Source organism: Papilio machaon, chromosome 19 (genome assembly GCF_912999745.1).
Source record: "Papilio machaon chromosome 19, ilPapMach1.1, whole genome shotgun sequence".
NCBI lineage: Eukaryota > Metazoa > Arthropoda > Insecta > Lepidoptera > Papilionidae > Papilio > Papilio machaon.
In genome coordinates, this window is record NC_060004.1 from 6,135,952 (window position 1) to 6,187,895 (window position 51,944).

Below are 51,944 nucleotides of genomic sequence, written 5' to 3' on the forward strand. Positions count from 1 at the left end.
GCTGTTACAGAGATGAGTAGGATGCACTTTTTTAATGCAATTTCTCGATTTTAATCCATTTTTCATATCTTAATCCATTTCGAGAACTTTGTGAACACGCTAGCTCCCACATAAGTTTTGTTTTAATTTATATAAATCATAGATTTAAAGCTCAAGTGCAATATCTTGATTTAAAAACTAACACCCGTGATGCTTCAATATTCAGAGTTGCGGTGATGATAGCCAACCTAGTAAATATAGTTGCACTTTAATAAGAGGAAAAAGAAGATCTTAAATAAGAGGCAGTATTCATCTTAAATCAGACGAAACCGTATTTATGTAACCTTATAAACTTGTATATACTAAGTGTAAAGTTAGGACTTTAATATAGTCACGTGTATATTTTCTTGTGAAATTTTAAGTTCCAAAAACTTTGTCATACGACTGTTAGAGCTAGTTTGCTTCTTAAGAAATTTATTGTTAAAATTTGCCAAACTATCAAATTACTTTTATTTGTAAGTACTTAAAGATTTAAGATTTTTTACTAAGTTCTTAATATAAAGGTACCAAATTGAATCGTATGCAAATTAACTGATGTAGTTTTACTACTAATGATTGCTATTATAAGTAACTAGCTGTCACCGGTGACTCCGTCCGCGCGAATTAAAAAAAAGCTTAATTAGTAGCCTACGCGTTCTTCCAGATTATGTTCTATATCTATGCCAAATTACATCCATTGAGCCGTTCTGCAGATACCTTCTAACAAACATTCATCCATCCATCCATCCATACTTCCAAACATTCGCATTTATAATATTAGTAAGATTATACGTTTATTTACGTTTGTACTTCATCCTTATGGGATGTTATCAAAGCAGGTATCAATTACATTTATATATCTTAGGATCAATTATTGGGTTCGGTCATAAAATAAAGCAATAATAATGACAAAGCGAAATAGTTCTGGATTGGTAACTTCTATTTTTGAATTCATTTTTGCCCCGTTTTCTCTTTTGCTGTATGTAACATATAGATTTCAAATTTCTACTCCCACATATTTAAGTTCAAACGAAGTCCGACCATTTAATAATGTAAACAGCTGTCAAATAAAACATCGATTTGATAATTATAAAGTGATCAAGAGATCAGCTAGCTATCACTGATATCGATAACTTTGTAATGAAATCGATATCGCGCTAGAAGTGTGTCAGGCACATCCTTATTTCATGCAAAAGGTCATTCTAGTACGGTATCGCAACTGACCTTTATAAGCTTATGCAAAATTTTATCGAAATTCTTTCATTAGTTGTAACTAGCTTTTACCCGCGACTCCGTCCGCGCGGAATAAAAAATAGAAAACGGGGAAAAATTATCCTATGTCCGTTTCTTGGTTCTAAGCTACCTGCCCACCAATTTTCAGTCAAATCGATTCAGCCGTTCTTGAGTTATAAACGGTGTAACTAACACGACTTTCTTTTATATATATAGATACTAGCTGTCACCCGCGACTCTTAATCCGCGACTTTTAATATAGTTATAAATCGTTTTAAACAAAGTCGCCTTTTGTGCTAAGTAAATAGTAATCCTAACAGGAATTAGCTTGAGCGCCGGTCGAGACCGTATCTTTTGCCTCTATTTAGTTTGATTATAGTTATATATTTTTTTTAAATTTTTGTGTTTATGTGTATGGAAATAAATGGCTTTATTACTATTATTATAGTTACAGAAATCATGCCTTGAGTAGAAGGCTCAATCTAACAACCAGTTCTTTATTTTAAAGAACCGGACTAGTTATCTATCTAATATATAAAATTCTCGTGTCACAGTTTTCGTTCCCGTACTCCTCCGAAACGGCTTGACCGATTCTCATGAAATTTTGTGAGCATATTCAGTAGGTCTGAGAATCGGCCAACATCTATTTTTCATAACCCCCCCCCCATTTTTTAACTGCGCGCGGACGGAGTCGCGGGCGACGGCTAGTATTATATAAAAATAGTATACTAGCGGCTGTGGAACCCCATGATTCAAGCAACCAGTGATAAAGGCTACAGAGACAGGAACCTCCTCACTTTGTGCTCGGTTTCTAAATTAATTGCCTTTTGTATCAGACCCTTAATCCAACTGCTATTATTATAAAATATAATATTTGTTCCGTTCTCGTATAGGAGATCAATGCCTATTTAGTATTTCTTATTTCCGCGCGCACGACGTCTCGAATAACGTATAGTACTAGTATTGTATAAAAAATTGTTCACCATCTGCAGAGGTTTATAATTCCAAATGCTAGAGTTATTTTTTATTAAGTACGTGACATAAAAACCGAATACTTTATCAATTTACAGCGAGAATGCGTCTCCTATTCCCCGCCATGTTGTTCCTGTCGGTCATATTGCTGTGTGCTGCGCAAGCGCAGTACCCGCGCCCTCGTCGCCCCGAGCGCTTCGATACCGCAGAGCAGATCTCCAATTATCTCAAGGAACTGCAGGAGTACTACTCCGTGCATGGCAGGGGCAGGTACACTACGATTCAAACTTGATACCTGCTTGAAATACCGTAAGAGATGCACGCGTAGCACAGTTAGGTACCGACGGCATTGCCTACCATAAATTTGAATAATACTTATAAAATTATGTTAGAAATTAAAGTAACGAACTAATGGACGTTATATTTATACGTGAAAAACATTACCTTCAGACAGGAAAGAGCAAAGAGAAGTGTTAAGTAATAGGAATTCGCAAAATTGTTGTATGCTCCTTTTTTAATTGCAGTAATAGGTTGAAAGCTAGGAAGCTGCAACTATATTTCGCTAAGTTAGCGATGTCACAGCCCATAGACAACTGTCATTATTTAATTGAATAACTCTATGTTTCAGATACGGAAAACGTCAAATGCATATAGCAGATGCATCCGTTATCTTCAGGGAAAGTCCGTTTTTCGAAAACGCCATGAATGAAGGCCTCTTCAAGAACCTCGGCTATAAGTAAAATAACAAACATCGACTAAACAATATATATATAACCTAAGATGATGCCAAAATATGTCTATCCTTCCTGATTATTTCACGTTATCTGTATAAGTTAATATTATTTGTTATAATGCAGCATAAAGTTAATTTTATTTTTATTTTAATTTGATGCTACAGTACACAATCCCCGAAATAAGATTCAGGCTGGGTGATATTATTTCGGGGATCAAATTAAGTCATAGATAAATATCTAAATTAAAATTAATGTAGTGTATTAAATGGTATTAAGAAATGTATAACTGTTTCGTCGTTAGTTTTATTTTATAACAAGCTGTCGTCCGCGACTACCGCGCGGAATTTAAAAAAAAACTTAATTAGTGGACTATGTGTTCTTCCAAACTATGTTCTACATTTATGCCAAATGTCATCGAAATCCGTTGAACCGTTCTTGAGTTACCTTCGAATAAACATCTATCCATCCAGTCATCTAAACATTCGCATTTATAATATTAAGTATTGGGCATGATATTTCTTCTTACAGTCACAAGAAAAAGTAGAATAGCGATAATTTTTTTTTAGTTTTTGACGTGTAATAATGCAAGGGCTAACAAAATATTTACCAATTAAATCATACTAGCTGTCGCCCGCGACTCCGTAAGCGAAGATTAAAATAAACATTTAGTAGGCTGTGTGTTCTTCCAGAGTATGTTGTACATCTATGCCTAATTTCAGAGAGACCCATTTATCTGTCCTAGACATAGTTAATAACAAATATCCTACCATTTATCTAAACTTTCGCATTTATGATATTAGTAAGATACGATGTAAGTAAAGCTAAAAGATCTTCGGCAACCGAAACAGAACTCTGCAAGGATAAGACAAAAGATGAACGGAAATCTCGACCAATACAGTTACATCTCTACTGTGTATTTCAACTGAATTTACACTAATTTTGCAACATGTTTTTATTTTTGGAACGAAGTTCATTATCGCGCGTTGTGAAAGGGGGCTAGACGGAAAAAATTCTTACGAAAAGTTGTCACGACACTTTTTGCTATATCACCATGGCAACGACGTGACAATATATAACGAAAATTCATAGAAATAAAATGTACTTCTTGTGAAAACTTAAGTTTTTTATGCATAGAATAAACATTGGTTCCTTCACTAATTAATTGAAAGGAACGTCGTTCCATCCGGGTGTCCCAACACACCTCTCAAGTTTTTTTCAAAGAGAATGTCACAGATAATAATAAGTGTCAATACAAGTGACATAACAGTCGAAATCCAAAGCAGAGATGTAGCTTTTTCATCAGATGAATCGATCTTTCTACAGAAGCCACAGGCGGCGCCACCATTGCAGAGCACGCCTGGATACCTAACCTTTATTTAGATTAGCTGGAGGAAATTAATTAAGACCAAATCACTTCTAACATTTAATCAAAACGTAAAAACTTAATTAATTACAGCTAATAAACATCAATACACGAATATGCAAAACACAAATATAAACTAGCTAACACATAGATATTTTAAATAACTTATTGGATGTAGCCACTAGGCACCAAGTATAAAACACGTACAAGCGATATTAATAGGAACCTTCCTACAAGGCGATACATAAGATCTATTTCGGATTATATTTTAATTATACTTTGTTTCAAATCAAAGCTAAAATATTGTTAAGAAATAAACCGAATATTTTTCGCAAAAATCTTAAATTCCAAAACAATTCCAATTAAACACATTTTATATCAGCACTTTATAACGTTATCTATTCACGTTATAAAATTTCTTTTAACTTTATCGGTGTAAAAATAAAAAGTGTAAATGCCGCAATGTATCAAGTTTGAAATTTCTCTGTTTACAATATTAAGGCTTAAATTTGTAATGGGTTTTTAGTTGGCTTGAACCATCTGTAACTATTGCCTTTTTCTAAAACTTATATAAAAGCATAGACTAAAAAGTGTACACAAAATAAACCTGACAATAGGGAGAAAAACTGCGACTTGCTTACGATGTCAACATGATCAAGAGTGACAGTAGCATTAAAAATACCACAGATACACAAAAATACTTTATTTTATATACAAAGTAATCTATGTAATTACTTTAGTCATAGCAAAAACTTTCGTCAAATTCCATTCAAAAAACTCTAAAATAAATATTTTTAAGATAGTTCATAAACTATTTATAACAAAACAAAATTTAAAAAGGAATACATTTTTTTAAATCGCTAGAACGAGGTATAAAAACTGTGACACTTGGCGCTAGCGTCACGTACTAAGGGCCGAAACACATAACGCAAACTGCTTATTTTTGCGGCGCCGCAACGCCAAAATCGGCAGTTGCGTTGCCGCGTTGCGGCGTCGCGAAACAGGGCATTATGGTAGGGCAACCATTTTCTCGTGATTTTTGAGTGTGGATAGACGTCTCTCTGCGATGGATCGTAATAAACTTATTGCTTATTTGTTATTAAGAAGACATTATTCTATCTTAAAAATACGGCAAAGAAGATACTGGATACATCCATTAAGTAGGGGTATGAATCCAAATGGCGAGTTCTTTTCTAAAAAATACGAAGCATTAAAGATAGACGAAAAAAAATGTGTTGCCTACTTTAGAATGAGTATATCATCATTTGAAGAGCTATTATCTCGGTTGACACGTGTTGTTTGCAAGAGTGTTAGAAACAAACTGCATCCTTGTCAACAAGTATGACGTCATAACGCTGGAATTCACGTCGTGCGTTGCGGCGCCGCACCGCTATAGCGCACTGCCGATTTCAGCGGCGCGGCGCCGCAACGCGCTTATGTGTTTCGGCCCTTAGAGCTTTCAGTTGTTCTCCCATTAACAACTTATCTTTGGCATTTAATATAGACATTTAATTTATAGAAGTGTTACTGATAAGCCCCCGTGTAAATTGTATAAAATCCTATATATTTTGAGAAAAATTACATTATATAATAAAATACATAAATATAAGTCTCCACTAACTCCATTATCATATTTCTAAAAGAGTAAAAATGTATAAGTACCTACATATAGTATTTACAAATATAAAGATACTCCGTAACCGGTTATTTACTTAAATCTCAATTCAAAACAGAAAAAGATAGAAACTCAGAAAAACTATACTTTATTGTAAAATATTTTCTCAGTGCAAAAAATATGGTTTTGTCTTTTTATATAAAAAAAAATTATAGATAAGACCATAGACATTTCTAGACTTTTTTGTCAAAGATAATAAAGACTTTAAACAAATTCGAAATAAATTTGATTATAATGTTTTTATGGATAATGAGATTTTTTCCCTTCTACATAGACATGTATAATATACTAAAATACTAACTTTTTGAATGTTTGATAATAAATTTACCTATTAAAGAAAACTCAAGTTATTTAAAGTTTTTTTTTTACATAAAGATTACGTTTTTTTATGAAAAAGTTAAGAAACTGTGCCTGGAATTTAAACAATCGCTACATGAATATTTTTAATAAATTAAAATTTAAAAATAGACTTTATTGTATGACTTATTAGACACAGACTAAATAATATTAACAACATTTGAGATAAGTACATATATCACTAAAGTATGTGTTACACAAAAGCGAAGCGATGACGATGCAATATTTTTTGTCCCTATCAAAGCTGAGTCGGATATACTCGTACTAAGGAAGAGCGTGACAAAAACTTAACGTATCGATTTAAGTTTAGGCCCTTGTTGACTTGCGCTAAAAATTACAATATGAAAAATCGAAAGATATAAAGTATGATTGAAAACTACTTTAATGAAAATGTTCCGCATTTTATTATAAACTAGCTTTTACCCGCGACTCCGTCCGCGCGGAATAAAAAATAGAAAACGGGGTAAAAATTATCCTATGTCCTTTTCCTGGTTCTAAGCTACCTGCCCACCAATTTTCAGTCAAATCTGTAACTAACACGACTTTCTTTTATATAGATATTTTTTCAAAAATTTCTTAATGACAATTAGCATATATCTATCCGGCTGACAGTAGGGTAGTAATTATCGCGTATTTCTTAGTATTTTTTCATGTTTTTTGGAACGGAGTTCCTTATCGCACGTTGTGAAAGGGGGCTAGACGGAAAAAATTCTTACGAAAAGTTGTCACGACACTTTTTGCTATAGTAACCATGGCAACGACGTGACAATATATAACGAAAATTCATAGAAATAAAATGTACTTCTTGTGAAGACTTAAGTTTTTTATTCATAGAATAAACATTGGTTCCTTCACTAATTAATAGAAAGGAACTTCGTTCCATCCGGGTGTCCCTTGACACCTCTCAAGTTTTTTTTATTTGTATGGTTGTTACATCCTGTAGTCTAAACTATTACGATTCTGATAAATGTAGTGTACAGCGATACATATTTTACCCCCCAATGTTATTAGGTAAAGTCAGTCGGGTTGTTCTAGTTTTTTTTTTAAATATTTGCCCTTGTCTATCTTACTATACCGTACCAGCGGCTTTGATTGCGTTAACTTACAATAGCACTTCCTTCCTAACAATCAGTCTATTATTTTATGACAATCCATAGACAACATCTTCCTTCCGTGGAATATAAAGTCATCTAACTGCCTTTATTGGTCACTTAGCAATCTCTTAATGTAGATTTTTCATACTAAATCTAAACAGTGCCCTTTAGTGACTCTGAGTATAGTTAATTCTCCTATTTACCCGACAACAATTTATTTACAAACATATTCCGTTCTCAGACTAGCAACAAATAGGTTATCATAAGAGTATTATGTTGGCATATAAATAAACAATAGAAGATGTTGGGGGGTTTTATTTAGACTAACCCCATAAACGAGAGTGGTATAACATTGTAACGTATTCAGAGAGTCTATCACGAATATTTGCGACATACGTTATCGAAACATTATCGACAAAAAATGTGAAATTGTACATTTGTCGTTGTACTTAAGCCCTATAAAATTTGGGTGCTTTACAAATCTAATATTTTTTCGATAAGTTGCAAATACTTTCTCGCAAATTTTCGTACCAGGCTCTTTAATTACGAAAGACAATACTGCAATAAATACTCAGGTACAATCCCAATCAAATAATTTCATTGTACAATGCTCTACAATCGTGCTCAGTAAAGTAGCTATTGTAATATTTTTTAAAAAGTAGTTAATTGTACAGTGCAGTAGACATTGATAAAGAGTAATACAGCCTAATCACCCTCACATTGTACAGTGCAGCGTACAACTGTGAGTACAGACTGTCACAAATGCGCTTACACTATGTATAGTGCAGTCGATTATGAGTACAGTCAGCTGCATAAATATACATTTACAATGCTTAAGAAAATTTTTTAAGTTTTCGGTTTCAAAAATATGTATGCACATATCGATCTGTATGTGTTCTTGACGATTACGTGCTAAAGTATTCTTGAAACCGACGGACTATACAAGTTTCTAAAGTTTTGTAAATGTAATAAATATGTATATAAATAAATGTAATGTAATAAATGTAAAATTTGGTTTCAATCTCGCCGGCTCACTGTAGAGTACATCCGACACTGATAGCGCTGAAGAGTGGTGTGGCGGCCATCCCTGCGTCACCGTCGTTAAATCCCACGAGGTACTTGGCAGGGGTACAGTCGCTGCAAGTGCAGGTGTCGGTGAGTGTACAAAGACCACGTGCGGTCGCGATCGCCTCCCATTTAATTTGCTCGTCCGTTGTACCACTCCTACTGAGAAGGTTCTGAAAATATATAAGTGTAAGTTTAAGTATAAATAAAACAAAATTGTCATTAAAATGAACTTAATTGTAAGCCACACGTGTCAGATTTTGACGGCTTTATCTCTACAGGTATAACCAAGTTTTATAGTGTACATAAACTGTACAGATTTGTCACAATTGTCGCATAATGTCTTAGAATGGAATATACTTAAATATTCTGCGTAATTTCTTTTTTGAATTCATTTTATATTAAAAATAATTTGCGGGTTCAGTCCTAGATTTCAATAATTTTAAAGGTGTTATAGCAGTCTTCGTGTACAATGCGGCTGTGTTGTTTACCGTTGCGTAGATTGATCCCATAGGAACAATCAAATCGGAAAGACCCGCTGCACTCTGCCAGAGTCACGCAACTATCCGTTTAATGAAAATTGGATTCATAAATCTAAATCACTTTCCCCAGCTTTAAAGTAACCTCAGTCCAGGCGTCGCAAGGTCCCCTTCCTTTCACTTATATTAACTTAGTGTAGCGTTACTCTATTTACAAGAATTTATTGCTCTCAAACAATATATCTACATTAGTCGAGTTTCGCTTTAAATAAACTCAAGCCTTAAAACCGCTCCGGATTTCTTCAAGGATGATCGTAAAATTTTAAGACGAATAAAATACGCTTTAACCTAAATAAGATTCATAATTGTAAATGTAATGTAATGCCATCTTCTCCTACAGTATAATGTAATAAGTTAGGTTTTTTTAATGAAAGAATAAAATAAAAAACGAAAGGACATGATCACTGACTGATACTAAAATGATTAGCAAATACATTGGGTACATCTTAAACTAGCTGTCGCTTGTGTAGATTTAAAAAACTTAATTAGTATACTATGTGTTCTTCAGTTCGTTCAGACTATACTCTACATCTATGCCAAATTTCAGCGAGATTCATACAGTCGTTCTATAGATACCTTCCAAAAACATCTATCCATTCAATCATTCGCATTTATAACATTAGTAAATAGATAGAAAAGGAAAACGATAAAAAACGAAAGAAATAAGACAAAATAGTCGGCCGAAAGTGATAATTACTTGACGCTCGTATTGTATGGAGTATTTTTCCAAGTTATTATTTTGTGACTTAAGGAAATCATAGAAATAAAGCCTCACCTGCATAACTTCAATATTGCTCGCCTGCCACATACCGAAGTCTCTCATTTGTTGTTCTTCCTTCGACTTACTCTTCTTTGGTTTCTTAAGCGAGGCGCAGTATATGGAGAGGTCGCTTGCTGTAATCGAAGTTATGTCAAATTCTGAAGAATTAGCATCACAGGACGTGCCATCTGGGTCCAGGTCTATACTCTGTTGTAATTCCTCCATCTCGTACTGTTCCACTTCGTCATATTCATTAAAATGGCTGCTAACATCGCCAATAGATGTCTGGCTTTTTAACAGCTCGTAATTTATCTGTGAAATATTAAGTTAAATATTTTAACTATCTAGAAACTATCAGAGTATAAAGTTATTTGATGTCAATGTCTTGTAATGCGTATGCATCATTAATATATGGACAGGCTATAAGCCGTGGTATTTAGTGCTTGTTTGATTTTCGCCATTTTGTATTTGACGGTAGTGTAACATTAACAGGCACAAAGTAGGAACGAAGCGCAAGCTGTCATTTTCAAGCAGCGATTTATTCCTATCTATAGAGGTCAGTGATATGCGTACATTATATGCAATAATGCATTGTACATTTCTATCTTGTAATTAAGCTAGAAGAAATCTGAATACCTGTGCATCCATCCTACAAGCGTCGCTGCCGCGTCTAACTGGGGAGTTTCTCTCACTGGGAAGCTAAAAATGACAATTAGCGCTTAATAGTACTTAGTACTTAGTACTTATTAACTAGCTTTTACCCGCGACTCCGTCCGCGCGGAATAAAACATAGAAAACGGGGTAAAAATTATCCTATGTCCGTTTCCTGGTTCTAAGCTACCTGCCCACCAATTTTCAGTCAAATCGATTCAGCCGTTCTTGAGTTATAAATAGTGTAACTAACACGACTTTCTTTTATATATATAGATTAGTAAGATATAAGAACTTACATCATCATCATCATCATCGCTGTCTAGGGTGAGCATGGAAATGCTCCCAGGCGAGAGATCCTCTTGTAGACCTTTGCTTGTTGATGGCACTGGCGACCCCGGAACTGGGTATTAGAAAATATTTATTTCATTACAGTTTCATTAAAAACTCCATCGAACATTATAAGCCATTCATTTAAATTAGAATCATGTTATCACTTTTTATTCACAGAAAGGGGTATATTACGTTACAAATGATTTTGTCTATCCAATGTTACTCTTATTTCTAATATAACGACACTGAATTCGGAAGTTAAACAATTTTCATGACGACTGTATTGAATGATTTTTGTTCCTTAGACACATTTTACGTAAGTATTTTTTATCGCACTGTACCATTGTAATTGCTGTTGTTGTCTTGTAACAGATTCTCAGTAGATGGTTGCTCCTGATGATCTTTGCTGCGGGCCTTGAACAATCCGAATTTCACGGGCGCCATAGTCTGCAAGTCAATTTTTTTTTATCATAAGGTGGCAAACGAGGAATAGACCACCTGATTCGCTGAAATAGCGAAGCGACCGCTGCCTATAGTTAATACAATTGCATATGCGTTTCTTACCTTTAATAGATGAAGGAGGGGACGCACATAAAGTAAATATTTCCTCTTTCTATGCGTACCCTTCTCTGACAAATCCAATTCTCATCTTTTACTTTATAACAAAAGAGTGGGAAGGAGAAGGGGACTAAAATTATTTATTAAAAACTTTTTTAAACAGAGAAAGTGATTTCTATTATCTTTTTCCAGTTAACAGGTCTAAAAATTGTCAGAAATTAGTCTGACGCCAAATAGTACGTAACAAACGTAGATAAGTAATTTATTTTTGGGTTGTATAATCAAACTAGACTCGTAAAACCTGAAATTATTACTCTCAAATCTAATTTATACCTAAAGGTAACATTTGGAAAATTAAAGGCAAAACAATTGACAAACTAAGGTTTCTCACTCAAGAAATTTTCTCCGTGTACCTACATCAAAAGGTAGAGTAAAAGTTTGTGCAAGTTCGCAAGCGCCCTACAAAATGTTTTCACGACGGGTCGTGTAAGAAAGTTAGCAAACTGTATTAATTATTCCGTCGCAACCTTAAAAGGTTTTTGTTGTAAAATTCTTAAGATCGATAAATATTAGTTCGGTATAAATAAAAAAATCAACATCTGAATATAGATAGTTACGCAGCCAGTCCCAGACTCCATACCGCTGACTTCATGTTAATCACCGAACCTCACAGGCGGGCGACGCTGACGCAACTATTAATTATTTTGACTCGAGCTGGGCGTCGTGCATCCGTTGTAGAGTAAAGGACCGTAGCTTTAAGATCAATGTAATAGAATTAAGTCAGTCTGTAATAAAGCAGCGAGCTGTAAACTGTCTCAATTATTCTTTTTAAAAAACCTTCGGTCGCCTCCTCGAGATTTAACAAGATAGACTAACATCAACATAACAGTTTATAATATCTCTAGTCAGATTACAATCTGACGAAGTAAATAATTACCACGTTTATTTAACAAATAAAGCTTTTGCTTAGAAAATAACACTCCTTTTCATTTCATTTTCAAACAAACAACATTGTAAATGAATTTCTTAAGAATGATTTAAGAAAAGCGAACTCTACTATGGATTTATTCTGTCTCTGATTTATCTTTGCAACGTGAAACTAACGTTTGAGACCTTGCTTAGTTTATACAAGTACACGGACCAACTTTCTGGCGCTTTCATGAATAAATTGTAACTTAAAGTGAATTTCTTTTGTTAATGAAGTAGTGTTTTCATTCAAGTTAAAAATTAATATTAAAAAAAAGCTTTTGTTTATTCTCAATTGAGCCGATGTTTTTCGTCAAATCTTGAAAATTAAATTTGATCAAATTTACGATTACTGATTACATAAAAAAGGGGGGTAGTCAGACGACACATAAAGAAGCTTTGGACACTAAAAGACTAGATTATTAGTCCTTAACCTTTTTAATAGTCTCTCAGCGGTTTACGAGGCGTACTTGCTTCAGTCAGCACAAACTCCTGTTTCAAAATGGCGTTAAATTTTAATGTACATAAAGTAGTACAGTATATTCATTATTTTATATCGAAATACTTCATAGTTATTATAACTATGTATTCAAATATTAAATTCAAATTTGAGTTTAGAATATTAAATTAAAACATACAATATCTAATATTATAAATAAATAACTATTCCTTCAATTTATAAGAAACCCACAGAGATATCTTATCTATATATATAAAAGAAAGTCGTGTTAGTTACACTATTTATAACTCAAGAACGGCTGAATCGATTTGACTGAAAATTGGTGGGCAGGTAGCTTAGAACCAGGAAACGGACATAAGATAATTTTTACCCCGTTTTCTATTTTTTATTCCGCGCGGATGGAGTCGCGGGTAAAAGCTAGTTTTATTATATAAATAAACAATTTGTCGGCTTACGGGCGAATTATTGACGTTTTCGGTCAGCGGACATAATTGCCTATCAGAAGTAAGTGAGCCGTACTCGCTTTTAAAAAAAGTATCTATCTAAGGTAAAATACAAAATCAAAAGTATATAACATAAAGCCATTTATAAACATCACTAGATTTTTTCCGTGACTTAGTTCGGGCGGAATTAAAAAAAAAACTTAATAAGTAGCTTATGTGTTCTTCCAGACTATGTACTACGTTTAGCCATTTCATCGATATCCGTTAAGCCTTTCTGGAGATAATTTTCTCACAACTACCATTTATAAATAACTAACTTTTACCCGCGACTCGATTCAGCCGTTCTTGAGTTATAATAGTGTAACTAACACGACTTTCTTTTATATATATAGTGTAAGATATTTGATGCAAAAGTATTTTAAAAGAATTAAACTAACAGCGAAATAATGAATTTAACTCTACTTCATAATAATCCTCGCTGTAGTATAAACTCAAACCGAACGTAAATAAACAAAATGTCAGACGTTCCGCAATGACCGATGGAAAGAGACTGCCTCGAGCAGCAGCGCATACTTCCTTATAAAACCTTTTTTTTGTGTGGCTACCCTCAACGGTCCTAACACGGCCTCTCCTGACTGGAGGACGTCCTCGTCCTCCTGTACTTCTTTGCAACTTTGCGAACCATAGGCACGACGTTTGCATAGTTCGTTTACAACAACATAGTGAACCATAGGCACGACGTTTGCATAGTTCGTTTACAACAACATAGTGAACCATAGGCACGACGTTTGCATAGTTCGTTTACAACAACATAGTGAACCATAGGCACGACGTTTGCATAGTTCGTTTACAACAACATAGTGAACCATAGGCACGACGTTTGCATAGTTCGTTTACAACAACATAGTGAACCATAGGCACGACGTTTGCATAGTTCGTTTACAACAACATAGTGAACCATAGGCACGACGTTTGCATAGTTCGTTTACAACAACATAGTGAACCATAGGCACGACGTTTGCATAGTTCGTTTACAACAACATAGTGAACCATAGGCACGACGTTTGCATAGTTCATCTACACAAATGACTTCAGCACATGACATAGGCACGACGTTCGCATATCATGTGTCATCTACATGTGCATAACATAGGCACGACGTTCGCTTATTACACACATGTCAGATACATAACTACTCGTATAACATAGGCACGACGTTCGCTTATTATACGCAAGTAGTATCACACAATCGTTCGTATAACATAGGCACGACGTTTGCGTGTCATACGAACATAAGATGTCTCACCGTTAAAAAAAAAAAACAGAGCATGTCTCGGGAGTCCACTCCCCTCACCGTGGCACCATGTAGGGCAAGCGTCCCGCAGTCCGTCCTCTACATGATATTAATGGCAACCCGCAGTTTGTCAGTCCTGAAAATACCCTAGAAGCATCTCCTGATACAGAACGTCTCATATTCCGTTCACAATCTCACTTCTGCAGTTGGGTATCCCGCAGTCTACGCAACGCAGAGCATCTCGACAATACATGGACAAAACAAACTGAACTAATAAAGGGCATCAATGACTATTACGACATAATGACATACGTCTGACTCAGGTAATGGCTTAACACGCTCAACGCAACCGACTAGCCTTACAAGTTCACTTTAAAATGAAAAAATCATGTTGGCATGTAACGTGTTAAATCTTGCCACGACTCGGCCTTACCTGACCCTCACTAATAAACTGATCGAGGTATTCAAATTCAGTATTTAGTAAAGAACACATCTTTAAATTAATTGAAAAGTCTGATGTTGACTTATTTGGCATCAAAACTTGAAATATAAAAATATTGGTTCGATCTTACCGCAGTACAAATTGAATAGATCGCGTCCACAATCCTTTCTGCTGTGAAATACACAGACAGCGCGTGAGCCTCACTACTCACATATTCCCATGCAGAATACATAGCTTGGTCCACGTTACCCATGTTTCGCGAACACTGGTACAATTCTGATTTCGACTCAACTTACTGCGACTACAACGATTATCACGGTAACGATCTGACATTTTTCTCTTTGCATTTATTTTCACGAAAATGCAAACAAAAACACAGAGTGAGCAAAGTGGATAGAATCACGCGGATCCTATCCCACTTCTGATGTAAGATATTTGATGCAAAAGTATTTTAAAAGAATTAAACTAACAGCGAAATAATGAATTTAACTCTACTTCATAATAATCCTCGCTGTAGTATAAACTCAAACCGAACGTAAATAAACAAAATGTCAGACGTTCCGCAATGACCGATGGAAAGAGACTGCCTCGAGCAGCAGCGCATACGTCCTTATAAAACCTTTTTTTTGTGTGGCTACCCTCAACGGTCCTAACAATAGATAATATTTCATTGTTACAATTTGCGATAGTTTCTCAAAATTTAGCTGACGAACATCACTTGATTAACAGAAAGTTATTCGTACTCCAACTGTCTCGGAGTTAACGAACTGAAAATTACGGCTGTAAAGTAGGCCAAAGTCAACAAAATATACTAAGTACGTTGAAACAATCGTAATACACTTATAAAAAAAATAGCCGACTTCATAAAAAAACAAAATGAAACGAAATGCACTAAAAAGTAACAAAATAATGTCATGAAAACCCTCAACTCTAAAGAAAGTTCTTTTCTTTCTTATAACATGTCTATATTGTTTAATTATTGTTATTTCGCAGTCGGCGTCGGTCGGCCGAAGTAAATAGGTGACAGTTTATATTTGAGATGTATTAGACATACTTAGATGAATGGATGGACGTTTGTTTGAAGATATCTCCGGAACGGCTGAACGGATCTCGATGAAATTTAGAACAAGACTAGAATCTAAAAGAACACATAGGCACTTTTATTTTTTAATCTGCGCGTACGGAGTCGCCGGTGACAGCCAGTTAGAACTAAATGCAAACATAGATTATTTTAATGTTTGTTAATATATTGGTTTTTATTATTCATTGCATCACAGAAATCCATTCACTAAATTTGCATGCGAAGCGGTGAAACTCATGCGCAAATATTTTCATGTAAAAAAGTTCACGCTATTTTCTTTAAATTCATTAAAATTTATATTTTTTTAAATATTACAAGGTGGCAAATGAGCAAGCGGCCACCTGAATTCACCGAAATGGCGAAGCGACCGCTGCCTATAGACATTCCCAATTGCAGATGCGTTGCCTACCCGCAATCGACGAAGGAAAAGACGGACAAAAAGAGAATATTTAACCTTCCTATGCATCTCCTCCTCCATCAAATCCACTTCCCCGTCCCATCCTTTCCTTATAAGAAAAGGGTATATACACATAACCTATAATTGTACTGTACCCAATCGTACTAATATTATAAATGCGAATGTTTAGATGAAAGGATGGCTGGATGGATGGATATATGTTTGTTTGAAGGTATCTCCAGAATAGCTAAACGGATCTTGATGAAATTTGGCTTAGATGTAGAACATAGTCTGGAAGAACACATAGGCTACTAGTTAAGGTTCTTTTTTAATTACGAGCGGACGGAGTCGTGGGCTACAGTTAATATCTATATATTTCTGTAACCAATATTTTAATTATTACTAGTTTTAGCACGCGACTTCGTCTGCGCAGAATTAAATAAAAAAGTTGTGAAAAGTATCTCATGTGTTACTCGAGTCTGTGTTTTACATATATCTGTGCCAAATTACAATACCAAATGTTGAACCGTTGCAGAGTTATCGAGTAAATTTCAACGTATCCCACGGGAACTGTAACTGATTCCGGGATCAAAGACTATGTGTTCTACCAGACTATGCTCTAATTCTATGCTAAATTTCATCGAGTTCCATAAAGCCGTTCTGGAGAAACCTTCAAACATCCATCCATATATCCTAACAAATGCATTTATAATATTAATAAGATTATTCAAAGTTCGTAATCATTAAGTAGTATAATAATTATTTAAAACCTTCAAAACAGTGATATTATTAAGTAAATAATAAAAAACAAACTTAATACAAATACAAAAATATATCAAATATATATAAAACAATTTTAACAATTCCCTGCACTTTATCTAACAAGATATCTAGACAGATGTGTGTGTGATGTGTGATCATCTAGACAGTGTACCCGCAGCATCACAAAGTAGAAAGATAAATCTAAAATCGATAGCGCAGTAATAGAGTTTGGACACACGATCCCTCAGCTCGCAAACGGACAATAAATTAGAAATACTAGTACATGAAAACGTTATGTTTTGATGAAAGAATTTTAAATTATTACATGTTTATTTAGTTTATAATTATTTGTCGCAAAAGTTTAACAATTTACCGTTGGTTTCTGAAATGAAAATCTCCTAAAACATATCGTCATCCCTGTCATTATCGTTAATAAAACAGAGATAACATGTTTTAAACGGGAGTTTTGGTCTCAGAAACCAACGGTTAGTTGACATCCTGATGACAATGCTCATTGTAAAGAGATTCATATGAGACTCTTGGAACTTCTTTCCCTTTCTTTCATTTCCTTATAAGGAAAGTGAAATAGCGAAAGAGGTGACGTATAAAAAGGTTAAAAATCCTTTTTCTGTGCGTCTTCTCCTCCGTCAACGAAAGGTAGGCAACGCATCTGCAATTGTAGATGTCTGGTCAGTGGTCGCTTCGCTTTGATTAATTCACTTAAAACATTGATGTGTACTTATAATTCAAAGTTACAGTAAAATAGAGCTTCACCTATTGTTAATATCCCTATCACGTGTTATTTTCGACAGTCTAAAACAATCTTACTAATATTATAAATGCGAATTTTGCAATGTTGCGAATATTTAGATGAATGGATGGATGGATGTTTGTTTGAAGCATAGTCTGGACGAACACATATGCTTACTAATTAAGATTTTCTTAATCCATGCGGACGGAGTCGCGGGCTACAGTTAGTACGATATAAAATGTAAAAAGTATTTGGTTAATCTACAAAATTGTTGGTTAGCGAATTGATTGAAATGGAAGGAGAGTGGAGCTTTTAAAAGCTTAATTACGTATATACTATACGGAAAATACTATATACTTAAATGCATAAATATTAAATATATCTTATATAGCATTGTTTTTTGACAAAAAAATATATAAAACCAAAATATATACGAAATTTCCAAGAAGTAAAGCAAAATACAAGATACCTTCCAAAGGTTTTTTAGTTATAACTTAGTATTTATTCAGTTGATTAATACTTCATCATCAACCTGTCCTTATCCCTATGGAGGGTCGGCACAGTATGTACTACTCCTCCATACATCTCTATCAGCCGTCATATCTGAATTTACCCCCTTCTTACGCATATCCTCTTTCTCACAATCCTTCCATACTTTCTTTGGTCTTCCTCTACCTTTATAGCCATCCACATTCAGTTGATTAATACTTATTATACATAAATTAACTATAATAAATTAAGTAGCATTGATCTTCCAGTGAGAAGCGTTGATTTTAATTTTGATATCTCGCTTTCAGATTAAATGCCAATTAAGAATGGTACGTGCTCGACTTTAGTGCTTCGGGATAAACGGTTTACTTCAATCACCAATATAAATACACAAAGACGTATAAAATAACTAGCTGTCGCCCGCGACTCCGTCTGCGCGCAGTTAAAAAAAACTAAATGGGGGGGGGGTTATGAAAAATAGATGTTGGCCGATTCTCAGACCTACTGAATATGCTCACAAAATTTCATGAGGATCGGTCAAGCTGTTTCGGAGGAGTTCAAGTTCAAAACCCGTGACACGAGAATTTTATATAATAGATAATTATCTTAGTAATTAATTGATATTGATTAATTAAAGTATATTATTTTTAAAATTATTTAAGTTACTAGCTGTCACTCGCGACTCTGTTCGCAAGGAATTAAAAAACAAACTTAATTAGTAGCTTATCTGTTCTTCTAGATTATGTTCTACATATATGCCAAATTCCAGAGAGATCCGTTGAGTTTTGGAGATACCTTCTAACAAACATCCATCCATCCATCTAAATTTTCGCATTCGTAATTTTACTTATAATAGTTAGAAGTAAGAAGTAAAATCTTGACTAGTAAGATGTGAAATCTAGACTAGTCAAGATTGTAAAAGTTCAACAATAGCTTTACACACTAATATAGCTTTACACTTCAAATCACGATTTTTTTTTATTAATAATTAAAGTCCAATTAGATATTTTATCTATATAACAATATAATATTTATCCGAAAAAGAGGAATTGTAGTAATATTAGCTTTCATTAAAATTAAAATTCTTGCTTTTTTATTTAAATAAGGTAGGCTCTTGAAATTATTCCGAGTCCTTAGGATTTCATCGACGGTCGGAATACGTTCTTACCTTCTCGTTATTAACGTCTAATTGCCACTTATATTTTAATAAGAAATGTTTTTAAAGCTTTCCCTACTTATATCAAGAGGTGAATTCATGATATTGTTACAAAATTTAATACAAAAATATATTTTCTTTTAGCAAAAGCTGTTTAGAAGTGCTCGTCAAGATGTCTACCTTGTATTAATTAGTTAAAAATATTATTATAAAAAATTACTTTGATCAAATTTTATTTTTAGTCCTGATATAAAAAAAAATATTACATGAAAATTATTACTTGCTATTGAAAAAGTATTCTCAAAAAACTACTTAATATAAAATTCCAGTTACAACAATTTTCAAATGTTAATTTACGTTATTTTATTGCAAAAGCTTTTCATAAAATTTACTACAAAAAAGACGACATTGAAATAACCTTGTAATTACCACTTGCATAATGACTGTAAATAGCAATTCCATTTGCGATGCATTTTCAAAGGGAAAAGAGACCACGGGAATAATTTAAATTTCATCAGCGAAATTGCTTTACACCGGACTCGCTACGAAATCGTTTTGTACTTGTTTCACTTTGAAGAAAATTTCCAAACTTGCGTCTTGCTAGATTTAATTTACTGAAAACTGTTCAAAATAAACGAGACATTCAAGTCAACTCAGACAGATATAAAGTAAGGTCGAGACTTAAAAATATATCATCTAGAAAATTTCTAGACAATTGCATTATCGATGAATCGATTCTTCTATAGAAACAGAATCATGAAAATATTTAGGATTTGAAAATATGATTATATTAAACATTAAAAATTAATTTTCATGTCTTTTAATAGGTAAGTACATCAATATTTTACATTTGAAACTAAAATTAAATGTAAAAAAATATAAACGCAATCATTATCTTTACTTACGTTAACTTTACTTACTTTTTAAAGACAATAAAAACAATGACAATTATATAAAAATTGGATATTTCTATCCAGACATCTAATAAAGCTTAAAAAGCAACATGTTATTAACAATCCAATCTTCACCAGATTTATAATTGTTTTCAAATATATTGGCGGTTCAGTAATGGGCGCGCTGCGCAGTGACCTCCCCCTGCATCCTGCTATACCCAACTACACCTAAAATTGTGTTCTGCTCAGCAATCCGCGCGAAGTTAAGAGACGCCAAGATATATGAAAACATTTGTATACTATATCGTTTATGTTCCCCGTTCGTTAATTTTCCTCGCTTCAATTCTATTCCTTTAAACTATTCCTTTGTTATTTTTAAAGTTATTTTTTTTTAAATTAAATTAAATCCATATTTTACTACCGTATATACTAAAATATATCAAATAATAGAATGATAATTAAGTTTTAATGATAATAAGATGCTTACGATTCAAATTAAATTTCTAAAATCACAGATATATATATATATATATATATATATATATATATATATATATGTGTGTGTGTTTCACAAAATATCGTCCTTCAAAAATAGTGTAATAAACAATGTGGCAATTTCATATTTCGTGTTAGCTCGTCAACATCCGTTGTTTGCGTGTCGTTATTTACCTATTTATACATCAAACATGTTGAATGGCAGATTACCCCTTACGAAAAAAAAGCAGTGTGATAACATCGTTTGTTATGTGAATATTCAACATTTTAATACGGGTTTATTTAGAACATTCATATAATACTAAAGGCCTGCTCTAAAGGAAGGTGTTTTGTTTTTTTTTTTCATTTTAAATTTATTCGACTAACGTCGTATTTGTTCTCTTCCTAATTTTTTGATTAAAGTTCGGTTCTTCAAGGGATGTGAAGAGTTCACTAAAGAAAAGCAGCAAGGTCTTACGATTGTTTTCTAAATTATCAATAAATGAATGAATGACGTACCATTCATTCATTCGTGGTTACAACAAGGTAACCTGTTGAACATTTTCAATAGGTACTAACGGTAGTCCGCGACATCGTCAGCTACTTTTTTTAAATCCTGTGTTAAAAAAAATAGCCTAGAATATTCCCGCTTCCATCAGCTACCTTTCCGCTAAAGTCCTGTCAAAGTCGGTCCAGCCCTTTCCATATTACCCGGAACATACGCGGCCTTGCGCAGATAACAATTTAAAAAATCATTTCAAGCAACACAAATACATCATTGTAAAAACATGTATTTTTTTTTCGAAATTAAATACAGACACTGCAATTTTATTATTTGTTCCATACATTTTGGGTATTTATTTACTAAATCATCTGTAAAATAAATCGCAGATATTTGTCATAATCTTGATTGAATATATTGGTACTTTGTACTCAAATATTGAGCACGCAACCAGTAGCACTTCTTTTGATTGAACAGTTATCAAGCCGAAGTAATCTCTCCGGTAATGGACAATATAGAGAGAAAAAAGATAAATTAAAAAAAGGTCAGAATACTAACTGAAAATTAAAAAAAAACACTGAACACTATTACTCTATTTAATACAAACATTTCAAATAAAATAGTTACGTGAATGCATTTAAAAAATCAAAATTAGACAACAGTAAACTGGAATGTAATTTTTAGGAAAAAAATAATAATAACATTTTATTTATACTGTATGTTATAATATTACTTACCGCTGTTTTTCAATCAATGCTTAAACCCTTTCTGTTTATAAATGTCCACATTCAATACAGTTGTAAATAAATACGCCTCAGAACATAAAAATTATCGAAATCAAAACAAAATTTCTATTATATAGGAAAGATAAAAGATATTTTACAGAAAATTTAAGAATATCAGATAACTTTTGTAGAAAATAGATGATTTTATTCAAGAAAAAACACGTATTAAAGACAAAAATTACGAAATACGTTCACACAGCCACTGACCAGTTCAACACTGACGAAGATCTCAAAGGTTCTTTTATACGTCAATGTTGTTTTACTTGCAATTTGCAATAACAAAGAAAAGGTTATTTTCATAAACATGAAGTATTCTTTAGTTATACATAAATTTTTAAGAAACACATTTAAACATTTTAAACGAATAAAAATATTTGAATAACAACAATAAAACCATTCTTTAAATTATAAGTTAACATCTGTCTATGAAAAAGAACCTACCGCCATTTTTAAGTGCTACGTCGTAGATGCGCGCGCACTTTGTTTATAATCCATTTAACTTCGATTTCGTAATAGTTAAAATGCTAGCTTATATTGAACTATAAACCTTTATGTTAAGGTTTATTTTTCAACATTCATTTAAGGTTGAATTACTTGAGGTAACATTAGCTTTCATTAAAAAGCTCCTAGAGGATTTTTTAAGAAGGCTCTTATTTCTTAGTTGTTTATTTTACTCAAATTGCTAACTACAATGAGGAAGTTTAACAATGTATATGTTATTTTGAAAGTCATAAAGTATTTTTTGCTCATAAATATTAAAATGGGTAGGTAAGCAAATAAGACTTCTATAACAGTGGTAGATCTCGTAGATAACCTCAAATTTCTCTTCATAACAACTTAGGTCGGCGCAGCAAAGACGCCGAAACGGTTATATTAAACACCTTTCAAATCAAAATGTATCGAATATGCATGAGGGGAACAAACGTTAGTTTAATTTTATTAGATACAATTTTCCCTTTTATCGCCTTAAAAAACCCCACAGACAAAGTCGGTGAAAATGTTTAAAAAAAATATTTATTAACAGATCGTAACAAGGTCTAAGGATATCGTGTTCAGATTGTTATGTACCTCGTTAGCTCGACAATAAAGTTCCAGTTTCGTTTTATCACGACTATATAACCTTTTCTGTTTCAGTTTATTACTAAGATTGTCATCAAGAGTAAAAATAAAACAAACGAGCCTATACGTTTTTAGCATATTTGGTTAAAAAAAACATATGTATTGGCTATTTACTACGCTATTAGTTGAAATTTCAAGTAACATTTAAACTTCGAAAGGCGGATTCGAACCCACGACAACATGTTCGTAATTTAGCAACCTTAACCCTTAAACAAATGGTGATTGTAATGATAAAAATATAACAGTTTTAGACGAATTTTATTTTACTAGAAACGAAAATAAAAAGTTAATAACGCAAAAATGTTAATTCAAAATCGATATCGAACAAAAATCGATTATTCGCTTCTACCATTATCTTCAAAGCGTCATCCACAACCCTAGTGTTGTCAATTAAAAAATATATTTTTGGTCGCGATCTCGCGCCGCTTGAAATTGTTTTCTTAATTTTATGTCACTTTATATTTACGATAATCAAGAAACAGTGATTCAAAATGAGTGGACCCAACGGTATGTTGTATGGTGGTGATGAAATAGGCGCTTTAGTGTTTGATCCGGGACATCATTCGTTGCGTGTTGGTTACGCACAAGAAGATACTCCTAAAGCTGATATCCCTGCAGTGATCGGCGTTGGACCTGCTACTCACATACCTGATGCTGAAGAGAAGGTTCCAGATGGCAATATCACACAAAGCGGTTAGTTAATCATTTCCATTCCACATAATTTTGAGTAAAACTAGGATCAATTGTTGTTTTTCATTTAAATTTTACTCTTATAGTTTACTGCTTTTACAGATAACTGCAATAGTATTCAAATGTTTGCATGTTTAACATTTCATTGTAATTAAAACATTCACACAATTTGTGAAATGTTATATAAAAAGGTTATGACAAACAAAAGACAATTAGAACAGAGTATTTTCAAGATTGTTGTGGCAATGAACATCATCTCGTATTGCAATGTATTAATATAGGAATACAGAGCAATGTATTATTGTAATATTATGTTGTTAACTTTTACAGCGGCAAAAACAGGGAATGAACTTCGTCACTACATTGATGTGACAGAAATTCATGTTCCCAGACCGGGGATGGAAATACAGACATATATGAAAGATGGACAGGTTGATAACTGGGATTTATTTGAGAAAATGTTGGACTACTGTTATTCTAAAGTAAGTAACTAAAATAACAACACCTGACAAAACTGTGCTGTTGCGGCATTTTTTAAAACAACTGTTTTTTGCTGTAAACTTATCAATAATTTAAGAATTGTTGTCTAGGTGATACGTTCTCCATCAGAACACCATCCGGCACTCTTCACAGAAGCAGTATGGACAACAAGACCAGCAAGAGAGAAATTGGCGGAGTTACTGTTTGAGAAGTATCAAGCACCCGCTTTCTTCCTTGTTAAGAATGCTGTACTGGCTGCATTTGCTAACGGAAAGTCTACAGCTTTAGTGTTAGATGCTGGAGCAAGTCAGACTTCAGCGGTACCAGTTATTGATGGGTAAATACTAGAAACATTTTGTATGAATGATGTTTGTCATATTTGTAATAAAATTGAGTTACAATTATTAATGTGTTGAGTTTGTGATACATTATTAAGGATTGTCCATTGATCCACTCATCATCAATCAACCTGCCCTTATCCCTATGGAGGGTCGGCGCAGTATGTACTCCTCCATACATATCTATCAGACGTCATATCTGAATTTACCCCCTTCTTACGCATATCCTCTTTCACACAATCCATCCATACTTTCTTTGGTCTTCCTCTACCTTTATAGCCATCCACATTCAATCTCATTACTTTTTTGTTTATATGTGTATCATCCCTCCGCATAACGTGTCCAAACCACGCTAACCTTCTGCTCCTCAATTTCTCGATAACTAGCGCTACTTTCATCCATTGATCCACTACCTTTTTTAATTGACTTAAGTTCTTTTTTTGGAAATATTGCAAGCTTTTATTCTGAAATGCCAAATGATGAAGCTTATTAGATTATTGCTTTACATAAATCTTTTATATGCTATAAAATTTTTACACACATATTATTTAGTACCTGTGACAAAATATTATTTTGGTTAAGTATGTACTATGTGCAAATAGGTATGCCATAGTGTCTGCGGCGGTTCGGTCACCGCTAGGTGGGGATCACCTCGCAGCGCAGGCCAAGATCATGCTCAACAACATGCATATACAGATGCTGCCTATATATAGCATACAGGTAAATAAAACTCCTTTATATCTCATTTAAATTGAATGGTGTTTATTTGGTCCTGGGAAACACAGTGAGGGTGACGGGAATATACTTGAGGGTTCATGGGTTAATGATGAAATCTCTATTTTAAATTAAATCTGGATAGGTTAGGAATGATGCATAATGGATGCGTAACCTCTATAAGCGAGAACCTCAGGTTAGAGAGACATCTAAGCAAGAAAATTGTGGACCTTTAGACTCTTGCTTCGATAAACAGGTTCAAATGTAAGCAGACAGGATATAAAATTCTATAGACAATTGTACTTTGTGTTAAATCTTTTGCAATTTTATTAAAATGTGACAATTTCCAGAGCAAGGAAGTGATAAGAGAACGAGAGAGAGCCAAGTATACGTTAAAGAACTTGCCCGCTGGCCTCACACAATCCTGGCAGCAGTATATGCTGAAGCGTCAGTACGAAGATTTCTGTCATTGTGTTGCTCAAGTGAGTATTGTTATTGTTCCTTCCAATCCAGCCAAAATTGTACATAATGTTGGTTCTTGCAGCAAATATTGAATCAAATGAAAAAACCTTTTTTAAAAATAAGCCTTTATTATGTGTTCTTGTTAATTAAAAGAACTTAAAAGTAAAAAAGATAGAGCCCAAACTCTATGAGGATCTTTGCAGGTGTCGGAGAGTCCATACGAGGAGCGAGTGGCTGCGGCGGTGCCGGGAGTGCATCATGAGTTCCCCGGTGGCTACCATCAAGACTTCGGCCCGGAGCGCTTCAAGCTTACAGAATGCCTCTTCGAGCAGACCATGGGTGCTGCACAACTAGGTCATACTTTTTATATACTCCTATCAGTTTATACAAGTCTCTTATCTTGCTCGAGTCTACTTTAAGGTAGCGGGAAACCTCTATAAGTGAGAGTCATTGTTCGGTCTCAGTGAACAACCTCCGTAAGCGAGACTCTGGTTAGAAAAGAACCTTTACAGGCGAGAATAATATTGCGGTTACTTAGACTCTCGCTTTTTTTACCACCTTTGGCCCACAGACCCTCAGGTCAGGGCTTTGTTTGTTTTTGATTATAAAGTGGCAAACAAGTAAGTGGCCACCAGAATTCGCTAAAGTGGCGAATGGACTGCTGCCCATAGATATCTGCTATTACAGATTAGTTGGGTACCTTTAGTCTAAAAAGGAGCAAACGCACAAAAAACATGTCCGCTATGCGTCCCCTCCTCCATCAAATCCACTTTTCATCCCTTCCTTATAAGAAAAGATTGGGAAGGGAAAGAGAATTAAAATTAGTCCTCCGGCACGACCACTCATCAGATGCTTGATGCCTGTCTTGTTTCTTTGCACCGATCGAGCCAGCCCATTCGTGAAACTGATTTTATTACGTCTACCACTGTTAAAGTTATACCATCTATTCATTTGTGATGTCTCCTAATAGGTTTGAAACAAACTCTCGCTCATCGTGGTTCGACTGTAGTATGTTGTGTGGTTGCAGTATGCAGTGCGGCAGGTGCATGTGATGCAGACGCACGACCTGCACTGTGGGGTGGTGTGGTGGCTTGTGGTGGGCTGAGTGCACTCTCAGGCTGGCCTGAACGCGTGGCCCGAGAGCTGGCTGCACGCGCACCTTCGAGTCACCGTCTCAAGACTCATGCTGCACCATCACCACAGGAGAGACGCTTCGCTGCATGGCTTGGTAACATCACACTTGATAATTGATAATTAAATTGTTTCTACCTTCCAAAGAATTAGACTCCGCTCCTTTTTATGAATAAAATGGTGAAAAATAATTAAAGCTCTAAGTAGGTCACCCCTAAAATTGGGGTAGGCTCCGAGCCCCTCGGTGGGGACGTATAGTGAGCTGATGATGAAGTAAGTGGCGCTAGCGTCAATAGTGGGCTGTCATCTGTCAAATTTTTTATACCTAATTCTAGCGATTAAAAAAATGTACTTCTTTTTTTTAATTAAAACTAGCTTTTACCCGCGACTCCGTCCGCGCAGAATAAAAAAATGCACACGAGATAAAAAAAATCCTATGTCCATCCCCATAAATTTTCAGCTAAATCAGTTCGACCGATCTTGAGTTATAAATAGTGTAACTAACACGACTTTCTTTTTATATATAGATTAAAAAAATATATATTTTTGAATTTTTCTCCGAACTTCAATTTTTAGATTTGCAAATTTTTTTGTAAAATCTCATTTTGTGTGCCGTTACAATTTATATTTGCCTCATATAAATTTTTTGTTTGCAGGTGGTTCAATTCTGGCATCGATCGGTTCCTTCCAACAGATGTGGATCTCATCTCAGGAGTATGATGAGGGTGGCAAAGGTCAACTGGAGAGGAAGTGTCCCTAGGGCATAGAGTGCCCTTAACAATGAACTACATTAAGTGTGTGAACAGTGAACTGTGTTTTTATACATTTAACAGTAAAAATCCAATATAGTGAAATAATTCATTCAATTTAACAAAACAGACTACAATATTTATGAAAGTGTACTGAATTGGAGTTCTGTGGTAAGATTTTGCCTATTTTTTGGTAATTAATATAAATTTGAACTATTTGTTAAATATTTTTTAACTTTGGCAGATAAAATTGACCCTTTTAAAAACTAAATAAATATAGAAATATTGGAATTTGTTTGACATTTAAAAAATCCGTTTATGTCTTAAATTGCTAGAATTCAAATGAACAAGCTATAAATAAAAATAATAGTGTATAAATTAATTAATTAAGAAACGGCTTAACTCACATGTGATTCCGGTGACGGCACCGACTAGTTTCGGACTGGTTTCTCGCATGGAGACGCGACGCGACCGCGAAGTCCTTAGAATAACCACTCGCCCTGAAGATGGACCCCCAATGGGTCTAAAACTAGTCTGTGCCGTCACCGGATGATCACATGTGAGTTAAGCCGTTTCTTAATTAATTAATTATTATGTCTCAGGAAAGTTTAAACAATTTAAGTTGATAAATTTTATACTATTATTATAATAATTCACTGTTTCAATGTAAAGAAATCTTAATGATTGTTAGAAGTTAAGTTAAATAATAAATAATAATTTTACTTTAGATTAACTAAAGAAATAAAATATCAAATTTTGTATTATATTTTATTTTGACTACACAATATTTTTTTACTTTATAACCGTATTGTAATTAAATATGAAGGAAAATTTGCAGGAAAATGGGAAAAAATAAAAGGAAAATGAAAAAAATAATTGAAAGCTTTTATTTAACATAATATTTTCTTTTGTATTTATTTTTCATTTATTATTAATTATTACAGCTTCGTAATTTTTACTTTAATTATTTCTATGACAAGTTCAATAAAGAAAATGTATTTTTTTCTAGTAATTACCAAATACTATATCTGAAATCGTATATGCAATTATTATTTAAGTACCAGAAAAAATACTATGTTTTTTTTATATTAATCTTTTACATATATAAAAGCGTTAAAACACGCTCAGTAAATGCCACAAAATGTACTTTTAACAAGATTTCATTGATATAACTAAAAAAAAAAAAACACTTAGATCACCTAAATTTTATGACATTTTATATAATATAGTATTTTCAAAAATTGTGCAGATAATTTAATTGAAATAAACCTACATATGGTACACAATAACTCTAGGAAAAAACCATTGACATACCAGAAGTCGGAAGGGTACTAAAAGCAGTTTAAGGTAAGTGGGAAAAGTGAAACTGCACACAGTCGAGGACATTTATTTCCTACCCACTTTCCCTTCCAATTCAATGAAATATTCTATACAAGTCACATACATAAGTGTTAAATTACAGCTGTTACAGTGCGTCTCCACTGTCGTAACACTTCTATTACAACACGAGTTGATAAGACCAGAGCTCTATTGCTGTTTACTGAACCAATAAACTTGAAATCAAACAGCATTAGTATCAATATTTCAGAACACAATGAAGTTTTTTTTTTATTAAAAGGGAAGTTATAACACTGAATTAATCTTAGTAAATATCTATATTAGTGTGAACATTATGTCTGAAAATCTATTATATTTTTTACCTTGCTGTTTGACTGAAGTGTTATAATAAAAATTCACTGTCTTACATTTTGGGTATATCAATCCCATGTGGGTATTGAATTTAATTCTCCAACTGTACATATATTTCTGAGCCTTCAGCAAGTGTTGGCTCCATGATCCTGTTCAATGTGCAACTTGAAAGCTTGCCGGGAAGCGGATTCAAAGCCACAAGCACCACACACCAGTACATCCGCAGCTGCAACCTCAGCACTATCCAGGTATACCTTGTCTGTACACAACATAAACTTTCTTATAACAATAGAACAAAAGTAAAGGACTAGTTTTTTTTTTATTATTACTAGCTTTTACCCACGACTCCGTCTGCGCGGAATAAAAAAAATGCACACAAGATAAAAAAGTTCCTATGTCCGTCCCCTAGTTCTAAGCTACCTCTCCATCAATTTTCAGCTAAATCAGTTCGACCCATCTTGAGTAAATAGTGTAACTAACAAGACTTTATTTTATATATATAGATAAGATGGCACTGACCTCTACACATGGGCAGTTTAGATCAATTTATACAAATTGTGGTATTTTATGCCTATTTTTCGCCATTTTGGCGCTGATTTTTGCATTTGGTAGTTGTTGTGAAGATTGGTAGCAATAAAAGATATAAAATTAGAAAGGATAGAAAAAGAATTATAAATATATGTATAGAGATCAATGTTGGCAAACGAACAACCAGTCAATTTAGCTGAAAATGAATGCTGTCCAGAGACATCCTCAGTTGTAGATATCTTTATTAAATGGTGAATCATACAGAAAAATATTATCTATTTTCTATGGTCCCCTCCTCCGTTAAATCCACTTCCCCTACCCATAATTTCTTATAATAAAAGTGTGATAAAAGAATATGTCACTCATGAGACTGTACGTGGAATTACTTCTGACACCTGTCTTTTGTGTGGTATAATTATGTAACAGATTGATGGCTCCTAAAAATAAAAGCCAAATTAAACAAAACTGATTGAAATTTGTTCTTTTTATGTTAAAAGTTACCTTTAAGTTTAACTAGCTTTTACCCGCGACTACGTCCGCGCGGAATAAAAAAAATGCACACAAGATAAAAAAGTTCCTATGTTGGCGGACATAGTTCTAAGCTACCTCCCCATCAATTTTCAGCTAAATCAGTCCGACCTATATATATATATAAGATTAACAACATGCACTAAACACAAATACACATTTACATGTACAAATGTGTATTTTTTACTAAAGTAAAAGGACCTATGCGGTCTATTTTGCTTTATGGTTGAAACTTTGAAAGCGTCTCCTGTAAAGTTGTCAATTTGTACATTGGCCGTTAAGTACTTTGCACTATAGGTTTTTAAGATACTTTTTATTTTAGTTGTAGCGGTACTTGAAGTGATGTGGGAAGGATAAATTACAAAAAAAAATAACAACTCACTACTTGTGGCATCATCATCAGCTTCCACATGCTTCTCTTTGACGTGTTTCATCAGCTGGAAAATTCACACATTTTCAGATTTTTATGAAATTCAATTTATGTAAAGACTAAAATGTCGCCCGTGACTTTGTTTATTCCAAATTTATTTAAGCTCTATTGAGCCATTCCGGAGATACATTCAAACAAACATCCATACAACATTCGTATTTATAATATTAGTAGGATAACTCAAAGAAATCTTCAATCTCTGCCTATCCTTGTGTGTCACAGCGTTGTTATTACCTGCCAATGTGTGGAGCCCCTGTAGGGACAGCGAGCACACTGCAGCGTGATGGGCGACGTCAGCCAACCGCCGCGCCTTCGCCCCCCACCGCTACCTCCACCGCCCGCGTGCTCCGCAGCCTGCACGTACAAAATAGTAGGAATTGGTAGAAAAGTGTAAAAACATTATAAATCAGTAGAAAACACTTCAAAACTGTAGACAACGACAGTATATACAAAAACTAGAAATCTACTAAATGGTAGGAATCGGTAGAAAACGGTAACTTTTGGTAGTATTTGGTAGAAATGTAACCTTGTGTGCGGTGAGCTCTTTGATAGCGTTGCACTGGAAACTGCACAGCTTGCAGGAGTAGAGGAACAGCTTGAAGCTGGGTGATGCGAGGAGTTCATGCGGCGGGGGCAGTTCCCCGCGCCGCCGTCCGCGACCTCGACTTCTACTTGCACCCACACCTCCAGTCGAAGACAACTTCCTGTAACATCAAGATTTATATTCCACTAGCTGTCTCCCGCGACTCCGTCCGCGCGCAGTTAATAAGCTTATATGACACGTTCGTAGATTTACCATAGCAGCGCCATCTATTGATTACTTACTCAACCCAGTCGAAAGGTATCGACATCTGTTAGAATCATTTGGAGTTAACAGATAATTGTAACTGTCAAATAATAACAGACAAATAATTAGCAATAAATTAAAATTGCGACTATAATTTGAGATTTAAACTATCCTATCTCTCAAGTTGGATCGAACTGCACATGGTGTGCGAATTTTATTATAATCGGTTAAGTGGTTTAGGAGTCCATTGAGGACTAACATTGTGACACGAGATTTATATATATTAAGACTAGACGGGCTATAAACTGTGATAATTATGCCCATTTCTTTTTCTAGTCACGGCTATTAGGGTAGGTTAGACTACCGCCTAAGGTGACAGGTGTTTAACTTAAAGAAGCACCATAAGTCTACAAATATCTCTATGAAGCTGTGTACTCTCATAACCCAGATTCTCGCTTAGAGCTGAAACTATTACTGTATTAAGTAAAAATCAGCTGACAGTAACTGGAGCTTTAAATCATAAACATGCTAATTATCATTTTCAAATTGCAAATAAACCCTTTAAAAAATACTAGCTTTTACCCGCGACTCCGTCCGCGCGGAATAAAAAAAAACAAAACGGGGTAAAAATTATCCTATGTCCGTTTCCTAGTTCTAAGCTACCTGCCCACCAATTTTCAGTCAAATCGATTAAGCCGTTATTGAGTTATAAATAGTGTAACTAACACGATTTTCTTTTATATATATAGATAGAAGACTAGTTTGTCACCCGCGACTCTGTCCGCGCGGAATTAAAAAAAAAACTTAATAATTAGCCTTTGTGTTCCAGACTATGTTCTACATCTGTGACAAATTTCATCAAGATCTGTTTAGGCGTTCCGGAGATAACTTCAAACATACATCAATCCATCCAAACATTCGCATATATAATATTAAGTTAGATAGTATAACAACATACTTAGCTTTCTGTAAAGCTTTAGCTCTTTCCAATATTTCTGCGGGTGATGGCGCTGGCTTCTGTAAACATATAAATTAGAAATATTAAACTCTATGATAGATAAAAAAAATTAAACCTTGCCAAATTACTTATTAGAAAAGCTTTATATAGTTAAAGGTTTAGATTATGAGAAATAAACTATAAAAAAAATATATGTATATTAAGTCATAAGTATTATAAATGTAAACAAACAATAAAATGTCCTAATTGTTTGACATTTATGATTAGTGACATGACAACTGTCAGTTTACTATATGTCAATGTCTGCAATATTTTTTTAAATACTTGCAACACTGTTGAACTCTTTTCCTCTTCCTCTGTAACTGTGCTAACTCTTGTTTTGTTTTCTTAAAAAAAAATCTGATAATTTTTTGCATCCGTCTAATTCTTATTCCTTTCTCATAAATGTTAAGTTTGAATAAAAATAAGTTACCAATGGTGAGGGTTTCTTTATTGGAGATTGCTGCAAGAACATCAGTGGACCATCAGCACCGTCCACCATCACATATGTCTCTTGGTTCTCCGTTTCTGTTATTTTAAAATAATTTACTTCATTATGTGAGAATATAAAAATTTGTAATTATCAAATTGATATAACCTCAAATATTAACAAATTCAAAAATTAAAATTAATCAAAATATCTGTTATAATTCTAATTACTATAACATCAAATAATTTTCATTTATAATTCAGTTATTTAATGTCTAGTGAGATACAAAAATGTCATGGTTTACAATTTAATGGTAACATTTTATATTTATAAAAGATGCAGTAGTTTTTATATCAACAGTTTACCTTCCCCATCTTCAGTGGTTTGCAAAACACAAGTAACAGTTTCACCTTCATTGCTCTCGGAGGAATCTGCATTCGTCACCAACTGGTAAGACTCCTGACCATCTTCACTCCTGTAGATAATTTTGCAGGGTATGGGCATTTTATAAGTGAAGAACTAATATATTTCGCACTTGGACTCTCAGAATTACTGAAACTTCTTGAGATCCAACTTGAAAATTTATGTGAATGTTTGGATGGACGGATGGATGGATAGTTGGTTGTTTGAAGGTATCTCTGGTACGACTCAACAAGTCTTGATGAAATTTGGCATAGACAACATAGTCTGGAAGAACACATAGGCTACTAATTAAGTTTTTTTTAATGCCCCATGGACAGTCACAGGCAACAACTAGTAAAATTAAAAAAATTGAATATTTAAGTTTCTTGTTAAATAATCTGTGTATTTTTATATTAAAAAAATATGGACAAAATAACAGTACAATAAGAAAAAATTACTTAATTTGTCAAAAGACAAACTCACCTAACTAAAGTCAAGTTTAGTAGGTCCACCATCATGTTTTTACTGGAGTCCAGAACTTGCATATATTTCATACCATCACTACTACTCTCTCCCACTTCCAACACATTGCCGTCCAAACGCTCAAGCTGTAATTTTAATATACATTTTTAATACAGAGAAATTTCATACTCACGTACCAAGATTGTAACATAGTTAGGGAAAGACAGAAAATTTTCCTGAAGGTGAGATTTCCATAGATCAAAATTAAAAACTTCTTCGATAATACCTCATTTTTTTTTAGCTTGTCAAAGGAAATGTTGAGTAATAAATCAGTCATAATTACAACTTATTATCAAGTCAAATCAGTTATTGTAAAAAAACTAATGCTCACCTGCGCTTTATCAAATGAAGTCACCTCAACAATTTCTAATTGATCTGAAATTGAATATATTTTTAAACCACAGAATCAAAAATATGGTTTCAAAAGGATCATTTGAATCCATTATCAATATTTTATCAAGATATTTTTTCTAGCTGTTATCCTTTGAAAAATACACACCATCTTTGTATTGTGAAGATAACAACCGTGCAGATGATGATCCTCCATTTTCCTCATCTGACATGATTTATACAGCCTGAAAGGCAAGTATTTTTGTTAATACAAGAGAATAGGAAGTCACAGTCAACATTTTATTGGTTTACAAAATTGGTTCGAAAGGTATTTTTAGTATTATCTAAATTAATATGGAGATGAACTATAGAGCATGTTCCTATCATCTTGAACTGGTGTTAACCACAACAGCAATTTAGATACTCATGAGATAGTCCGCTTTTATAGGTTATGTTAATATTCTTTTTTTGAAGGCATAATATTTTAAGATTTTACTATTAATTAACACTTATAGAAATCAAATATCTTTATGCAGTGTAATAAATATTAATCTACTTGGTTATTTGACATTAGCTGTAGAGCCACGCGTACGTACATTTCGGTAAACATGATCTATTCTTATATTTACAATTTAGGATAATGGGAAGTAAACTTCACGAAAATATTGAAAATATTATTGAACGAAGCAATTTGTAAAGCATATACAGTATATTTATACGTCAAAAACAAAATTTTATTGCAACACTACCTTTCGTGGTGTTTCTATAATGACAATAATTTGTAAATTGTTAAATTGCAACAATCGTCTACTACCGTTTAATGGCAACAATTTTCTTGATTTGCATGAATAAAAGTAATGAAAAACTAAGTAAACACCACTGTTAACAAAGGAGAAAAGAATAACAGATGCATTAGTGCAACATCGCCATTGTCAAACTTGGTGAAACAATTTCTATTGAAGCAGTTTTATTTGTATCGTGCAACGATTTAAAGTTTTAAGACCATGAAGTTGCCATAGTTAAAAATAACTAAGCCTTTTTAAAATATTTTTCTTTCAAAAATATAAAATGATCAAAAGATTGTTTGACTAAATATTGACTTTTAACCAACCTATTCAATAAATGTTCTAGTTTAAGCCACATTAAAATATACCTATACAAATAATCGTCAAAAGATACAAATTAGAAACATTTAAGATCAAACGAAAGCTGAATTCGTTTCAAATATTCTGATACATATATTGTGTGACTTATCAAAACCGAAAAATACATTACCGTTCAATAGTAGTAGTTCAGTCATAAACCTAGTATTTTTGCTGCTATTGTCTTAACCAATAGTGGTTTATGTGAATAATGGAACGTATAGTTAGTATAACCACATGTTTATGTAATAAATGCGGACAATATCTCCCCCCTGCACAATGACACCAGTCTGGATTGTTTTTCGCAATTTTAGGGGAAAATCCAATACAAGTTTAATTCGCAAATAACAATGCGTATTTATTTCATAAATTATATATGAAGTTTAATTTCTGATAGCGAAAGCATAATTATTGGTATAAATTTATTCAATGGCTAAAAATAAGCTAACATTTACAAGGGTATATCCCTTTAAAAGTAGCAGTAATGGCAAAATACAAATTATACTTGGAGGACATATAGAAAAGGACAGTTTCTATGTACTTACTTTATTTGAAAATAGTTGACACGAAAAAAATTTAAATTGTTTCATCGCAATAGTTGACGAAATAAGTTTTCGCGGGAAAGATATGGAAATGGGGAGAATTGGAAAGCCAGCCTGGGGATACTAAAAGGAGACAGAGATATGTAAGAATCAATAACGAACACCAAAATTACACAGACGAAGTTGATTTTTCGCTCATTGTCTCTTTCTTTCTCGCGAAAAACTCGTAAGCTACATTGAAAAATGAAAATTTAAACAATACGCTGAATTTAAACAAAAATATAAAATAAAATGATAAAAATATGAATACTTGCATTGAATAAATGAATCCTGTATATAATATTAATCATATAATCAATTGATGTTGATGTTTTCGAAGAAAGTTCTAACTCACGCTATCAAAATTTATTTTCAATTTGGATATATAAAGGAAAGTTGAATATTACTTTCGGGGAGGTCCGTAGCTACTCCGTAAGCCGGTGTTGCGAGGATCCGGTCTAACTCCTCGCTACAGTTATCGACTAATCGGTTCTAATTAAGTGAAAAGATGATGATGATGAAAAGCGCTCTATGAAGACATGATAATAAATGCTAAAGAGGAGCTTTGGTCTCTCACCCCCACGGCAGTAGCTAATTCGACCTCCTTTTTGTTTTGTTTTTTTTTTTTCTTTCAAAATTTATGTTTCAGCAATTTATTTTGTATTTGAATTTTTATTTTTACTATCGTTAATAATGTTATTTATAACAATATCATATTGATAACTAATTATAACAATTTATTCATTTATCTACTTTAAAAAGGAGTTGGTTCTCATTTCGTCTGTATTGTTTTTATAATGGTTATATATTATTTATTACTTGAAATGACTAAAAGAACTGTATATTTAGTAATAGAATATTACATTAAAATATTATTACATTTTCAAATATATCACAGCTTTATTTGAAAAATCGCCTCCATAGTTTTGTATCCTCTATAATAAAAGTGTGTACACAGCAATAGATGTCGCTTAAATGTATGAGATTTTTTTAAGAAATTGCATGCGTTTAATATCGTGTGTAGAAGGCAATTATAGATGGCGTTGTCCACGTTCCACGAATACAATTTTGTAACATTTCAAAATGGTAGTTTTATACCTATAAGAAATTGTAGATAAATTAATTTATTAAAGTTTAATAAGAAAAAATCCAATAACTGTTATCTTCACGTCGTATTGATAATTAGCAAAAATAATATATTTTGCTAACTATAATTTCAATTAAATAACAATTTAACTCCATCAAAATTTATCTTCCGTTAAGTGGATTTCTAATAAGATAAAATATAGAGATAAACTAAATTATAAAAATTAAATATACTAACTAACATTTAAAATGTTGTCGATTACTTTTCTATCAGTTGTTTCAATGTATTTGTGATTATTAAGACAACGAATATTCATTAGGTTAAAATATACTTGCACATGCGCATAAAAATAATTTTAGAAAAAAAATGCAAAAGGAAGTCGAAGCGGCTACAATCGGTGTCTGTGAGAAGTACTCTCGTTTTAGTTTTAAAGAACTGTTTATATTTTATTCCATTTCAATATGATACCCATACATGACGACATTGATAACGACGACATATTCAGAGGCGGAGGATTAGACCGGCCCTCACACCAGCACCGGCTTACCGTGTAGCCTAGGACTCCCCCAACAGTATAGCTGCCGGTTTTGATATATACTGACGACCTTAAAAACATCGCAAGCGTGTTTCAGCTTTTGCTTTCTGATTGGCTGGCATTGAATCGATTTACACGTCTGACGCCATCGAAGTGATGTTCCACACTTTTGCACGACGCTTTATTTTTCCTCAATATATTCCTTTATACTACACCATTTTTACCTATTAGATTTTATTGGAATTGCTTCCAATAAGAGAAGCCATTGAGGGTTTACTTATTGTACATACACAAATAATATTGCGAATAGGATTCTAAATTAAGCAATAGCTATTTTGCTTCTCTATTAAAATTGAATAACCAAACGATTATGCTGTAGTTATTTTTAGTATGTTGTCGCCTCTTGAAATATATATTTTTCTATCGTCAGCGTAAATACTAGACCTTTCTTGTATTTTTCTATTATTAGAAAATGTCAAATATACGATAATAATTCAACAGAAAATATTCTCTTTTGATTCACAGTTTATTTTTACAATTCCTACACTTTTTTAAATATGCTTTTAAAATAACAGGCAAATATTTTTCACAGAATATTTTATTGTAAAAATAGACAGTGTCCCATCTCTATGTTCCTCCTACCTGTAATTTGATTGATGTTATAAATGTTAAGACTTCTAATTCTAAAGTCCTCTTTTTTGATATTTTAATTTTTTTGTTTTTAATTTTCTAATAAGTCAATTAATTCTAAGTTGATTCTTCAGTTTAAAATCTTTAATTTCATACATTTTTAATAAAACTAACACTGGCAGCATAGCACTGTTAATATTAAAAACAAATGAAGATTACATTTAACGTTCAGTATAATATAAATTTAAAAATAGAATGTTCCCTTTTAAATTTCTTGGAATTTTATAGCGACCTCTTTTGTTGTCCTTAGTCGATATTTTAAACCAAAGGCTAGTCCTATAGGTTACGCCATGCAAGGCAACATTGTAGTTCACAAAATTTGATATAGATGGGGCTCTATATAACATACAAGAATGAAAAACCTTCTTAATTGTGTAATAAAATTATCAAACTACTGAATCAAAACGTTCTGTTTTTCACAAATAATTTGTTTATTATACAGAAATACGTTTTAATCCCATTGATCTCATTTTTACATCTAATAAATTTTAAGTTACAAGAGCATAAATACAGATTGCAAACAAGATATATTGGGTTCGATTCCACTATTTAATTCTTTTTATGAATGTAATATACTCGTATTTGTATTTCCATTTTTTTTTCAATCAAATTAAACAAATAAGGTGGCATTCAGTATTTCCGCAACTAGACCAACCCATCTCTACCAATATGTATATTTTTATATGTAAATTTTTGTAAAACACTAAAATCAGATCGTCCACCTAAGTACGCCTTAATAGCGAAGCGAACACTTCCTGAGAGGACGCATAGAAAGAGGATACTATCTCTTTCAACGCGTCCTCTACCAAATCTACCTAATTTTCCAAACCCTTCCGTACAAGTAAAGTGAGGAAGTTAAGTTTTGTTTGATGCATTCTTCGTGGTGTGACGTGGAATTGGTTCCACGGGCCTTTCTTCTGTATGGTTGTGGTATTTCTCTCTGTATGATGGTATGGGAATGGATGTAAAATAGTTTAATATTGTCCATTCAGATTAATTTAATAGCCGCAGATTTTATACGACTTGACTGGACAGACTCAGACAACGTTACTGCGCAGCCGTCGAAGACTGCTTTCTACAGAGGCTTTATGCTTCGTTGAACTTATGTTAAGGCGAAGCTCTACAAAACTATTAAACATAAATTACGGAATTTTTATTTATTCTAATTTTTTTTAAAATCTTATACTAGATGATATCTTTGTTCTAAAATTAAAATTTTAATTAGACATTTTATAATGATTTACCTATGTCCTTAACAATTCGAAAGTATATTACGACGACTCTTTCCACCTGTTCGATGTCCTTGAAAAACTTATCTTTTGAAATTTCATATTCTAATTTAAGCCACCTAAAGGTTATTAAGAACAAAGAATAATAAATGACTCAAGATTAAAATTGCTTAAAAGGCACTTCGCCTTAAAAATTACATTGATATCAGGTTCCCGTTCCCATCCCTCTCTGGGCGGTACTTACAGAGCACTTTATTACAGAGATATTACATATTTTATACTATAGTTATCACAAAAGACATTGAAGAAAATTTAATATTATATCATTCTTTAAAACCATTTATATTAAAGTATTTCCTTGAAAGCAATAAGAAGGCAATGAAAAAAATTTAATTTTCTCTATCTCTTATGATTAATTCCAATAAAATCGTAAGAAGAGAAGGTGAGAGATAGAGTAAGAAATGAAAAACGGTAGATCCATATGTAATATTTTGTTTATTTAATAACTGGACATCCGAGTCTATTCACCGGTCATTGTGCCTGTTGTCAGGCTTCAGTTTTTCTGTCCGTTTGTTGAACTCAGATTTATTTTGCGTTGCATTGCATCTTTGTGAAATCTCTGCAGCATTCATTACACTGTAAAAGTTCTGAATCACGCTATTGATGTTTTTTCGAGTGTCAGAATATAAGAAAGCAAGGGGGTTACGTTTTCAGGGAGTCCGTAGCCACACGGTGAGGCGGTACTGCGCAGCCGTCGTAACAAGTTTGCGCATGCCTCAAGTTTAGACCTTGTCAACGTCGCAATAAGACCCAAACTTCAACATTTGCCATTCTGTCGACTAGAAGAAATTGCTAGGCTTTGTTACTGTTACTCAGTTACCCCGCGACAACATTGGAATGACGAATGCTTGGACTTGCAATAAAATATGCCTGACAGCACCTGTGTGGCGAATTTGACTCCTCTTTTGTAAACCGTAGAGTTTATTTTCCCTTAATTTCTGATATGACAACCTTATTCAGCTAACGTAACTGAAAATATCTCATAACTAAACAATTTAAGCAATTTTTAAAGTTTTCATTTGAGTTCTAATATTAATCTTACTAATATTATAAATGCGAATGCTTAGATGGATGAATGGATGTTTGCTTGAAGTTTACTTATTAACTTATTATGTATTTTTTTTTATTTCCGCTCGGACGGAGTCGCGGGCGACAGCTAGTTGAAATAATAAACAAAAGCTGCATATTCTTTCAAAAATGATTTTTACAACTTATATTTAAACATTTTATACATCTAAATAAGTCTAGGTTCAGGCTATTCTGTTATTTCCAGTCTCTACCTGTCTATAAAACAAGAGCGTGTTGATTTTCGCTCATAAAGTAAATTATTTCGGACACACACATGTGTATTATATCGGTTCATTGTACTTATAACGTTGTTATAGACTAGCGAAAACCCCAACTGCGCATGTCTTTCTTACGTCAAACTACACGCTATAAACAGAAGATTTGTAGAGTATTTACGTAAATTCAAGTAAAAATAGAGAATTATAACAAATATTCAATATAATTTAAGTAAAGAAATATATAATCATAAGGTATGTTTGTTCAATCTTATATTTTTATTACATAATAGTTTGTTTGAATTAAAAATAAGAGCTAAAGACTGAATTTAAATGAATGAAAATTGCCAATTTTATTTAAATATTTTTAATTTCTCAAAGTTAAATTCTTTTTTTATAAATTTTAAATTTGACATTAAATGCTGTGTTAACAGAATAAACAAAATTTGATTTTTTTTTTCTTTGTTTATAGATTAGAAATGACTTCAGGCAGTTCAGGAGCTGTATTCTTTTTAGGAACCAGAGCCCATTATCAGGTATTAAAACTAATATTTCTAGATTTGTTTCTACAAATATTGCTTTTAGTTATTTTTTTTTTAGTATAAAATATTCAATACGGTCACAAGTTCTACTATTCTTTTTGGTGGTGGACTTTTTGGAGTAAAAAAATAAATAAATTAAACATTTAGTTGTTAAATCACTACTGTGGGTATCAATTATACAAAGCATGTATAATTTACATTGAAAACTTATCCTAAAATTCACCTTTACTTTTAGGTGCTAGACCAGCCTGAGTCAAGGTTTGATTCCGAGAACGGCAACACATCAACGGAGACGATATACCAGAACCACAGCAGTCAGGAGCTGTGGCCCAAGCCACAGACCAGCTACGATGACGTCGACAGGAGGAATTGGAACTGTGAAGGTGACGTCACTGGTAAGTTTGGAGTATGTTTTGTTTACTCAAGTTCTGTTCGATCCAAATTTTATGGCGCCTAAGATTATCGTATGCGTAGCTGAGAGAGAGATTACTGCGTGGCACCCTGACGGACTGTCCCTCTCTTTAATATAGAGTTAGGTAGTGTAGTTAATCAAACTATAGAAAAGACCTCTATCGTTTGCGACGTATCTGCTTAAGTTTTAATACATATAAAAAAGACGTCTTTTATTTTTTAATTTGACAAAACACAACCTCTTAAATGTGAACGTAATACTAATGTTATGTGTTCCTCTAGTGACATACGAAAAAGAAAAGCAAGAAATAGGTGTTGGAGTGAAGAGGCGGACCAAAAGACGTCAGAGCGAGGCCGCGCTCTGCGAGGAGCTACGTCCTGCGGCACTCAACTGTCTTGCTGATAAGTATGTGATACTAAAATGTGAGCTAAAATTCGTTAAATATAGACACGAAGGGAGTCTCTTAATGTAGAGTCACTAAGAAAAATCTAGTAAAATAACTTTGTCTAACTAAAAGTTATTACATCTCTGTCACGTATAAAATCGTTAGTATGCTATTGCGGAGTTAACAATGCATGAAAATTTAGAATAGCATCGTACTAATGCGCCCTAAAAGGATAGAGACAAGCCTTGGGCAAATTCCGATGGTTAACTTGTATCTTTGTAATTTTTTCACATTACAAAATGCAACCAGTCAAAAAACGAGACACTGGGCACTTTACAGCTACGCTCAAGAAGCCATCTTGCATCTATTTAGTAAAAGTTAATCTCCAGTGAGGTGCCGAAGCCCAAACCTCGTCGTGTTTCCTTGCTGAACTTCCTAAGTTCGCTGGCTCGTCGCAAACCACGGCTGGAGTCCGATCAAGTGCAATATCTGCGCCATCTGGAGAGCGCACTCACTAACTGCACCTACAGGGAATCCTGCCGCTGTCTCGACTGTCAGGTAACATAACTATTACTGTATGTCCGCAAGTATTTGTTCCGGGTGAACTGCAAAACGACTGGGCTGATTTTAACGGAACTTTTACTGATAGGTAGCTGATATATGCGGGAATAGCGGGTTGTGTTTTTTCTAAAACTGGTGAAGATACAAACAATAGCTAATCTATAAAAAGGAAAGATTTTTTGTTTTGCATTGAATAGGCTCCGAAACTACTTTACCAATTTGAAAAATTCTTTCACTGTTGGGAAGCTTCACCGTCCCCGGATGACATAGGCTATAATTATCACTAGTTTTTTTTTCGCACGGTCGAAGTCGCAGACAACTGCTCGTCTTAAAACGTTACTCGCTTTTTACACGTGTGTAGTAACTATTACATCTTACCAATATTATAAATGTGAATGTTTGGAAGGATGGATGTTTGTTTAAAGGTTTCTCCAGAACGGCTATATGGATATCGATGAAATTTAACATTGGAAGAACACATAGGTTACTTATTACGATTTTTTTTTTACTTCTTGGCACACAGAGTCGCGGACGACAGCTAGTAGCTTTATATAACTACAATTATTATGATCCAAATCGGCGTGTTCGTATCTATAGTGAGGTCGTATAGTTGAACTGATTAAAACAAATTAGAACATTACTATAAATAGAGCATACACGCGTACTGGTTGCGTAGTGACCTTGTATTTACGATAATGTTGCAGGAAGTTTGCAAAATAATAATGCAACTGTGTGTTTACATTACACGAACCTTAAACAATCTGTATTATGTCTGGATTTGTTACCTGCAAATTGTGAATACTGACAGTCTGTAATTTGCCTAAGCAAATTGCAACATAAAATCTTACTAATATTATAAATGCGAATGTTTTAATGGATAGATGGATGGATGGATGTTTGAAAGTATGTATCTTAATAACGGCGGCATAGATCTTGCTGAAATTTGACTTTTGCATAAATGTAGAACATAGTCTGGAAAACACATAGACTACTAATTGTTTTTTTTTTAATTCGGCGCAGACGGAGTCGAGGACGATAGCTAGTGTTGTATGTAACGAAAACATAAATGTATGTGTAACACATAATATTATTTATATATTTAAAGAAGGTTAATAATAAAAGAATTTATAGAAGAAAATGAATTTATTTAAGCCGCAATTTTAATCACAGAATTTTAAAAATTTCGAAGACATTTTTTTTTAATTAAAGCTTTTCTTGATTTATTTATATAAAGCACCATGCCAATGTTAATTGTCCTATCACATTATGTATTATTGCATTAAATTTATGTACTATTAATCAAATAATTTAACATTGTATATGTTAAATAAATAAAAATGATTTAACATTATGTACAGGTTTAATACAAATTTGTTGTATAAATTATTCAACAAATTTATCTATGTCATATTCTAAATGTGAATCAACATCGTCACTTTGTTCTTTCGTCTTCTTCCTATCTTCCAATCTTATGCATTTAAGACATTTCTGTCCTTTCCGAAGCCAACAACCTCTATGGTACATTGAGTTACATTTTTCACACATAATGGCACCACTGTCAAAGGGATATAATATCTCATTATTACTGCATATTTCACATAAATATCCTTTACCGGAACATAACGAACAATTTGTTATGTGTGACCTACAAACTTCCGTTAACTCTGTCAGTTGAGTTTCTAATGTACCATCATTGATTGCCTGTAAATGGGACATACTGTATTTCTTATTTACATCTCCTAGTTGTATAAATAACGGAGATAGTAACAAGCTGCCTTCACCACACGCACATAGATACCTTCTCATCCATTCTAAATCCTTCCGCATCTTATGCACCCACTCTAACTCAGCTGTAAAACTAAACAACTTGGAATTTATACTCTCAACATCTATATATGGTCTCGTCCAAGATAATGTTAACATTTGATAAGCGATTCTTGAAATATAACGCTTCTCCCAGTCCCAATTATGTACAACTCTCGCAGGTATCGGAGATAGATCATTCCAGTGGCACGTTGTGCAGAAATACAACCCAGTGTAGTCACATAACCTCGGTTCGTTCCATGAATCTTTAAAAGTTAATGCAGTTTGACATTCCGCACATTTATAATCTTGTACTGAAAGACCTTTTTCCGGGCAAATGTTCATTTCAAATTGACCTTTCTCTGTCATCACCACATGTGCACACATTCTACATATGTCATCAACACATTTGTAATGGCACAAGTAGCCACAGTCAGTGCAAATGTACGAACATTGTACTATGCTCCAAATTACCCCACTGCAATGATCACAATACTGTTTTCTATTACTAGGATTCAATTGCTGCTCAAAGTGGTGACCTTTTATAGATACCTTGACTCTCTGTTCACCGTCGTTGTCTTTTAAATCCTCCAAACGTAACCTCAATTCTACTAAATACCTGACCAACCATTTTCGTTCGTCAGAGCACTGAGGACTGTTCAAAACGAGTTCTTTGCATTGTTTTATAGCTTTTTCTACCTCTTCCCGCGTCGCTGAACTGTGGATTTTGAGTTTCTTGTTTGCAATCGATTTCGGTATGTAATTTGAGTCGTAGCTTTCGTCTGCAGAGACGCATCCCGAGGTAGAGGATGACGAGGCAGTTCTCGTGGTGACATCAGCGCTCCGCGGGCTGCAGCATATCAAGCTATTCCGATACTTGGGCGAGTCGTTTGCCAACGCTGCGGCCATCGTAATTTACTAATAAGTTTTTACAAATCACGTTGTAAAATCCAGTATCACATTATTAAACACGTCGTCCTTGGATGATATTACGATGTGCAGACTTAACAATTCAGTACGAATATGATTTAAATACACACATGTTACGTATCGCGGATTTCCTTTGTTTGGCATGAATATTAATTATTCAAAGACGTTTATGTGTATTTGTCATTGTTATAAATTATTGCTTTGCTTTTATTTGATATTTGTGACAGTGACATTTGTGTCTGAAGTTTGACGTAGTTGACGTACTTTGTATTTTATTAGGTTGGTACTGGGTATTCTACGCTTGTGATTCGTTTTACGCCGTTTTACGTATGTTCTATTTTGTCACAAAAAAAACTGTTATGTTTAAAAAAAAACTGTAAAAAGTATAAAATCGTATTGACCTTCGTTAGGTAATATACCAAATTTATAAATGCAAACTACGCAGCTTTTTAGCATTACAATAGTTACAAAAAATTAATAGCTTCCCTTCAAACTAACTTTTAACGACACATGTGGAAATGGGACTGTGCAATAAAAATGTAAATAAATCAGATATACACATAAATAAACCATATATATGTATGTATTTTGTTAACATTTACAGAGTCGATATTTCGAATGCGACGAAAGCGATGAAGAGTATAGTTCCGACGAGAGCGAGTACACGCCACGGTATACCGTCCATCCTGAGCCAATCGTCGAACATGATAATGATGACTCTGATGATGAGGTGTGAATATACGCAATTATTTTCGCTTATCACTTATTCTTATCAGCATGTTGTTTGCGGTGGCTTCTTGACATGATGTGAAGTTTTTGGTCGTTTACTTAGTTCTCTACTGGCTTCAAGCGAGTAGGTATCGCAGACATTAATGATCCAGAGAACAGAGCAGTAACAAAATATTACAAATTTCTCAGGTGTTTACAAACTCTGTGGCTGGTGATAACACATCGACTGATCTTCTGCTCGACACCAAGGAGAAGATGTCAATCTCCTCTGACCCGCTGGACGAGGAGGCAGGCCTAGAACTCGAGGTGGCGGCCGGAACTCCCGTGCTGCTCAACTATCTCCTCACTCATCCCATCACATGTTCCATTCAGTAATCGTCGTACCGAAGATCTTAATTATGATATTTTAAAACTTTGCAACGGTTTCAGAACGCATACTGGCCATAATTGTTTTTTTTTTTCAAATTTTAACCAAGGTGACTTTATCTGATCTTCTTTTGCCTCTTATTTATTATTGGTTTCTTACTGCTTTAATTTTAATTCAAGGTATTCTTATGAAGTGCACTTAATATATTTCTGTTTTCGCTTTTGGCTTTTTCGCGCCCTTCGTATATTATCTTCATTCTGATAATTGTGTAAGATAGGTGTAGATAAATAATGTGCCTTGAGGCATTTATCATAGGCCTTAATTAAAACACTCGCCATTAAAAAACACCAAAGGAGCTACTTACGATAGGATTTAGCTTCCATATGACATAAGACCAGTTAATCCGTTCATTTAAATGAAGTAATTAGTATTATTAGTATTATAAGTTAGATATAGATTGTTATTTGTGTGAATTTAAATTAAGCATTTATTGTATTTATTAGTTGAGATTTTAAACCTAAATATGACTAAGGATAGCTTTATGCAACATGCGTTAATATCAAAAATAATTTATCGACTGACGCTGAAATTCAACGGATAAGTAATTTTTTGGCCTAAAATGCACAAAGGAATAATAAATAAATATGTAATAAGCTTATAAACATTTCAAAGTTATTTAAAATCCTCCAAAATCAATGTATACTCAAACATTCTTATATTAAAAAAAGTTATAGATACTAAATTAATTGTTCATGAAATATAGATAAAAAATAATTTAAACAATAAAAAATCATTTTAATCTGTTACCATTTAAATATAATTGTCGATGAAAGGAATAATATAGCTTTTCTCTCCGATCTATGCACGGATTCTTGTTATAAAAAACATAATAAAAAAAGTAACAAAAGTGGAAATTAGAAATAAATAAAATGCTGATTCTCCTCAAGTAGTTTTAAGCAGTGTTATCATTGTTTAGTACATTAATAATAATTTTCTCTAGTCATTTGGCCTACTTTTAACCAAAGTGGTATGTTCGTCGAAATTTGCCTAAGAAATTAGATTTGTTTATATTTCATATATTAAAATTAGACTAAATATATTGATCAATAAGCGCATACAAAACAGTACCTGCTTAACTTTACTTTTTTGTTATTTTTACTCGTTTAATTTTTACACTGACTCTTGCTATTCTTTTGAAACTGTGTAATAATCTAAAATAAATATTGTACGAAAAAATATATTTTAAATCTGAACAATGAAGATTGTGTATTAATTATTATCCTTCCTACTTAGTGAAAATTAATCTGTGGGGTTCCAGCGCAGCGCCAAAATCATACTGCTTGAAAAATAATTATTCTTTTGTCTGTGTTCGTATTAGAAATATAGTTTTTAGATATTATCTTTGAGGCTCTTAACTTCGCGTGAGTCGCTGCGCAGTTTTAAATAGGTACAGGATGCAGGGGGGTCACTTTGAGAAGACTTTGGGCCGCCAAAATATTTGAAAAGAGAAAGACAGGGTTAGCCAGTGTTAGTATTTGCGATATTGTATGAAAGAGACGATTTCTTATTTGGTGGTGAAAATTACGTATTCGTACGTTATGACCTAAATAAAACACTTGCAGAAATTATAGTTCATTTTATTAATATTATATATATTTTTCAGTGAAGCAATATACACTGATAATTTCTATGAACTTTAGGATGTTTAATATTAACAAAACCTTAAGGATACCTGGGCCTGGTACTACTCGTGCACAATAACAGAACATCTAGACTTTCCGGATGCATTCATGAGCAACCAACGTAGTACTAATTATTATTTTGAACCCGATAACTATGACGTCATCGTGAAGTATGTTATCGTGCATGAGTAGTGGCCACAGTTGGGCAGTTTCTTTGCCGCATTAAAGTTATATGACGTTATAAAATCTACGACACTATTTGTAGCTATAGTTTGCTAATTTATATGAGTAGGCACTTGCAAAATTAAATTTTTATCGACCGATAAATGCAAAATAGAAAGAATAGGGCTATAAATTGAAAACTTTAATTGTTTAAATAAATATTAATTCTATTTGACATTTTTATTTTGTGTTGGGAAAGTTTTGTACTGTAAAAGTATAAATTAACTTTCTATTTTAGAACTTGGAAATATTTTGTCGTTGCCTATTCTTGAATTTATAATAAACTAGCTTTTACCCGCGACTCCGTCCGCGCGGAATAAAAAATAGAAAACGGGGTAAAAATTATTCTATGTCCGTTTCCTGGGTCTAAGCTACCTGCCCACCAATTTTCAGTCAAATCGATTCAGCCGTTCTTGAGTTATAAATGGTGTAACTAACACGACTTTCTTTTATATATATAGATTGTATTTATAAATTACTATATTAGATGGATATTTAATAATACTATAATTTATAAGAGCAAAGAATTAATTTAAAACTTATTGCATGTTTAATATTTGGACGTAGATAGGAATCACTTAGTATACGTGGTTGTGAATAAAAAATATTGCACGATGAATAAAAAAAGAACGAAAGAGGTGAGTTGTATAAAAAATTTGACTACGGATAAAGAAAAAAGAAAAATAAAAAATTATATTGCATTTTTAATAGTTACAATTTGTTTTCTTCCAAATTTTTTTACATAATTTCGAGCATTGAAATGTGTTACAATGAAATTAAATTTACTTCCGACAAATTCATACTTATTTATCTAGAAAACCTTACAATTTAAATACCTTATACTATCTTATTCATTAATTTAAAATAAAAAATGACACCCAAATTTAAGGTACATTTTCATCAATTTTATAAACCTGTGAATGTCTCACTGATTTCTTTAGAAATTAAAGTAGTTGTTAGAAATGACCATTAATAATACTTTTTACATTTCATAGTAAAAAGCATGTTCTATTTTAGTAAACTATTTTTCATATTTTAAGTCACAACATATAGTTGTTAAGAACAAAAATTTATACGCTCCATTTGTCTAATACTAATAATTTTTTTATAACTTAATGTACATACAATACGAGCACAATAACATAATCATTGTAACGTTCAGTATTACATCGTGACGTACATATTAAGGTCTGCATCGTATTTAATTGTGCTAGCTTATATCAATAAGTTTTTGGACATTGTACAATAATGACACTCGTCATCGACAATGTATCTTGTTATTGCACACGGGTAGTATTCAAATTGTGCATATTTTCTATACAGGTACGTATTATTAATTTTCTTACTAAGATCCAGTACGCAACCAGTTTTGATAAATTAAATTGTTATTGGTTAAATGTTTGTTAATAACTTTGTATTAATTTTTCATAAGGCAAAAATTATGCATTTAAAATTCGGCAATTATAATTATTATGTTATTATTATTATTACCTGACTTATGTCGTTAAATATTTTCATTGTATTATAAAAATGTCATGTATTAATGAGGTGTCTAATTTAAAATTGAGCAAACAATAAAAATAATAATTTTAATTTTTTATATTGGTATAACAATGGATGAACGACAGGTTTAAGTTGTAAAAATAGTTACCGTCAGTTTTCATTGCAGATAAACGTAGAGGGTTTTTGTACGGGCGTTCCTCAATATTGCACTGAATAAGCACTTCTCACATCGCATTGCCAGGTGAAATGTTTTTAATTTAGATTTAATGAAATCTTCATAGATTTAGTACAATACAATTGTAAAACAAAATGATTTCATTTCAAGCAAATTTATTTATTTACTAGCTGTCGCCCGCGACTCCGTCCGCGCGCAGTTAAAAAAAAAACTAAATGGGGGGTTATGAAAAATAGATGTTGGCCGATTCTCAGACCTACTGAATATGCTCACAAAATTTCATGAGAATCGGTCAAGCCGTTTCGGAGGAGTTCAAGTTCGAACCCCGTGACACGAGAATTTCATATATTAGATTTTATAAATTAATTAATTTAGAATATAATTAAATTCGTGCAAATATTGATAACAATAGCAAATCTTTGAGGTTATTTTTTTGTATCACTATGCTAAATTATTTTCCGGTTCAATTATATATGACAGTCTTACAAGGCACTGGACATTCATAGTTTGAGAATAAATTAAGGCACCAATGCATAATAATAATTGCTATATGGTTAGCAACGTAATTTTGACAAAGTTTATAATAATTTAAGTCTGACGTAATTTTCCCGCTATTTCATTTTATTTTAAAATAAACAAATATAAATGTCAAAACAATACTGCCAACATTACGATATAGTTTTTAATCAAGGCAAAGGTACTAAGCACTTACAGCTTGTTTTTATTTTCGTCGAAAATATTAATATAATCAAATTAATAATTTAACTTCAATTAAGTTTATTGCTGTTGCTACCTATTTTAAAATATAAAATTAAATATAGCAATGTTTTCATTTTAAAGTGAATTAAAAAATACACTACTATTTATGGTTTGGCTAACGATTCCCTTACCGTGGGTTCCTGATACCAAAATTTGTTGTAAACGTATTATTGTTTTTAGAGAGATTTAGGTGTCATAAACCAACAGTTAGTCAAATTAGGTACCAAATGAAATATAAATTCATATTTGAATTGTTTTAATTGTTTCCAATTATTTTATCTGTTTTATATTTAGAAGATTGAGATCTCATTTGAATTAATCTGCTTCGGTAATGTTATTAGTTATCTACAGTGGAACGCGGATAATCTAGAAACCTCTTTAAACGAGAGTTCGTTCCCGTACGTACTTATCGTATCGTACGACTGTACTCTATAATTTCAAATAGAAAAAAATATTTGTTCTTTCTCAGTTTTATTAATAAATTAATTAAAAACTAAATACTACATACTTATGAACAAAAATTTAATAATAAAACCTTTGTTAAATGTCACAATCAATTTATCCATGCAATTGAATATAAAAGTACATTCTTAGAGATGGTATAAAAAACGAAATGTCCAGTGAGATATTGGACATACAATATAAGGATCCTATGATTGTAGTCCTAACAAAATGGGATCTAAAAACCCATTGA

The 51,944-nt window shown here is 33.0% G+C and overlaps 6 protein-coding genes across 6 annotated transcripts in view; 3 read left to right on the forward strand and 3 right to left on the reverse strand.

Moving 5' to 3' along the window:
• The window catches only part of LOC106709524 (pro-neuropeptide Y), a 10,531-nt gene extending 7,371 nt beyond the window's left edge, over positions 1 to 3,160 (forward strand). The window contains exons 2-3 of the mRNA XM_014501345.2: positions 2,322 to 2,493; positions 2,852 to 3,160. Of these exons, the coding sequence (XP_014356831.1) occupies positions 2,327 to 2,493; positions 2,852 to 2,963 (279 nt within the window). The 5' untranslated portion in view covers positions 2,322 to 2,326 and the 3' untranslated portion in view covers positions 2,964 to 3,160. The remainder of the gene's footprint in view (positions 1 to 2,321; positions 2,494 to 2,851) is intronic.
• A 5,305-nt stretch (positions 3,161 to 8,465) lies between these two features.
• LOC106709497 lies at positions 8,466 to 22,308 on the reverse strand. The gene is made up of 6 exons (XM_014501315.2): positions 22,200 to 22,308; positions 11,136 to 11,241; positions 10,761 to 10,864; positions 10,447 to 10,509; positions 9,826 to 10,122; positions 8,466 to 8,684 (listed from the first exon to the last, which is right to left on the reverse strand). The coding sequence occupies exons 2-6, from the start codon at positions 11,236 to 11,238 to the stop codon at positions 8,478 to 8,480; spliced, it is 774 nt and encodes a 257-aa protein (XP_014356801.2). The 5' UTR covers positions 11,239 to 11,241; positions 22,200 to 22,308; the 3' UTR covers positions 8,466 to 8,477.
• A 1,456-nt stretch (positions 22,309 to 23,764) lies between these two features.
• Positions 23,765 to 28,056, forward strand: LOC106709517 (actin-like protein 6B). Its single transcript, XM_045682523.1, has 8 exons — positions 23,765 to 24,059; positions 24,387 to 24,538; positions 24,647 to 24,873; positions 25,477 to 25,594; positions 25,939 to 26,070; positions 26,254 to 26,404; positions 27,078 to 27,278; positions 27,838 to 28,056. Exons 1-8 carry the CDS (start codon positions 23,858 to 23,860, stop codon positions 27,939 to 27,941), a joined length of 1,287 nt encoding a protein of 428 aa, XP_045538479.1. The 5' UTR covers positions 23,765 to 23,857; the 3' UTR covers positions 27,942 to 28,056.
• Positions 28,057 to 29,178: 1,122 nt separating this feature from the next.
• On the reverse strand, positions 29,179 to 35,520 carry LOC106709518. The gene is made up of 11 exons (XM_045682656.1): positions 35,323 to 35,520; positions 34,743 to 34,818; positions 34,575 to 34,618; positions 34,205 to 34,329; positions 33,685 to 33,794; positions 33,323 to 33,417; positions 32,851 to 32,909; positions 31,632 to 31,809; positions 31,340 to 31,459; positions 31,058 to 31,112; positions 29,179 to 29,878 (listed from the first exon to the last, which is right to left on the reverse strand). The coding sequence occupies exons 2-11, from the start codon at positions 34,804 to 34,806 to the stop codon at positions 29,745 to 29,747; spliced, it is 984 nt and encodes a 327-aa protein (XP_045538612.1). The 5' UTR covers positions 34,807 to 34,818; positions 35,323 to 35,520; the 3' UTR covers positions 29,179 to 29,744.
• A 5,815-nt stretch (positions 35,521 to 41,335) lies between these two features.
• LOC106709498 lies at positions 41,336 to 46,921 on the forward strand. Its single transcript, XM_045682395.1, has 7 exons — positions 41,336 to 41,435; positions 41,653 to 41,716; positions 41,958 to 42,117; positions 42,416 to 42,539; positions 42,909 to 43,077; positions 46,418 to 46,543; positions 46,732 to 46,921. The coding sequence occupies exons 2-7, from the start codon at positions 41,660 to 41,662 to the stop codon at positions 46,915 to 46,917; spliced, it is 822 nt and encodes a 273-aa protein (XP_045538351.1). The 5' UTR covers positions 41,336 to 41,435; positions 41,653 to 41,659; the 3' UTR covers positions 46,918 to 46,921.
• On the reverse strand, positions 44,442 to 46,045 carry LOC106709514 (differentially expressed in FDCP 8 homolog). The gene has a single exon (XM_014501332.2). It carries the CDS (start codon positions 45,790 to 45,792, stop codon positions 44,464 to 44,466), a length of 1,329 nt encoding a protein of 442 aa, XP_014356818.2. The 5' UTR covers positions 45,793 to 46,045; the 3' UTR covers positions 44,442 to 44,463.
• Positions 46,922 to 51,944: the final 5,023 nt, after the last annotated feature.

Coding starts and splice junctions, on each gene's coding strand:
- LOC106709517 (XM_045682523.1), top strand. CDS start 23,858: ATGAGTGGACCCAACGGTATGTTGTATGGTGGTGATGAAATAGGCGCT. Junction 24,539..24,646: donor TGGACTACTGTTATTCTAAA/GTAAGTAACTAA, acceptor ATTGTTGTCTAG/GTGATACGTTCTCCATCAGA. Junction 24,874..25,476: donor GCGGTACCAGTTATTGATGG/GTAAATACTAGA, acceptor ATGTGCAAATAG/GTATGCCATAGTGTCTGCGG.
- LOC106709518 (XM_045682656.1), bottom strand. CDS start 34,806: ATGTCAGATGAGGAAAATGGAGGATCATCATCTGCACGGTTGTTATCT. Junction 34,330..34,574: donor CTTCATTTGATAAAGCGCAG/GTGAGCATTAGT, acceptor TTAAAATTACAG/CTTGAGCGTTTGGACGGCAA. Junction 32,910..33,322: donor TAAAGAAACCCTCACCATTG/GTAACTTATTTT, acceptor ATATGTTTACAG/AAGCCAGCGCCATCACCCGC.
- LOC106709497 (XM_014501315.2), bottom strand. CDS start 11,238: ATGGCGCCCGTGAAATTCGGATTGTTCAAGGCCCGCAGCAAAGATCAT. Junction 10,865..11,135: donor CAACAACAGCAATTACAATG/GTACAGTGCGAT, acceptor TCTAATACCCAG/TTCCGGGGTCGCCAGTGCCA. Junction 8,685..9,825: donor GCAATATTGAAGTTATGCAG/GTGAGGCTTTAT, acceptor ATATATTTTCAG/AACCTTCTCAGTAGGAGTGG.
- LOC106709514 (XM_014501332.2), bottom strand. CDS start 45,792: ATGGCCGCAGCGTTGGCAAACGACTCGCCCAAGTATCGGAATAGCTTG.
- LOC106709498 (XM_045682395.1), top strand. CDS start 41,660: ATGACTTCAGGCAGTTCAGGAGCTGTATTCTTTTTAGGAACCAGAGCC. Junction 43,078..46,417: donor GCCGCTGTCTCGACTGTCAG/GTAACATAACTA, acceptor TAACATTTACAG/AGTCGATATTTCGAATGCGA. Junction 46,544..46,731: donor ATGATGACTCTGATGATGAG/GTGTGAATATAC, acceptor CAAATTTCTCAG/GTGTTTACAAACTCTGTGGC.